Source organism: Neophocaena asiaeorientalis, unplaced genomic scaffold, assembly GCF_003031525.2.
Source record: "Neophocaena asiaeorientalis asiaeorientalis breed wild unplaced genomic scaffold, Neophocaena_asiaeorientalis_V1.1 scaffold265, whole genome shotgun sequence".
In the NCBI taxonomy this organism is placed as follows: domain Eukaryota; kingdom Metazoa; phylum Chordata; class Mammalia; order Artiodactyla; family Phocoenidae; genus Neophocaena; species Neophocaena asiaeorientalis.
Window position 1 is genome coordinate 527,977 of NW_020172172.1, and position 55,989 is coordinate 583,965.

The window sequence follows — 55,989 nt, forward strand, 5'->3', positions numbered from 1 at the left end:
GGTAAGTACCATGCGCTCTGGCGCCCACCAGGTCGGGGCCGCCGCCGGGGTAGGGGAAGCCCTTCTGTCTCCCCGACTCGAGACCCCGCTCTGTGCGCTGTGGGGCCTCAGTGCCGGTCCCGCGGGGGTACCCGGAGCAAGCGCGGTGCGTGTGTGTGTGTGTGTGTGTGTGTGTGCGTGCGTGTGGCCACACCAGCTGAGACTCGCCTGCTCGGGGTCGGGGTTAACGCTGTCCCCATCTGGGTTCCTGTCCCTCGCTGTCCAGAGGGGCCGGCCTGGGAAACGCGGGGGCATCCTGGGAGGTGCGGTGGGGCTGTCGGAGAGGGAAGGCGCCCGCGAGGGAGCCGGGCATTATTGAGCATGTCGACATGTCAGGTGCTTTACCTAGAGTTGACCTCATTTCATCCATCTTCTCCACAGACCTGTAAGGAAGGTGGATTTATCCCCATTTGTCAGATGAGAAAACAGAGGTTCCCAAGGTCACATGGCTTAATAGCGACCAAGCTGGGATTTAAACCCAGGTTTCCACAGCTCTTGTGACCCAGCTAAAGGAAAGGAAATTCTCCTTAGAACTAGATAAAGAAACACACAGAAGAACTAAAGACTACAGGGGAAAAGGCTAGAGGCAGAGCATTTGGGCATGAACAGAAAAAAGAAAATGAGTTCGTGAAATATCCCATCAATAATTTCAAATATAGGACCGCATTTATACTGCCTTGGGTGTCTGGCTCTGGGGGCGAGGTGTTGTGAGGTGGGAAGAAGACTATGCAGGGCTGGGCAGAGGCGTCTGGAGACACCTTTTCGGGGTATCCGCCTGCTGGGAGTGGGGGGTGAGGAGAAGTTGTGGAGAGAACTCCGCTGTTACTCATTTCCAACATTAGTTCTCCCTCTGTCTTACCCCCTTCCCTGTGGATTCCATCTCCTTTCATTTACTTGCTGTGTTGTCCAAGATCACAGCTGCCAACTTGAAGCTGGGTCCTTCCTTCCTGATTGTCTTGGCATTAGGTGGTCCTGGGCCTTTATGGTTGTGTTAGGAGCTGTGAAATTAGTCCATGTCACTGCTTACAGAGGTAATCTGTTGGCTAGTGTTGAGCTGACAATCACAATCACAATGAATGGGGCATCTAGAGTAGTAGCCAAGCATTGTGCTTATCCTTAAGGGGCAAGGTAGCAGGAAACAGGGGCCCCAGGAAGAAAGAAAAAAAGGAAAAGGATGGGCTTCCCTGGTGGCACAGTGTTTAAGAATCCGCCTGCCAATGCAGAGGACACGGGTTCAAGGCCTGGTCTGGGAAGATTCCACATGCCTCGGAGCAACTAAGCCTGTGCTCCACAACTACTGAGCCTGCGCTCTAGAGCCTGCAAGCCATAACTACTGAAGCCCACGCACCTAGAGCCCGTGCTCCTCAACAAGAGAAGTCACCACAATGAGAAGCCCATGCACCACAACGAAGAAGAGTAGCCCATACTCACCACAACTAGAGAGAGCCTGTGCGCAGCAACGAAAACCCAACTCAGCCATAAATAAATAAATAAATAAATTTATAAAAAAAAAAGAGGAAAAGGATGTTGGGTTTGCCTGGCAGCCCAACTTCATAAAAGCATTTCAGTTTAATATTTGGATTGCTTTGGGTGGTGCCAGAAAATGCTTCCCTGGAAAAAGAACAGAGAGGCAGAAAATGATATCTGAAAGATGCTCTGTAACTCATTCCATGAAGGTCTGAAAGGTCTTTGAGCCAGGTACATTTATGGTGAGCTCAAAGAAATGTGAGAACCCTGTGAGGCCACAGAATAGCTGAGATGGAGTCAGCGTTATCATGGTCAGGCTTTGGGCAAAACTTGGAGAAAGGAATACTGGACCCTGGACTGTCACAGGTACTTCAGTGTGACACAGTGTCCCCTCAGAGCCCTTTGTGCACACTGGTACCCTGGGTGCTTTCACCCCCAGCCGCCAGCCCCTCCCCTTCGTTGGAGGATGACCGTCTTTGTTGGGGCTGCTGGAGTCTGCTTGGTCTGAAGGAGCTGAGAGCAAGGCGGGCCTGGGAGTTGCCATCTCCCCTGGGGGCAGCCCCTAACCAATGCCTGTTGGGTGCCGGAGTGTATATAGTCCCCCTCCCTTGCCCTTGATTGGGACACAGCCAGGTGTGACATACTCTGTCTGTAGAAATCCACTGTGGAGTGGTGTCACATTGATCTCCAGGGGTCATTGCTGGGTTTGCTTCTCTTTCTGGACTCACTTCTTCACTCCCCTACCAGTTTCTTCCTAGGAATACTTCCCAATAAAACACTTACCTAGGGATTCCTATCTCAGGATCTGATTCTAGGGAACCCAATCAGACATTTCTAGAGTAGGGCTATATCATCAGCACTGGGTAGCCTGCGCCTGCAGAGTGCCTTGGTGTGAATTTTCACAAGGTGCCTCCTAGCAGATGGAGCCCTGTGCCCAGGCCATTAACTTCTCATCTAGGTGCCTTCGGCAGTGCCCAATGGGTGGCATGGTGCTTGGGTGTAATGCTCAGAAAAGCAAAACAAAATGGAGAGTTGCTTCATTGTCCCAAGATCTCACTCTTGGCTGCTCTCATCCCCCTCTTAACCAGTTCAAGGGAAATTTCCCTCCTGTGTTTTCCTAAATATTTGAATATTTCAGGCAGGTGTGTTGCTTTTCTCTGGTTACATGTGGAGCTGATTAAATGTCTTAGCTTCTTTCTAAAGACAATAAAGGGAGAGAAAGGGCTGTCTTGATCAGTGGAACCATAATACCACAGACTCCAGAGAGGGTGGGTGTGTCTCCACCAGCCTGGCCTTCCAGGGGGCCTCTGCCTTGACATGGGGTCATTGTGAGGGGCTTGGACGGGCTTCGTTAGTCAGAGGCTCTTGCCTGATGATGGTTCCTTTCCTTGCATCCAGGGGGCTATTGTATCTGGTACCCAGAGTTTCCCACCTTTTCCTTTGGTGGCCTCCTGTTAATGTCTAAATTTGGCGCATCTGGTGGTAACACAGAGCCCCTTTTGCAGATGCGTATATGGGAGAGCTCTTTGACAAGGATTTTTTTTGGGGGGGTTTGTTTGTTTGTTTATTTTTTGCGGTACGCGGACCTCTCACTGCCGTGGCCTCTCCCGCCGCGGAGCACAGGCCCAGGACGCGCAGGCTCAGCGGCCACGGCTCACGGGCCCAGCCGCTCCACGGTACGCGGGATCCTTCCGGACCGGGGCATGAACCCGCGCCCCCCACATCGTCAGGCGGACTCCCAACACTGCGCCACCAGGGAAGCCCGACAAGGATGTTTTTAACTGCCTGGTAATGTAGGTCAGAAGAGGGAAATACAGGGACTGGAAGGGGCTGTCCTGGGAGTCAGGGAGTTCAGTTCCATCCTATCCCCAGAGGTCTGAGGCTTCCTGGTGATCTGGTGCAAGTCATTCAACTTCTCTGGGAACCTCGGTGTCTTCACCTTTCTTTACTTAATAATAATTATCCAGCCATCCTCAGAGGGTTGTCTGATGATGAAGGGGAAATATTTTCATTGACTCATCAAGCAATCATTTAGCAAGCCCATAAAATCCTTGCCCAGGGAGAACTGGCAGTGTCTCAGGGACAGTGGTGTATGTGGAGGCATGGTGGTGTTGGAAGTAAGTGATGGAATAGAGGGAAATACTGTCCAGTGGCTGTGTGAAGGGGCACAGAGGTCTCCAGAGCTGGTCTGGAAGGCTAAGTGCTTGTGAATGACAGGGTGCCGTGTAGTGGGTGGTGATGGGGGTTACAACTCTTGAGTCCAGCAGAACTGCCTTCAAATTCTGACTCTGACTCTTCAAAGCTGTATGATGGTGGGCAAGGTACCCAGACACTTTGAGTCTCAGTTTCCTCATTGGTAAAATGGACATGAGCAAATTGTTCTGAGGATTGAGTAATACAAAGCAGGGGTCCCCAGCCCCCAAGCTGCAGACCAGTACCGGGGCTTGTGAGGGGCTTGGACAGGCTTTGTTAGTCAGAGGCTCTTGCCTGATGATGTTTCCTTTCCTTGCATCTAGGGGGCTATCGTATCTGGTACCCAGAGTTTCCCACTTTTTCCTTTGGTAGCCTCCTGTTAATGCCTAAACCATCTGGTGGTAACACAGAGCCTCTTTTGAAGATTCGTATGTGGGGGAGTTCTTTGAAAAGGCTGGTCCGTGGCCTGTTAGGAACTGGGCCGCACAGCAGGAGGTGAGTAGTAGGCCGGGCAAGCAAAGCTTCATCTGCCGCTCCCCATTACTCCCCATCGCTCGCATTGCTGCCTGAACCATCCCCCCCCATACCTAGATGTAAAGACTTTGCAGATATTATTACGAAGAGAAAATATTGTTATTTTTTTCATGAGTTTTTTTCTTCTTCCAGTTTTATTGAGATATAATTGCATACATCAGTGTGTAAAAGTATTGTTATTAAAGTTACCTTTCAGGTTGGAGAGATTCTGTTTGGGTGCCTTGGGCCAGTGCCTCTCAAATGCTATTGGGCATATGAATGAATCATTTGGGGATCTTGCTAAAATGTGGATTCTGACCCAGGAGTCAGGATGGAGCCTGAGGTTCTGCTTTTCTCACCAGCTCCTCAGTTCTTAAGTGTGGACCACACTTTGAGTACAAGGCCCTAGGCTGCTCCCCTCATCCCCCAACCCCGCTGCCCCAGGTAAAGTCTGAGTCCTTCCTGGGGGCTGAAGAGCAATGTGTTTGGGGAGATGATGGGGAGGGTTCAGGATTCCTTGGTGTGTCTGGCCTGGGACTGGGGCAGAGACAGCTGAGACTCACTGGTCTTGTCGCTGTTGAGTCAGGTGTTTCCTCCAGGGACGTGATGGATCTAACTTAACTTCCTTCTAGTGCCTTAGGACCAGCCCCCTGGAGGAAGCTCTTCCTGGCCAAATGGCCAAATGCTGCCTACTTCTGCTGCATGCTGGTCTTGATAGTGTGGAGATGAATAAGCCACTGACCCTGCCACAGTGTGTTTGGAGGTGGGGTAGGGACAGGCATGTAAACGTGTTATTATCACATGGCAAGATAAGCATTCTGTAGAGTTGATGGGTAATGGTGAAGGGGGGAAGAGGGTTGGAAAAGGGAGGGAAATGTCCTGGTGGTAATTATATCTGAACTAGGTTTCAGAGGATGAATCACAATGGCAGGATAGGGAAGAGGGCAGAAGAGTGTGGGGAATGACATTCTAGGATTAAGGAACAGCATGTGCAAAGGTAAGGTGGTGCCATGAAACAACCTGATGTGTTCAAGTCATTGAACTAAACGTTGTTTGGAGCCTGGAGTATGATGGGAAGGGCTTGGTCAGCGAGGTAGATTGCTGTTCCTGAAGATGTATTAGTCAGGATAGGCTAAGCTCTGCTGCAGTAACAAATCAACTTCATCATCTAGTAGCTTCACACAACAACAGTTACTTCTCACTTCCACTGTGTGTCCTTCGTAGGTCAGTGGAGGGCCAAGCTGACAGAGCTTTCCCATCTTGCAGCCACACCGTTTGGAAAAATTGGCCTATGTGGTCACCAGCGTAGGAGGAGATCGTGGGAAAGTTACTCTCTGGCTCTTCTGTGTTTCAGTCTAGAGCTGATGCATCGTTGCTTATGCCACAGCCCATTGGCCAGAACCAATGGTGAGGGGGCTGGGAAACAATGAGGGGTGTGTGGATGAAAGTTCAGAGAATGTCACTGTCTCTCCCACGTATGCCTTGTTTTGTAGCTTAAACCTCATTCTGAAAGCCCGAGTTTCTCAAATGGGAGTAATATGTGAATTTATTTAAAGGAAAAAGAAATCTTATAGCATCTAGTGGTGGCTTAAATTATTTTTATTATAGTGTAATTCAAATATGTCTAAGCACTTTATATTTAGAGCTCTCATATGACCATAAAACCAAAACAAATATATGAATAAAATATCAACACAGCTACAAATCGAGTAAATTCAGATTAACTCCATGAATTTAATGTGATGGATGAAGTCATTCTTGCTAAAACCAAATCATTGTTTCTGGGTCTAAAAACAGTTGTTCCATTCTTATGGGAGGCTGTGTGCCGTACCACATGGGTAATATGATAGCTTAATTTTCTCATCAGTTTCCTTTGTCTCTATTAAGTCTCTGACTTGTTTTCTCATTGGCCTGTGACAATTAAAATAATAATAATCATATTTCTTATTGCCAACTATACCATAAATGCAGGAATACACACAGTGGAATTATGTGGCAGTACTTGGTCATAACATGCTCATTTGGATATTCTAGAATATGTTTCTATTGATATTCTATTAAAAAGATGCTCATTAAAGTGAAAGCACAAAGTTAAACAAAAAATAATTTTGGAGAACTTGTGAACCCCCAGAATATGTCTGAGGATCCCGCAGAATTTGAGAAACAGGTGGAAACCCACTGGAGTGTTTAGTTGGGGCAGGGGAAAGATGACCCACTTTATGGTTTAGAGGCCTCACTTTGTCCAGGTGTGTGGGTAGGTGAGGGGTAGGAAGAAGAGCCAGAGACAGATGGTCCGGGTCCGATGTCATGGTGGAGGAGGGGCATTCAAGCAGCAAGTGGTTAAGAGAATGGAGAGGAGGTGTCAGATTTGAGAGACATTTAGGAAGTAGAGGGAGTTCCCTGGTGGCCCAGTGGTTAGTACTTGGCACTTCCACTGCTGAGGGCCCAGGTTCAATCCCTGGTAGGGGAACTAAGACCCCGTGAGCCATGTGGCGTGGCCCAAAAAAATGGAATCTCCAGGACTTGGAGTGGAGATTGACTGGATGTGGGCATGAAGGAAGGGAATGGGAGTCCCAGCTGACTCTTGGTTGCAGGGGGGCAGGGGACAGGGTTGATGGTGCCGCTGCCCAGGGGGAGGAGAGGGAGCACCACATGCATCCACGGGAAGAACAGATGAGCTTTAGGGCAGAGCTTTTTTTTTTTTTTTTGCGGTACGTGGGCCTCTCACTGCTGTGGCCTCTCCCGTTGCGGAGCACAGGCTCCGGATGCGCAGGCCCAGCGGCCATGGCTCACGGGCCCAGCCGCTCCGCGGCATGTGGGATCTTCCCAGACCTGGGGCACGAACCCGTGTCTCCTGCATTGGCAGGCGGACTCTCAACCACTGCGCCACCAGGGAAGCCCCTAGGGCAGAGCTTTGTTCAGACATATCCACCATCCCACCTTTGCTAACTGACTTGAGCCCTCCTGAACCAGTTTCCGAGGAGCTGTTGCATCTTGGGGTATCTGTTTTTTCCTCTCCAGGACATTTAGTTAGGGTTCATTCAGATGCTCTGAGTTAGCCTGTCTCTTGTGAGTGCTGCTTCTGACCTGTGGGAGAGGGCTCTGGTAACACTTTGCCTAATTAATCACACACTTGTTTTGTCTTCTGTATGTTTGAGGACAGTGAAAAACATTTGAAAAATTGGGGATGGTTTTGAGATTGAAGCTGTTATCCCATATCATGTGAGCTTAGTGATCTGCCTTCAGTATTTTTTTGTTTGTTTGTTTGTTTTTGTATATGTGTGTTTGTTTGTTTGTTTGTTTTTTTGCGGTACACGGGCCTCTCACTGTTGTGGCCTCTCCCGTTGCGGAGCACAGGCTCCGGACGCGCAGGCTCAGCAGCCATGGCTCACGGGCCCAGCCGCTCTGCGGCATGTGGGATCTTCCTGGACCAGGGCACGAACCCGTGTCCTCTGCATCGGCAGGGGGACTCTCAACCACTGCGCCACCAGGGAAGCCCTGCCTTAAATTTTTAAGAGCACCAACGATTCACTTTCCACTCTGTGTTTTTGGACAGAGAAGCTCAAAATTCTCCGAGGAGAGAGCAGGTGTGCTGCCAGTTAAATGGAAGCATGGAAAAAAAAGAAGTATGGAAACCGCACTTTGTTGAAGCAGAGGGCAGAAAACACGAGGCCACCCAAACACACAAGTAAAAATGTCACAGAAACAAATCTCTGGTGGCTAGAGTGAAATCTTGTGTTAATGAAGGTTTTCAGCATTAATTAATTTAAAAGGTAGCTTGGTATTTCCTCTTTGTGTGAATTACTAACCTAACACACCAACGGGACCAAGCTGCTGGAAGTGACTTCCATCCTGCCTGTCCTCACACCTGACAAATTTCCACTTGTCTCTTGGCCTCTTTGTAGGCATCACCTTCATGGCAGCACCTCCCAGGCCCTCCAGGGATACGTGTGCCCTTCCTCTGCTCCGTCTCTTTGGAACTTGTGATAAATGGTTTGTAAGCAAGCGCTTACCAGTCACCCCCAGAGACCACATACTACTTGTGAACAGGCTTGGAATCCCCCCAAACTTGTGGAGCATTTTTCCTAACAGCCATCTCCACACCCGCAGACTAGTCCAGGGCACCCTTCAAGGAGCATCTTTGGACCTCAGGGCCAATTGGATGAGCAGATCTCCCAGCAATAATAGCCTTGGTTTTAGGAGTATCTTTCCAGGAATGGGTTGGATGAAGCTGGTTGTTCAGTTTCATTCACAAGCTTTGTTGGTTTCGGATTGGCTACAACTAGAATCCTCTGGAGCTTGGGTCTTTATATAGAGACAGCTGGTGCTCTCCAGATATCCACATGCTTCCCTTCTTTAGCAGATGCTATAAGTCCCTGCCCACAGTCCTCGTTCTGATGTTTCCCCTACAATGCACTGCAATCCTACTGGAGGGCTTTCTCTGGTTGCAGGGGCATGGTTGGACCATTCTTGGGGAAAACCAGAAGTTCTGGGTAGTTAGTGCTCCTAGAAGCAGCCCTGAACCACTGATAGAGGGGAATGGGTGGATACATATCACAGTTTCCTTGCCCCACTGGTGGGCCAACCCTTAGGCATGCTCTACCTGTTCTCCCCAGAGGTTCCCAGCAGAGTCCAGGTTGCTCACAGCAGTAACCTGCTCATTCGTGATGCTGTACTGCCTCATTTCTTTCGCCTCCTCCAGTACATCCCAGGATCACCTCCCCAATAAACCCAGATCCTTTCCCCAGCCTCTGATTTGCGGAGAGTCCGACCCAAGACCTTTGGGTTGGTTGGGGCCACTGGACTATGGGTGTAAGTGCTGTGTGTCACTTCTCATGAAAGCAGGCACTGCCATTGTGTCTCTCCCACCACTGCGGCAACCCGGGAGGATGTGCTATGGAGGAAGCCTGCTTAGTCCACATGAGATTTCATAGGAGCAAGAACCTTTTATTACGGTAGCCACTGAGCTTCTTGGCATCTATCAGTTGAGGCACCTACCTGACACATAGCATCAGCCCTGTCCCTGTGGGGTGCCAACACTTAAGTTAGCCCATCCTTCATTTCTCCATCCTGTTCTGATAAAGTGTAAAAAGTTACAAAATTAGATATTAGGAAATCACTGATGATCACCAGGAACCATTCTTTGACTTACCTTTATTTATTTATTTATTTATAATTTGTATTGGAGTGTAGTTGATTTACAATGTTGTGTTAGTTTCAGGTGTTCAGCAAAGTGAATCAGTTATACATCTATCCACTCTTTTTTTTTTTACATTCTTTTCCCATATAGGCCATCACACAGTATTGAATAGAGTTCCCTGTGCTATACCTCTGGTTCTTATTAGTTATCTATTTTATATATAGTAGTATGTATATGTCAATCCTAATCTCCCTATTTATCCCTCCCCACCCCCATCCCCTGGTAACCATATTTTGTTTTCTACATCCATGACTCTACTTCGGTTTTGTAAATAAGTTCATTTGTACCCTTTCTTTTGGCTCACATATATTTATCGAGTGTCTACTATATGCCACTGTGGTAGGCACAGCAATTTTTATTAATTTCAATTTAAATTGAAAATAGCCACATGTAGCTGATGGCTATTGTATCAGAACAGACCTAGAGAGCTGGGGAGACAGATTAAAGCATCTGTAAATGTTGTAGAGCAAAAGCAAATGTTGTAACACCAATAGTGGTAAGTTTCCATGAAGAAGAAGCAAGATGAGTGAAGAAGGGAGGTGGAGCCGGTTGAGGGTCTTCATACGTGTTACATAGACATATTCATACATATTGAGACTGGGTTGAAGGCTTCTTGGAGAAATGATATTAGATCCATCGCAGACCTGAACAAAGGTAAGAACGGTGTGTGAAAGAAATAGCTTGAAGACACTCGAGGCATCTCTGGGTAATTAATTGCCTTTTGTTTTTAATGAAACACAAGAGAAGGAATGCCTTCTACTTATGAATTCGGAAAATGCCACGAAACACAAAAACACTTAGCGTTCATTCTTTTTTTAAAATTTAAAGACCTCTTGGGACTTCCCTGGCGGTCTAGTAGTTAGGACTCTGCACTTTGAATGCAGCGGGTGAGGGTTCCATCCCTGGTTGGGGAAACGAGGATCCCACATGCCGCTCAGCGTGGCCCCCCCACCAAAATAAAATAAAATATAAAGACCTCTCATGATTTGGGGCAGTGGTGTGGGACTGTGTTCCCCAGAAGCAGAACTCGAGATTGGGATTCTTGTGCATGTGATTTTGGGGGGAGGGCCGGCAGGAGAAGGGGGTAGGGGAGCGAGGTGAGCGGGAGACACAGCTAAGCAAGGATGTGGTCTCAGCTGGGAGTTCTGGGGCTTGCACTGCACCAAGGAGCTGGTCTTACCGTGGGCTAAGGAGCCTGTCTTTTGTACCCTTCCTGTCGCCATCAGTCATACGAGCTGGTGAGTGGCAGCCGCTGCCTGGTAAGGGCATCTGGGTGGGCACCTGCAGGGTCCGTGACTGTGCTGACCCCATAGTGTGTTGATGACTGAGTAGCTTTCGATAGATTTGGGGGCAGAAACAGCTGAAAAATCCTGAGTACAGGATTGCTCTAATCACCCGGCACATTCTGAGGATTGTGAACTCAACCGCGAGGCTGTTTTCCTGCACACGACTATGGATTTACTGGGTTCATTCATGCAATACCTGTTTATGGACGGTCTACCACACATGCCCGGCATCAGGGCTGGGTGTTTGGAATCTTGCCAAGCAAGGCCCATTTACTTAGTAGACTCCATCCCTGCAAATCATATATTTTTGGGCAAACGCCAAGAGATAGCATTGCAAGGGATCCTGAAGAAGCTTAACCACAGCTAGAGAAGCCAGAGCTGCCAAGGTCTACTCCTATCAAGGCTTGGGAGGCAGCAGTGTTTGTGGAAATATTTGTAAATGATGCTCTCAAAAAGCCTAGATGCAGCAGTCGGTCTGTTTGAGTGAACCATCTAAGTTTCTGCGCACTGAGATTGGCTTCTCAATAGAAGAGCTGTAGCCTTGGTGCTGCCGTTGTCAATCTGATTTAACCACGAGGGACTGAATACTTACTTATATGCAGGTGACCTTCTGCCTGTCATCTTGCTATCGTCTTTGTAGCCATCCTGGGAGGTGGGGCTGGTGGTGGCCGTGCAGGCTCCCATGGCAGTGAGGACCACCAGGTACTCTGACAGCAGAGGTGTAGGCGAGGCCCCCCTTGACTCTGGCACTCAGGGTGGATATTGGGGCCGCTGGTAGAGCTTTACGGAACCTGTTGGATGCAGTCAGGGTCTTGGCACTGCGATTTCCCCTACTTTGCAATGAGAGGAAAACCAAACCCGCTTTTAATTCCCTAAAGGAAGAAAAGTTTGAACCTTAATCTGCTTTCCCCTAGCATCACTCTTCTTTGTTTGGAATCTTAATTCACTTCAGGGAGTTGTTTTTTTAGATCATCCTGTCTACGGGGATATCAGGGACGAGCACACTTGTTTATTGCCCGCTGCAGGAACACTGGGTGACTTTATTTTGCCAAGTTGGGATGCTGGATGGCTTAATAATTGGAGTAAAGCTAAAGTGAAATAGCTTTAAATACCTGCTTTGCATAGGTATTGTTGCCTGTTGAGGAATCTGCGTCCGGCTCCATTTCCTCTGGATGATCCTGTGAGCTTTGCTTTATTCCATGGTTACAAACGACTCCCCCAAACCTGTGCCTCACACAGGCTTTCAAAACACATTGAACCATTGCTCCGAAAGATTCAGGATCTGTGGAAGAATTCTTTCAGTTCTTACTAACTAGCCGTGTGGCCTTGGGCTAATTGCTTACTCTCTCTGGTCAGCAGTTGTATCTAAAAATTGAGGGTGTTGGGCTACTGGCCCTTTCAGATTGAACACGCAAAGATTTTCACCCACACAGCCTTTGCGTCCAACACACGGGTCCTTCTTAAGATCCTCCTTTGCATCTTTCTTAGATTGGATCCATGGCATTACTTTTGTTTAGAAAGGATGCATATTTCCACGTAGCAATTTATCGGTAAATCCAATCAATCGTGTAATGACCATGCCTTAAGTACTTATGTAAAGTTCTTCCTCAGCCTGGTGTATCTAAACCTCAGATACTTAGGGTATTTATTTCTTCTTGAGTGAACTTTGATAATATGTATCTTTCTTGGGATCCATCCATTTCATTAAGTTGTCTTATTTATTGGCTCAAAATTGTTCATCATGTTCCTTTATTATTTTACATGAGCAGCCCCAGTGTTTTCCAAATGTGTCACTTCTCCTGAATATGAATGAAAACTATGTATATTTTTGTAACATTTCCTCTTAAATTGTTTTACTCGCTTGCTATTTAATTATATTGTACGTGGAGGTTGTCTTAATCAAGAAGTCAAAATCGTTTAAAAACCACTTTCTAAAGAATCCACAAGCTCTTTGCCTCCTCTGTCCTTACAATAATGGCAGGGTTTTGTTTTTTGGTTTTTTCCACACCACACAGCATGTGAGGTCTTAGTTCCCCGACCAGGGATTGAACCTGAGCCCTTGGCAGTGACAGTGCAGAGTCCTAACCACTGGACTGCCAGGGAGGTCCCAATAATGGATAGTGGAGCTCTGTGCCTGCCCCTCAGATAAGCATCTGATAATGAGGGGTGAGAGTCTGCAGGGAGGCACTGGCGGATGGTGCAAATATTCCAGGTGCCTTTACATCAATCTAAGATCCGTCCAACCAAAGCACAGAGATGTAGAAATGAATGAGAAGTGCTCATCTCTCTACAAAAAAGGTGATGGAGGAGTTTGCTTTTAGAATGATTTCTGCAGCCTCACCTATAGGGATGGAGTGTGATACAGCTCTGTCTAGCCCAGTGTTTGAATGTTGTTGTGACACAGTCCCGTGGAGATCAGTAGGCTGGTGAAGGCCTTGGGGTGCGATAATCAGACATAAGAAGGAAAATAGGAAGCTTGCAGGCATCAAGTCAGCTGGAGACAGGTCCAGGTGGGATGTACTTTAGTGCTCCCTCTCCAAATAAACACACCCCCTTGAGCCTCCCCGAACAGTACTGAGAAAGGCAAAACTCAGCCCACATCAAGGTTATTATGAATCTCTGATCTGTAACAGACAATTGGGATTAAAAATCCAGATCATAGGAAACCACAGCCCGGCCTGGGAGCCGTGCCCTCTTGGAATTTTACTGAGTGAGTGGTGACATCCCAGGGATGCGATCGTGGGTGAGTTGGCAACTGTTGAGAGGAAACATTAAACCCAGGGGTCAGACCGAAAGAGAAGCTGTCCCCAGGGGAAGCCTCAGTCAAAGCAAACCTCTATCGGATGTCACAAAGGAGGACAACGTGAGGGACAACACTGGCACACGGGGCAGCAAAAGCAAAAAGAGGAGCGTGCAGGCTTCGCATGACGGAATAATCAGAAGGCGGGAGAAGGGTTCACCTGGAGGACCTGCAGTTGGAGAGAAGGTTATTGTCGTGGTCACTGGCACGTCCGAGGCCTCACCAGCCTGGGAGCAAACGAGGCCATGTTAATATTAATGCCCAGCGTGGAGTCCCAGCAGCCCCGCCTGCTCTCACAGGACCTTGGCCCAAGTCCTCGGAGTCCCCCGGGGAGGACGTCACCTGTGCTCAGGTGCACCGTGGCTCCTCTTCTTCCTCCAGTCATGATGTCCCTCCTCACTTCCCCTGGCCTTGCTGTCCCCTGGCTGCCAATGTGTCCCTAGGGCACTGCCTTGCCCCCTCCTGCTGTGCTGGGGAGGCAGGGGGCTGGTTCTCTGCTTACTCTGTTGTACCTCCGCATTTGGGTCCCAGTGCCTCGCACAGGCTTTCAAAACACATCTCCCTCAGAGTCCATCCTTAACCCTGTGTTCCAAGGCTTGGAGGGCAGGGCATAGATGCCAAGCTGTCCCCTCTTTTGTCATTGCCCCCGGGCCTGATCTCCTCCCAGGTGTCCGTTATACCTGGGCACAGAACATCTCCTTGGCCCCCTTCACCCACTCCCTTCCTGCCCATTTGGCAACTGGTGCAAATAGGTCCCAGCCCTGGGCCACTGGCTGCCTTGGATCCCAGTTTGGATTTGGTTGAGTCACACTGCCATGCTCTTGGGGTTAATCAAATGGATATGTACTAGTCCAAGGACCTTCTGATCCCTCCCATTGTGCTCTGTATACTTTGGTTCCACTAACTGGTTTGATGAAGTAAGAGACAGTCCAAAGCAGTGCTCCTCAAATTTCAATGTGCATCAGATCATCTGGGGAGCTTGTTAAAATGCAGAATCTGATTCTGTAGGTCTGGAGTGGGGTCTGAAATCCTGCATTTCTAATGATCTCCCAGGGGATACCGATGCTGCTGGTCCACTCTGGGTAGTCAAATCCTTCATCGCTCCCTCCCCCGTTTCTGTTTGCTGTACTTGAAAGGAAACCGTTTGGCAAGGAAATCATGAGTGGATTTTGTGTTCCACCGCACGGGTGATGTCCTGTTTTGATTACCTATCACATATCGCTTATTCACATTATGAAAATAAAGATACTGTTTGTTATAACACTACTATAGGGAATCGTTTATGGGCCGCTTTCAAAATGCGAACGGTTGACCAGCATTCCTGGAAGGATACTTGGAACTTCTCTCTATAGCTTAGCTCTATAGCTTTGCTTCTCAAAGTGTGGTCCTTGGGCCTGCAGCATTGTATCACATGGGACCCTGTTAGAGCTGCAGAATCTCAGCCCCACCCTCGACCTGGACTGACTGAATTGGGACCTGCACTTTAACACGGTCCCCAGTGGTGTGTGTACACATTAGCATTTGAGAAGCCCTGCCCCGTAGAACACGGTATATCGGAAATGGGAGGTGCTGGCTTTGCCACTTTAGCAGGATGCTCAAAGGAGGCAGGTGAGTGACAACAGGGAAAAGTTCATACTTCGGTCGTCAGTCCTTTTTGTCTTGGTGTGACCTGGGACATCTGGGGAGAGAGGAGAATACCTTCTGGCTTGCATGGAGTATGAAGATTCTTCAGACAAAATAAAACTAGCAGAGGAGGAAGTGGAAACTGTGATGTGATTATGAGATGGGTAGAAAATATGCAGGACCAGATCAGGGTGAGCGGAAAACTGAGGGAGGGAGGATGAGAATTATTGAGCGTGGTCAGAGATTCGCTTTGAAAACGAGGAACGACATGGAAGCTGGTTCACTTTAGAATCCCCTTGTAAACAACAGAGGCACTGCATAAAATGCATCACAATTTCAAGGTAGCTGGGACAGTAAAGGTCATTGTCAAATCAGCGAGTAGCTTAGAAAAAATGTATCAGGTATCTGTTGTAACAAGGACTGGCAAACATCCCTCACCGAGAGACCATAGAGGGCTCTTGTGCCAACATGCTGAGAGGCACTTGGGGAATTGGCATGGGAAGGTCAGCAGGTAAAAAACAACCCCAAACTGGGGCACTTCTGAAATGAGAACTGGAAGACGTCTTTTTAATTACTCTGTTTCTGATGGCTTGGTTGATGTCCTCCTGGTAATAAAGAAGATTAGGTAGCGATGACGTTAATTAGAGTGTCATCAGTGATGACAGACAATAAATAGCATGGCATTTCATTTTATTACCTTACCCTTGTTAATTTCCCCAGTTTTGATCAATACAGCCATTGGCCAGGCCTCCCAGTTACAAAACAGTCGCATTTTCGAGGCTTAGTAAAGGGCTGCGTTCCAATTTTTTATTCGTTTAGGAAATCCTCCTTGGGATGTTTGCATAATCAAATATAAGTTCGCAAATGTTTCTCCTGCCTCAGATTTGCATATGAGCAAAATGAGTTTGTTCCCAAACAAAGCCCTGGAAAAAGCCCAGGACAAATGATTACTCAGTGAAAAGGAAAATGATTTCAGCCAGTTCCACTCCATCTCCCACAGAAGAATGGAGGTGAATCGTCTCTTAGCTTAGCACTGCCTACTGAGGCCATAAGTCTGGTGACACCATTAAGGAATGAAAGGTTGATAAAAGGGAAAGTATTTCAAGTGGAGCTTCCCGGCTAGGAAGGGGGATTACATGTCATTAGATGCATTACATTGACTTTTATTTTCCAGGCATTTTTGTGTTGTTGCATTGCATATTACCAGATGTTTTAAAACACCAATTTCCATTTCTTTTAATACTCAGGATTAGTAAATGCTTAAAGAGTGATTATGTATTATTTCTATCCTATAGCAATTTGGGTGTGACTCTCCCATTTCTTTTTCTAGCATGTTATTATAGGAGCCAAGGCAAGAATTCCAAAGTGGATGCTGACCTTGGACGTAGTTTTTCTTTGTGGTGTAATTAGACATATGGGTTATGGTTAAAAAATGACTAGGAAGGGACTTGGCTGGTGGTGCAGTGGTTAAGACTCCACGCCCCCAATGCAGGGGGCCTGAGTTCGATCCCTGGTCAGGGAACTAGATCCCACATGGCATGCCGCAACTAAGAGTTTGCATGCCACAACTAAAGAGCCTGAGTGTCGCAAATAAGGAGCCCGCCTGCTGCAACTAAGACCCAGCGCAACCCAATAAATAAATATTTTTTAAAAAATGACTAGGAAAAGGTACACTCCCTTTGTTCTGATGAAAGAAGGTAAGGAAAAGCTTCATTTTAGCAGTATATTTTCATTACTTTGTCTTGACCCTAAACTTGATGATTAGCAGCCTGAACAAAAGGAATAATAAATGATTAGAAAAGAAACTGGGTTCCTGTGATTTCCAGTCATTTTGGTAGCCTTTTCAGTGGAAAAACAGAGAGATGACCGTTGTGAACCTGGGTTATGTTAATTCATCTGAATTGTGGTATCAGATAGGAGGCACAGTTGCTAGGAGCCAAACCCATTAGAGGTAATAACAGCAAAATGCTTATGCAGTAACTGAGCTTATTGGCTCACACCAGTCAGGTAATTCTAGGATCAGTGAACGTGAAGTTTCTCTCCCCACAGGAGCCGTATGCTTAGATCTGCCCAAGTGTTTCTCTTAATATCCTGTCCCTACTGGTTTTCTATTTCAGTCACTACATAAATGACAAATTCACCCTGCTGAGTCACATTTAGCATCGTGTACTCTTTGCCCTTGACATGTACGTGGATTTGGGGGAAAACCAAGGTTACAAGAGGTTGGAGAGGGAGATGGAAGAAAATAAACACAGTCTGAGTGCCTACTGTATGCTAAGCAGCCGGCAGGGGTGAGGTACCAAGTTTAGCCCATGTAGAAACTGAGGCTCAGAAATATCACATAATGTTCCCAAGGTCACACAGCTACTTAGAGCCTGGTAGGACCAGGATTTAAATTAGAGCTTCTGACCCCATGTTCACATTCTTTATGCAACTCTAAAATGAAGCTTTCACAAAACTCTGAAGAAATACGCTGCTCTTCCCTGCTTGTATTAGCTGTTCTTGACAAATGCTACCTTGGCACATTTACTGGTAGTCAGTGGATGTCTGTGATCGTGTTTTCTGTCAACGTTACTTGTTTCATCTAGTTAAGGTCTGTTGTGGGATGTCTACCAATGTGGAAACTAATGACACTCAATTATTTACAAGGAGAGCCAGAAGCCTGAGACGTGATACATGTGCTGATGTTAGGACTGAAAACGGGTTTCCCAAATCTCATGTGCTTATCATATGTACTAGGACAAGGAGAGCCAGAAGCCTGAGACGCGATACATGTGCTGATGTTAGGACTGAAAACGGGTTTCCCAAATCTCATGTGCTTATCATATGTACTAGGACAAGGAGAGCCAGAAGCCTGAGATGTGATACATGTGCTGATGTTAGGACTGAAAACGGGTTTCCCAAATCTCATGTGCTTATCATATGTACTAGGACAGAGGAAGAGAGTTTGCATAATCCACAGTCTCTGCCTTTGGAGAGCCTGAGTTTAGTTGAGAATACTTACACCTTTGAAGATAAAGTAACAGTGAGCTGAGGTGTGCAAAAGGAAGGGTCTCAAGCATTCAAATGAAATGTTCCTTGAATGAACAGAGAGTCAGATGAGGGAGCTCTGACTGTGAACTTGTGAAGTCAGGGAGGGTTTGGTGGTGGATACGGGTCTCAGGTCTTACATGATGGTGAGGCTCGGATGGGTGGGAGAGTGACGGTGGAGTCGGATTGGGATGGGTGAGGGGCCGCTGGACGAGGGAGCGCCTTCCATGTCAAGGGTTTGGCCCTCAAAGCTGCTACTAAGGAGTCACCATAGGCTCTTGAGCAGAGGAGTGGCTTCGTGAAAGTTCTGCTGCATGCACGGGCTTGATGGGTGCTGGGGAAAAACCCTGTAGACATTTGTATTGGGGGCGTTTGAGGCAAAAGCAGCAGTATTGTCAAGTTGAGTCAATTTATTTTGCTGTACGAAATTAACCAAAAAATGATGCTACAAGAGCACCTTTTTCTGTACCCTTTCCTGGAAGCTGCTGGCTAGTGGCTGAGGACTGGGGATTAGGATGTTTAATTTTTACTATCTATACCTCAATTAACTATTTATTGTTGGTGTAGGGACACAGGAGGAGTTATTATCCTAGATCATGTTAGGTTGAGCCATATGAAATTTCCATTTGGGGGTAATTGGTAGAACTATTGGTAATTTCATATGGTTCCACTTAATTGATTTTGTAAGTTGTTGTTGGAGACGAGTGGACACAGTCAGGTTATCTGGGTAGGTCCTGGGATAGCGCTGCTTACAGCCAGCCCCAGAGGCCTTGAGGGTGCTGTTTTCCTTGGGAGATGGGACTGTTCCTGGAGACTGAGCCCAGGGCCCCAGGGACGTGCCAGGCTCTTCCTCTCCCTAATATTTGCCTATGGACCAGGCAGTCAGAATCTCCTGATTTTTTTTCTAAAGGAGAAAAATTTGCTCTGGACCAAGAACTTTAAAGGAGGAAGGAGGGCTTGTGGAAGAGGGGATAAAAATAATCGCATCTTGGGACTTCCCTCGTGGTCCAGGGATTAAGACTTTGCACTTCCACTGCAGGATGTGTGGTTGGATCCCTGGTCGCAGAACGAAGATCCTGCAGGCCCCGCAGCGCGGCCAAAATAATAATAATAATAATAATTGCATCTTGAGGTTGTGTTTTCCCAGGACTCCCCAGTAGCACAATGCAGACAGAGCCAGAAGTGCCATTCCTATAGCTCCTAATTATGTTGGGAAGGAGAGGGACCGAGTTCTCACTCTGGCCCCGGATTACAGAGGATTTAAGTGAGTTTGAGAACGCCTGGGCAGTGGGCTGCGCATGCGTGACGGTGGTGATAGAGGCTGAGCTGCGCTGTCTTTACATCCTTCGCGTCCGCACCCTGGGATGGGACCACTCCTGTGGAGCTTCTCCTGGATTCAGGGATGGAGTGTGCCCAGAGTGCTCTCCTAACCACCGGGAATGAGGACAGCTTCTGAGCGAGGGTCTGCAGAAACTGGCTGGGCACAAGCATCCCAGAGCGTGCCCATCCCTCCCCCCCACCACTGCCCTCAGACTCTGGGTACCACAGGGCCTAGTCATCTGTCACTACACTCAAACTGCACAGTTTCACTATTTGGGACCCTGAGGTCTCATCACGACTTGCCTCTTTTGTCCTAAGTCACCACTCAACATGTGACCCACAGTGTCTGTCCTGTTCCAAGAGTACTGGTGTGTGTCTCCTGACATCCCATCTTGGACCTCCTTTGGGCCCCTCCTGAGCCCCCTTCCATAAACTCTCCTGCATCCCTAGGGTATTCACAGAATGTTCCTTTGTCCTCCTGGTTCTCCCCTGAACCTTCCCCGGAATAGAGAATTCTTTTCCCTTTCCTTAGCCTGACAAATACGTATCGCGGGTCCCACTTTGTGAGAAGCACCCGAAGGAAAACAAATGAGAAGACTTAGTCCCTTTGCACACATGCATCTGAAGGTTCCCTTCCTTGGCGTCCTTCCTGTTTCCTGAGGAAACATGAACTAGTGTGACTGCTGGAGACCTCTCTTCTCCTCTCTCAGCACCAACCCTCTCAGCCAAAAATGGAGGCAGATCAGAGAGACTATGAGAAGAAAGGAACAACAGATGTACATAAATAAATAGTTTGGCTGTAAACAGGACTGGTAAGCTCATAAATCCTCAGCATGTGGGAAGATCAGTACCGGCCACCACTTGTCATCTAATCGGACACCTGTGTCTAGATGGAAATCATCTCAGAACAGATTGTATGTTATAATTAAAAACCAAAAAAACATTCTGTGTCAATATGCTGGGCCAAATTGCCCGTGCTGGCACAACTGGACTTTCTGCTACAATTCAAATGCACTTAAAAATTATCATTTTGGAGGAGACCTTCAAGATGGTGGAGGAGTAAGACGTGGAGATCACCTTCCTCCCCACAAATACATCAGAAATACACCTACGTGTGGAACAACTCCTACAGAACACCTACTGAATGCTGGCAGAAGACCTCAGACTTCCCAAAAGGCAAGAAACTCCCCACATACCTGGGTAAGGCAAAAGAAAAAACAGAGACAAAAGAATGCGGACGGGACCTGCATCTCAGGGAGGGAGCTGTGAAAGAGGAAACGTTTCCACACTAGGAAGCCCCTTCACTGTTGGAGACGGTGGGTTGCCAGGGGGAAGCTTCGGAGCCACGGAGGAGAGCGCAGCAACAGGGATGCAGAGGGCAAAGTGGAGATTCCCGCACAGAGGATCGGTGCCGACCAGCACTCACCAGCCTGAGAGGTTTGTCTGCTCACCCACCGGGACGGGTGGGGGCTGGGAGCTGAGGCTTGAGCCTCGGAGGTCAGATCGCAGGGAGAGGACTGGGGTTGGCTGCGTGAACACAGGATGAAGGGGGCTAGTGCGCCACAGCCAGCCAGGAGGGAGTCCGGGAAAAAGTCTGGAACTGCCGAAGAGGCAAGAGACTTTTTCTTGCCGCTTTGTTTCCTGGTGCGGGAGGAGAGGGGATTCAGAGTGCCGCTTAAAGGAGCTCCAGAGATGGGCGCCAGCCGCGGCTAACAGCATGGACCCCAGAGACGGGGCATGAAACACTAAGGCTGCTGCTGCAGCCACCAAGAAGCCTGTGTGCAAGCACAGGTCACCATCCACACCTCCCCTCCCGGGAACCTGTGCAGCCCGCCACTGCCAGGGTCCTGTGATCCAGGGACAACTTCCTGGAGAGAACACATGGCGCACCTCAGGCTGTTGCAATGTCATGCCGGCTTCTGCCGCCGCAGGCTCGCCCCACATTCAGCACTCCTCCCTCCCCCGAGCCTGAGTGAGCCAGAGCCCCCTAATCAGCTGCTGCTTTAACCCCGTCCTGTCTGAGCGAAGAACAGACGCCCTCAGGCGACCAACACGCAGAGGCGCAGAGGCGGGGCCAAATCCAAAGCTGAACCCCAGGAGCTGTGCAAACAAAGAAGAGAAAGGGAAATCTCTCCCAGCAGCCTCAGGAGCAAAGGATTAAATCTCCACAATCAACTTGATGTACTCTGCATCAGTGGAATACCTGAATAGAAAACAAATCATCCCAAAATTGAGGCGGTGGACTTTGAGAGCAACTGTAGACTTGGGGTTTGCTTTCTGCATCTAATTTGTTTTTGGTTTTATGTTTATCTTAGTTTAGTATTTAGAGTTATTGTTCTAGGGTCTGGCTGTCCGTTTTTTGTTTTTGTTTTTTAGTATAGTTTTTAGTGCTAGTTATCATTGGTTGATTTATTTTTTGGTTTGGTTGCTCTCTTTCTTTTTTTTCTGTTTTTAATTACTTTAATTTTTTTATTTTTAATAATTTTAAATTATTTTTTATTTTAATAACTTTATTTTATTTTTTTTCTTTCTTTCTTTTTCTGCTCCTTTTTCTTCTGAGCCATGTGGCTGACAGGGTCTTGGTGCTCCAGCAGGGTGTCAGGTCTGTGCCTCTGAGGTGGGAGAGCCGAGTTCAGGACATTGGTCCACCAGAGACCACGTAATATCAAACGGCAGAAGCTCTCCCAGAGATCTCCATCTCAACACTAAGACCCAGTTCCACTCAATGACCAGCAAGCTACAGTGCTAGACACCCTATGCCAAACAACTAGCAAGACAGGAACACAACCCCACCCATTAGCACAGAGGCTGCCTAAAATCATAATAATGTCAGTGACACCCCAAAACACACCACCGGGCACTGTCCTGCCCACCAGAAAGACAAGATCCAGCCTCATCCACCAGAACACTGGTGGAGGCACCAGTCCCCTCCACCAGGAGGCCTACACAAGCCACTGAACCAACCTTACACACTGGGGGCAGACACCAAAAACAATGGGAACTATGAACCTGCAGCCTGCAAAAAGGAGATCCCAAACACAGTAAGTTAAGCAAAATGAGAAGACAGAGAAACACACAGCAGATGAAGGAGCAAAAACCCACCAGACCAAACAAATGAAGAGGAAATAGGCAGTCTACCTGAAAAAGAATTCAGAATAATGATAGTAAAGATGATCCAAAATCTCAGAAATAGAATGGAGAAAATACAAGAAATGTTTAACAAGGACCTAGAAGAACTAAACAGCAAACAAACAATGATGAACAACACAATAGATGAAATTAAAAATTCTCTAGAAGGAATCAATAGCAGAATAACTGAGGCAGAAGAATGCATAAGTGATCTGGAAGATAAAACAGTGGAAATAACTACCAGAGCAGAATAAAGAAAAAAAGAATGAGAAGAATTGAGGACAGTCTCAGAGACCTCTGGGACAACATTAAACACACCAACATTAGAATTATAGGGGTCCCAGAAAAAGAGGAGAAAAAGAGAGGGACTGAGAAAATATTTGAAGAGATTATAATTGAAAACTTCCCTAATATGGCAAAGGAAATAGTCAATCAAGTCCAAGAAGTGCAGAGAGTCCCATACAGGATAAATCCAAGGAGAAATATGCCAAGACACATATTAATCAAACTGTCAAAAATTAAATACAAAGAAAAAATATTAAAAGCAGCAAGGGAAAAATAACATACAAGGGAATCCCCATAAGGTTAACAGCTGATCTTTCAGCAGAAACACTGCAAGCCAGAAGGGTGTGGCAGGACATATTTAAAGTGATGAAAGGGAAAAACCTACAGCCAAGATTACTCTACCCAGGAAGGATCTCATTCAGATTCGATGGAGAAATTAAAACCTTTACAGACAAGGAAAAGCTAAGAGAATTCAGCATCACCAAATCAGCCTTACAACAATTGCTAAAGGAATTTCTCTAGGCAGGAAACGCAAGAGAAGGAAAAGACTCACCATAACAAACCCAAAACGATTAAGAAAATGGTAATAGGAACATACATATCGATAACTACCTTAAATGTAAATGGATTAAATGCTCCAACCAAAAGACATAACCCAGGAATGCAAAGATGCTACAATATACACAAATCAATCAACATGATACACCATATTAACAAATTGAAGGAGAAAAACCATATGATCATCACAATAGATACAGAAAAAGCTTTCAACAAAATTCAACACCCATTTATGATAAAAACTCTCCAAAAGTAGGCATAAAGGGAACTTACCTCAACATAATAAAGGGCATATATGACAAACCCACAGCCAACATCATTCTCAATGGTGAAAAACTGAAACCATTTCCTCTAACATCAGGAACAAAACAAGGTTGTCCACTCTCGCCACTGTTATTCAACATAGTTTTGGAAGGTTTAGCCACAGCAGTCAGAGAAGAGAAAGAATTAAAAGGAATCCAAATCAGAAAAGAAGAAGTAAAGCTGTCACTGTTTGCAGATAACATGATACTCTACATAGAGAATCCTAAAGATGCTACCAGAAAACTACTAGAGCTAATCAATGAATTTGGTAAAGTAGCAGGATACAAAATTAATGCACAGAAATCTCTTGCATTCCTATACACTAATGATGAAAAATATGAAAGAGAAATTAAGGAAACACTCCCATTTACCATTGCAACAAAAAGAATAAAATACCTAGGAATAAACCTACGTAAGGAGACAAAAGACCTGTATGCAGAAAACTATAAGACACTGATGAAAGAAATTAAAGATGATACAAACAGATGGAGAGATATGCCATGTTCTTGGGTTGGAAGAATCAACATTGTGAAAATGACTATACTACCCAAAGCAATCTACAGATTCAATGCAATCCCTGTCAAACTACCAAAGGCATTTTTTACAGAAGTAGAACAAAAAATTGTACAATTTGTTTGGAAACACAAAAGACCCTGAATAGCCAAAGCAATCTTGAGAGAAAAATGGGGCTGGAGGAATCAGGCTCTCGGAATTCAGACTATACTACAAAGCTACATTAATCAAGACAGTATGGTACTGGCACAAAAACAGAGATATACATCAATGGAACAGGATAGAAAGCCCAGAGGTAAACCCACACACATAAGGTCACCTTATTTTTGATAAAGGAGGCAAGAATGTACAATGGAGAAAAGGCAGCCTCTTTAATAAGTTGTGCTCGGTAAGCTGGACAGCTACATGTAAAAGAATGAAATTAGAACACTCCCTAACACCATACAGAAAAATAAACTCAAAATGGATTAAAGACCTAAATGTAAGGCCAGACACTATAAAACTCTCAGAGGAAAACATAGGCAGAACACTCTATGACATAAATCACAGCAAGATCCTTTTTGACCCACCTCCTAGAGAAATGGAAATAAAAACAAACAAATGGGACCTAATGAAACTAAAAAGCTTTTGCACAGCAAAGGAGACCATTAACAAGATTAAAAGACAACCCTCAGAATGGGAGAAGGTATTTGCAAATGAAGCAACTGACAAAGGATTGATCTCCAAAATTTACAAGTAGCTCATGCAGCTCAATTTCAAAAAAACAAACAAACCAATCCAAAAATGGGCAGAAGACCTAAATAGACATTTCTCCAAAGAAGATATACAGATTGCCAACAAACACATGAAAGGATGCTCAACATCACTAATCATTAGAGAAATGCAAATCAAAACTACAATGAGGTATCACCTCACACCAGTCAGAATGGCCATCATCAAAAAATCTACAAACAATAAATGCTGGAGAGAGTGTGGAGAAAAGGGAACCCTCTTGCACTGTTCTTGGGAATGTAAATTGATACAACCACTATGGAGAACAGTATGGAGTTTCCTTAAAAAACTAAAAATAGAATTACTATATGATCCAGCAATCCCACTACTGGGCATATACCCTGAGAAAACCATAATTCAAAAAGAGTCATGTACCACAATGTTCATTGCAGCTCTATTTACAATAGCCAGGACATGGAAGCAACCTAAGTGTCCATCGACAGATGAATGGATAAAGAAGATGTGGCACATATATACAATGGAATATTACTCAGCCATAAAAAGAAATGAAATTGAGTTATTTGTAGTGAGGTGGATGGACCTAGAGTCTGTCATACAGAGTGAAGTAAGTCAGAAAGAGAAAAACAAATACCATATGGTAACACATATATACGGCATCTAAAAAAAAAATTGGTTCTGAAGAACCTAGGGGCAGGACAGGGATAAAGATGCAAACATAGAGAATGGACTTGAGGAAACGTGGAGGGGGAAGAGTAAGCTGGGACGAAGTGAGAGAGTGGCATGGACATATAGACACTATCAAATGTAAAACAGATAGCTAGTAGGAAGCAGCCGCATAGCACAAGGAGATCAGCTCTGTGCTTTGTGACCACCTAGAGGGATGGGATAGGGAGGGTGGGAGGGAGACGCAAGAGGGAGGACATATGGGGATATATGTATATGTATAGCTGATTCACTTTGTTATAAAGCAGAAACTAACACACCATTGTAAAGCAGTTATACTCCAATAAAGATGTCAAAAAAATTATCATTTTTATCTTCTTTTTAAAGGAAGCATAAATGGCAGATTGCTGCACGTAGGATATGACATACGGATCCTGTGGGGCAACTTTAATAATTAACCACTCTCATGGTGTAACTGAATCCCACATTCTGTCATTTTTCTGTTTCCTTTCCTGACCTGGACAAGAAAAGGAGATTGAACCACTTTTGTCTCAAGTACAGTCACACCTTGGAGCTGTCACGGGTTTGGTTCCTGAGCACTGCAATAAAGCGAATATCCCAATAAAGGAAGTTACACAAATTTTTTGATTTTGCAGTGCATATTAAAGTTTTGTTTACACTCTACCATAGTCTATTAAGTGTGCAATAGCATTATGTCTTAAAAAACAATGTACAGATGGACCTAGAGAGTGTCGTACAGAGCTAAGTAAGTCAGAAAGAGAAAAACAAGTACCATATATTAACACATATATGTGGAATCTAGAAAAATGGTATAGATGATCTTATTTGCAAAGCAGAAATAGAGACACAGGCGTAGAGAACAAATGTATGGATACCAAGGGGGAAAGGGGATGGGGTGGGAGGAATTGGGAGATTGGGATTGACACCTATACACTATTGATACTATGTATAAAATAGGGAACTCTACTTAATGCACCGTGGTGACCTAAATGGGAAGGAAATCCAGAAAAGTGGGGATATATGTATAAGTATAGCTGATTCATTTTGCTGTACAGTAGAAATTAACACAACATTGTAAAGCAACTATACTCCAACAAAAATTAATTTAAAAAAAGAAAGTATAAATTGGGGAAAAAAGACAATGTACATACATTAATATAAAAATACCTTGTTGGTAAAAAATGCTAACCATCATCTGAGCCTTCAGTGAGTCATAGGAGTAACATCTAAGATCCCTGATCACAGATCACCATCGCAAATATAACAATAATGACCAAATTTGAAATATTGTGAGAGTTACCAAAATGTGACATAGAGACACAAAGGGAGCAAATGCTATTTGGAAAAATAGCCGATAGCCTTGCTTGACCCAGGGTTGCCACAAACCTTCAGCTGATAAAAAATGCAATATCTTCAAAGCATAATAAGGTGAAACACAATAAAATGAGGTAAGGCTGGGTACATTTGACCAGGAAATACAGAGTCTTGTTTTATTCATTTATTCAGTTTATCAGGAAACACCATGAGAATGAGCACATTCTCATTATTAATGTAATAGTAATATTAATATGACCTTGGTTTCTTTCTTTCCTTTTTTTAATACCAAAAGGAAAAACCATTTGGAGAAGACCACCTTGTCATGTTGGCCCATGAGTTCCTTTGCTACCAAAATGAAATGATCATACAAAAGAGATATTAAGATCATAAGGACAGGGGACTTCCCTGGTGATCCAGTGGTTAAGACGCCGTGCTTCCAATGCTGGGGGCACGGGTTTGATCCCTGGTTGAGGAACTAGGATCCGATATGCCGTGTGGCAAAAAATTTGACATAAAGTAATTGCAAAAAAAAAAAGGGAAATAAATTTGAACTGTAGGAATAAAATCTATATTTAAAATAATCGTAAGGACAATATTAACAACTGGCTATCACTGTGCCCTTTCTGTGTGTCAGGCACTCCTTCAAGTGAATCGTAATCATTTTCTCATTTACTCTTCACAAAAATCCTGGGAGGGGGCTTCCCTGGTGGCGCAGTGGTTGAGAGTCCGCCTGCTGACACAGGAGACACGGGTTCGTGCCCGGGTCCGGGAGGATCCCACATGCCGCGGAGCGGCTGAGCCTGTGAAGTTGTTATCATTCTCACTTCATAGATGGAAAAAAAAAACCAAAAAACAGAACGTGGGTAATTTGTCCAAGTTCATGCAAAGAATCAGTGGCCATGCCAGGATTCAAATCCAGATATGTCTCAAATTCTGCGATCATAACCTCTTCACATCTTGCCTCACCCTGAGTGGGTTGAAAGTCAAGCTGAGAAAACTGTTCTTGGCAAAGAAGTGGGTAAGATTTGGATTCTTTAGTGGTGAGGGGAAATCTGGAAGGGAATTGATACGTGTATGTGTGTGTGCCTGGGTCACTTTACTGTGTACCTGAAACTAACACAACATTGTGGATTAACTATACTTTAATCTTTAAAAAATGGAAAAGATAAAAATAAAGCCTTATTGACTTAGCAAGGAAAAAAAAAAAGATTTGGGTTTTTTAAAGTTCCAGAAAGTTCTGACCTCTTGTTGGTATTTCCTGGGCAGCAAACGTTGGACCTTTTATCTCAGCTGTAGATTCTTGAAGCTCAGCTTACTTTAGGGTAGCGGGAGTTGCATCCAGGGTTAGGCCTTGCCTGGAAGGGGACCCCAAGGCGTGGTCCGCCCTGCTCCCCGTAAGGCCTGAGGAGGCACCTCAGGCCCAGTGCCAACTCCATTCTGCACTCCTGGTCTCTCTTGGCCTAACCGGTAAAGGCTCCACTATTTCAAGCAGATCCTCAACGAGCACTCTTATAACTTGTAACAGCATCAGTCTTCTTTAGTAAAGGTTTGGTGAAGGTCAGAGGCTTTTTTTTTTTTTTTTTTTTTTTTTGCAGTACGCGGCCATCTCACTGCTGTGGCCTCTCCCGTTGCGGAGCACAGGCTCCGGACACGCAGGCTCAGCGGCCATGGCTCACGGGCCCAGCCACTCCGCGGCATGTGGGATCTTCCCGGACCGGGGCACGAACCCGTGTCCCCTGCATCGGCAGGCGGACTTGCAACCACTGCACCACCAGGGAAGACCCCAGAAGGCTGTTTGAACCCCTTGGACTAATACTGTTTTGTCCTTTTTCCCCTGCAGGATATCGAGGTCTCTGTGAACATTCTCTAAAATGTTTAAGCTCGAAAATCACGGAGCGGAAGCTGCAGGGCACGTGGCTGCCTGCTGGCCGAGGGAGCCTGGAGAAACCATTCCTGGGACCTCGAGGCTCCTTGGTGCCCATGTTCAGCCCCCAGGGTAGCCTTCACCCTGTCCACGCTGACAGCAGCCTGCTGAAGCCCAGGGTCGTGACCGTGGTCAAGCTGGGTGGGCAACCCCTCCGCAAGATCACGCTGCTCCTCAACAGACGGTCGGTGCAGACCTTCGAGCAGCTCTTGGCCGACGTCTCAGAGGCCCTGGGCTTTCCCAGATGGAAGAGTGACCGCGTGAGGAAGCTGTTCAGCCTCAAGGGCAGGGAAATCAGGAGTGTGTCCGATTTCTTCAGGGAAGGGGATGCTTTCATAGCCGTGGGCAAAGAGCCACTGACGCTGAAGAACATCCAGGTGGCTATAGAGGAACTGTACCCCAGCAAAGCCCGGGCCCTGACCTTGACCCAGCACAGCCGGGTCCCCTCTCCAAGGCTGAGAAGCAGGCTTTATAGCAAGGCTCTGAAAGGGGGTCACCACTGTGGGGAGACCGAGACCACCAAGAGCTGCAGTGAGGCTGCCAGGTCCCAGGCTGCCATCAGACATCAGGGGAGGACCCCCGTGGAGGACAGGGTGAGGGGGAAGTGGGAGCCTGAACCCAGCAGCAAGGTGCCCAGGGATGCCACCCTGGAGAGGCATGCTAGCGGAGAGAATCACCTGGGGGTGGAGATTGAAAAGACGTCGGGGGAAATAATCAGGTGTGAGAAGTGTAAGCGGGAAAGAGAGCTCCAGCAGAGCCTGCAGAGGGAGCGGCTCTCTCTGGGCACCAGCGAGCTGGACCTGGGCAGGTGCCCCAGCTATGACGTAGAGAGGCTGGTGAGGTCCAGGAGCTGCAGGAGGTCCCCTGAGGAGAAGCCCCAGGGTGGGGAGGAAGGTTGGAAGGAGGGCACCCGGAGCAGTCCCGGGCACCCACCTCAGGAGCCGAGGAGACCCAGCAAAAGCACTGACAAGAAAGAGGACCGAGACCCAGGAGGCCAGGAAGGTCATGGCCCAGCAGCAGCCAAGGCCAAGAGGGACGTTGTCGGGGAAGCCCAGCCCATAAGAGAGGAGAAAGACAGCAGGACCGTAGGCAGGAGCAAGCAAGGAGGCTGGCTCCGGAGGGAGCATCCTGCCGACCTCGACACAGAGAAGCTCCCCAGGACCAGAGGGGATGCGCAGGAGGCAGAAAAGGAGAAAAAGCCGGGTGCGTCCGGAGGGAGGAGGATGGTTTCCCGAGATAAGCCGCCGGCCAGGGTAGAAAAGGAGCCCAAGACGAGGCCGGAGGAAAGCAAGGCGGAGCGGCCGGGCGGCAGGAGGCGGCGGCCCGCGGGCATCCTGGCGGCCGATGTGCGCAAGCAGTATGAGCCAGGCCGCGTGATCGGGGACGGGAACTTCGCGGTGGTGAAGGAGTGCAGGCACCGCGGCACCCAGCAGGCCTACGCCATGAAGATCATAGACAAGTCCAAGCTCAAGGGGAAGGAGGACATGGTCGACAGCGAGATCCTGATCATCCAGAGCCTCTCTCACCCCAACATCGTGAAACTGCATCAAGTGTATGAAACGGACGCGGAGATCTACCTGATCATGGAGTACGTGCAGGGCGGGGACCTTTTCGATGCCATTATAGAAAGTGTGAAGTTCCCGGAGCGCGACGCTGCCCTTATGCTCATGGACTTGTGCAAGGCGCTTGTGCACATGCACGACAAGAGCATCGTCCACCGGGACCTCAAGCCGGAAAACCTGCTGGTAAGCCCCGCCCTGGCTGCGGTGGAAGAGGGAGGTTATAAAACATGGGATACCGGAAGTCCGAACGGGCTCCTGCTCTGGTACCCTTGTGCGCTAGAGCATTACCTTTATGGTCTTTTTTTTTTTTTTTTTTAACATACTCGTTTCAGTATTTAAAACTTTGGTTGTAGTTCATAAATTGCAGAGATAAATGGGTTTTGATTAAATTATTGAGAAAGAAGTCTTCCAATTTAAACAAAATGGAAACTGTTTCCTCATGCCTGGGAGAAAAATATTTTCACCTTGACAGTGATCAGGTGGACTTCATTTCTTGGGTATTTGCACATCCTCTGGCCTAAGTGCTAGGGATGTCTGCTGGTAGCAGCTCCCCCTGTAGGCTTTGAGCCCACCCTCCCACCAAAAGTCCCCCTGGCCCTTCTGCAGAAGAGGTCTTGCCGTAGGAATTCAAATGGCTCAGTACTGGGAATTCCCAGTTGGTCCAGTGGTTAGGACTGCAAGCTTCCACTGCAGGGGGCCTGGGTTCGATCCCTGGCCAGGGAACTAAGATCCCAAAAGCCTCTAGCATCAATCCTTTCATCTCTCTGGGCCATTGTTTCCTCACTTATAAGAGAGAAATAGTAATAGTACCTGTCTTAGAAGGTTGAGAGAGGATTGAGCACGGGAGCTGGCCTGGCACACACAGCTCAGCTGTTCTGTTTTTGGATGTAAACAATCTCCCAAAGCACCAACATCAAATAAGGACACTCTAGGACCACGATGGATCCAGACAAAAGCAAGACCTCTTCATCATCATGTCCAAATCCAGATAAGAACAAGATTGTCCAGACCACAAATGGGGCTACATTTTCCCTTTTGGGTGACTATGATTCACTGCCCCACCTTCCTCCCACCTCCTAGGTAAGAATTACCAAGATGCCCAATCATAGAATTACCCTCACTTCCTGACAGTATCCAGTTCAGAGCAAAATCCTGCTTCCATGAGCCCTCTCCCAAGTCACCTAACACAATCCACCTCTTACAAGTTCATCGAACACCCTCTCACTTAGATGCCTGGATCCCCAAGGTGTTGGGGATCTCCCTTGTTGCAGTGAGTCAGTCAACCCAGTGTGTTCCTGAATTTCAAGTGTGTTCCCGGCGGGCTTCGCTAGGACAGTGCGCTTCACGTGTTCCCTCGCTGGCCCCTTTGTCCCACTTTCTTCTTTGTAGCCCCAATCACCACCTGATATGTTCCATATTTATTCTTCTATTTTCTTTTTCCTCCTCCTGGAAGGTTCTGGGACCCCAGGAACATTGTTTTATTCGGACTGTACCTTGAAAACGACATCAGTTCTGTCACATAGTGGAGATTCAATAAATATCAGTTGGATGAAAGAATGAATACAGACCCCAGCATGCTGCCTGGCAGATGGCAAGCATTCCATCAGTGGCAGCTACTCTCATTATTACTGTGTTAGGAATGAGTCTGATATTAAGGTGGGCATCATGAAGAAGAACCCAAAGCCAGATTGCTGCACATGAAGCCATAGTAAATGGAGGCAGTGATCTTCGTGAGCCAGTTTTTTTTTTTTTGAGCGGTGGGGAGGGGGTGCGGTGGAGGGGAAAGGAGTTCACCTGTTTCCTTTAATTTCATGGCTGTAGAGCCAGCCTGGAAACATCATCCCAGTACATTCATCTGCCTGTAAGCTGCTCCCACAAGCAGAATGATTTCTGAGTGAGTCGAGCTAATTATCTGGTGAAGTGAGGTCTACATTGACCCCTAAATCAAGCAGCTTTGTTTTGATCCAGATTCATAGAATTGCAGATCATTGACTGGTTGCCTGAATGGTCTGAATTACCAGGGAATAAATCTCCCTTTGAAGAATTTCATTTTTGTTTTTTGGGTTTTTTGGGCACACTGCACAGCTTGCAGGATCTTAGTTCCCCAACCAGGGATTGAACCCAGGCCCACGGCCGTGAAAGTGCCGAGTCCTAAGCACTGGACCACCAGGGAATTCCCTAAGAATTCCATTTTTAAATCATATTTTAAAACAAATTTTTAAAATTTATTTATTTTATTTTTGGCTGTGTTGGGTCTTCGTTGCTGCACGCAGGCTTTTCTCTAGTTGCAGCAAGCGGGGGCTACTCTTCACTGCGGTGCACAGGCTTCTCGTTGTGGTGGCGTCTCTTGCTGTGGAGCACGGGCTCTAGGCGCTCAGGCTTCAGTAGTTGTGGCACTCGGGCCCAGTGGTTGTAGCTCACGGGCTCTAGAGTGCAGGCTCGGTAGTTGTGGAGCACGGGCTTAGTTGCTCCGCGGCATGTGGGATCTTCTCGGACCAGGGCTCGAACCCTTATCCCCTATGTTGGCAGGCAGATTCTTAGCCACTGTGCCACCAGGGAAGCCCAAGAATTCCATTTTTGCATGAGCTAAGTGTTCTCATCCTTTTTTCACTTGCTTTTTGTTTCTGTCTTTTGGGTCTGAGCCCAAGTTTTTCCCATGTGTGATGTGCCGGACCCTGTTTACAATGGCACTTTGGAATCATGACAGAGCAGTGTTCTTTACAGATCCTCTGATGTTTTCACCAAATTGCGTAAGCAGGAGGAATTCTGACTAGAGGCCTGGGTGGGTCCCATGAACAGAACATTTTGGGCCTGTGCTTAATAAAGCATCAGAACAGTGATACATGTTCTCCAGGATGTGGAGTGAGATCCTTTACCCTATAGGATCGTTTTCTTTTGGGGATAGTCATCTGAGCTTGCATTTTCTCCACAAGGTCCTGGAACCAATCTGTCGAGCTGGCCCATCTCTTGGGCAATAGAGACTCTCACTTGTGTTAAGGGATTGACTTGTCAGCAGTTTTTAAAATGGAGAAAGTCAGCACTTGCAGGTGGCATGTAGAGATTTGCTTCAGGAAATAAAAAATTGCAAGGAATACATTTAGTGTGGACAAGCTAGCTGCCTCTGAGAAGTCATTTGGCAACACCTTCATGGATTTAAATGTCAGTTCATATGTGTTTTAGTGCCCTTAAAGGCAGTGAAGTGTGTGTGTGTGTGTGTGTGTGTGTTTGTGTCCTGAGAGAGAGCAAAAACTGCAGCGGAGCTATAATTTTTCAGTCTAATACATGAGTTGTTTATTGGTGTTAATTGTAATTGATATTTCGACCCTTTTTTTCTGATTTTGAAGAAAGCCCACTTTTTTTATTGTATCATTTTTTTTTACATCTTTATTGGAGTTTAATTGCTTTACAATGTTGTGTTAGTTTCTGCTTTATAACAAAGTGAATCAGCTATATGTATACATATATCCCCATATCCCCTCCCTCTTGCGTCTCCCTCCCACCTTCCCTATCCCACCCCTCTAGGTGGTCACAAAGCACCAAGCAAGAAAGCCTACTTTTTGTTTTTTTAAATAAAAACTTTCTTTCGTGGTGGCAAGTCTCCCTCAGAAGCTGCAAAAAGCTACAGATCTGAGCCATCTTTGGTGGCATAGGGTAACATCTTTTCTGTCTTGTGGATAATCTGTCAGCTGGTGTTTTTCAGAATGAGTGGGCCTGTCACATTTCTAAATCGTGTCTGTCCTTTTTCCAGATGAGTAAAGTTGAATATATTGTTATGTCAGACTTTAAATGCTACCTAACATAAGTTCTTTGTGGTTTTTCAGACAAAGATCTGGGGAGTGTTGGATTTGACAATAGACTCATTGTCTGAGTTTAGAAAGGTGTCATCTCTAAACCTGTTGTTAGGATAATTATGTTGCAAACTTGGCTGGTCTTCTGAGAGTTAATATTAGTAAATATCACCATGGTGACTACTGTCCATCAATTAATGTTCTTTAGTTGACTTTAATTTAGTGTTCCGCTCTTGTGCTGACTTCTGTATTATCAAAATAATTGTTTCTTCCTTTAATGGATGGCTACTGTCTGTATCAATACTTTGCTAAACTTAGGAGACTGATGACGTTAGAACTAACTTTTGATTACATGGCTGAGTGTGGCTGCTTTTAGAGACTTCCAGAATGTGCTAGGAGCTCTTAATGGATCTAGCAAGCTTACCATGTTGTTTTCACCAGCAGAAATATTTATATCTGATAATTGGGCCCTAGAGTAAAATTTTAGGCCTGTATTACTGAGCTTATCACATTTCCTGATAAGACGCTAGTGCCCCTCTTCCCTTAGGGCTATTTAGACTCTTGAAATCTTGCAAAGAAAATTTTCATTATGAGAATTTCCAGCTTGAAGAAATATCAGTGTTAATTGCTTCTTCTGCCAGCATGTGCTCCCTTGGAGAGGTTGGAATGTCCTGTGTGGTGTTGACTGGGCCCTAAGCAAACAGGAGCCAGAGAGGTGACGATGTGTAGACACCAAAGGCATGTCGCAGGCCAGTAATGTGACAGGTCCTGGGAAAACTTTGTCCCCACTGATTTTTTCAGTCATTCTTTGTATTACGCTATCTTTTGCTGTTGAAATGTAAATTGATTTTAGGCATTGGCATTTCCATGTGAATTGGTTTCTAAGATCATTTCCGTCCTCATGGCCAGTTGGAAATGGAAACTTGGAGGGAGAAGGCCAGAGGAAGTATGAAGGATCAAGTAAGAAGATGACAAAGATAAATAAGCTCTACCTCTTTTCTTAGGGGGAGCCGCTTGCTGTTTGGTCTGTACTCTGCTTCCATCTGCTGTTCAGAAGTGATCATTGAAAGATCACATTTAAATTGATGTGCCCTTGAAGGAGAGGAGGCTGTTAATGGCTCAGAAAAGGAAAGATTCCTTTTGAAGCTTTGAGACTGTCCAGATGTGATCTGGCTGCTTATGTAAATGGAGATTGTCTGGATTCAAAGCAGGGTACTTTGGTGTGGCTAGAAAAAGGGATGATGGATGCAGATGGACCAAGAGTCATTAAAGTACCATGTAAATTAATCTCTAACACCCTTTCAGTTAGAGGGCAATTGAAAACGAGCCCCAGAAGGAATGTGACCCAGAGCAGTGAATTTAGATAAACCTGTAGAAAGAGAAACGGAGATGTGGGGTGAGGACAAGGTCAGATGTGTGCACTGGGGCTGTGGCGTCGAAGTGGGTCATTTAGTGGGGTCTTTGCCTTGATGGCCGCCCAGTGCCTAGTCAGCTGAGGGTACCGAGGCTCACTGATTTGTTCAAATCATACGTGGTATATGATGTTCATTTCTGGGCATTCTTTGTTAAAAGAGGCGTCAATTAAATAGGGATTATCTAGAACTATACAGTGCACAAGAATCGCCCTGGGGTCTCATAGAGATGCAGTTCTGTTCAGTGGATCTTGGGTAGCCTGAGGTCTCCATCAAGCTCACAAGTGATGTCTGTGCTGCTGGTTCAAGAGCTGTACTTAGCGTAGGGAGGAGCGAGAAGGGGATGATGGGTCAGGAGACCTGATCCTATAAGGATAAGCTTGAGGATTCTCAGATGTGAACTTAGAGAAGCAGCATTGGTACCACCTGGGAGCCTGTTAGAGAAACCAGAAGCACCCTGGGGGGAAATCCTGGTACTTGTTTCCCATCTTTGGAAGTGGTGTGTCCTTCCCAGAGGGCAGATTTAGAAAAAAGGGGTGGAGGTGGAATTCTGGATCAACGTGGGGTGAACCTCCTCACAAGTTAATCTGACTATGATCTCGATGGTCTGCCATGTGAAGCTATGGGATCTTTTCCATCTTGAGATTTCAACCAGAGGTGAATGATAGTCTGGTGGGAAGATGTTGTAGACAAGTTTCCTGTTTGGGTGGAGACTTTGATGGTTTCAGAAGTTCCACACAGTGTAAATTGGTGCAGCCACTATGGAGAACCGTATGGAGGTTCCTTAAAAAACTAAAAATAGAACTACCATATGATCCAGCAATCCCACTCCTGGGTGTAGATCCAGAAAAGATGAATTCTCTAATTTGAAAAGATACGTGCACCCCAAAGTTCATAGCAGCACTATTTACAGTAGCCAAGAAGCAACCCAAATGTCCATTGACAGATGAATGGATAAAGATGATGTGGTACATATATAAAATGGAATATTACTCAGCCATAAAAAAGGCTGAAATAATGCCATTTGCAGCAACATGGATGGACCTAGAGATGATCATGCTAAGTGAATAAATTCAGACAGAGAAAGACAAATATCATATGATATCACTTACGTCCAGAATCGAAAATATGATACAAATGGACTTATTTATAAAACAGAAACAGACTCACAGACTTAGAAAACAAACTTATGGTTACCAAAGGGGAAAGGGTGGGGGGAGGGATAAATTAGGAGTTTGGGATTAACAGATACACACTACTATATATAAAATAGACAACCAACAAGGTCCTACACAGGGAACTATATGCAATATCTTGCAATGAACTATAATGGAAAAGAATATGAAAAAGAATATATATATATATATATATATATATATATATGTGTGAATCACTTTGCTGTACACCAGAATCTAACACAACATTGTCAATCAACTATACTTAAATTAAAAAAAAAAAAGTTGCACAAATACCAGAAGGAAGAGTTATTCCAGGAGGATGTCAGTCATTTGAATTCAAGGATTAAGATAAGAACTGTTTCGAAGCCAAGAATGTGAGGTGCCTGTTGGAAAACAAAAAAACAAAAAAAACAAAAAGAAAATTCACAGTCAGTGTGTGACCCTAAATATAGTTAAGCTGCTCATGTAGGCGAAGTAAATAAGTCTCAAGTCACACTGACAGCTCTGAAAAATGTTACATAAAACCCGGGACTTCCCTGGTGGTGCAGTGGTTAGGACTCCACACTCCCAATGCAGGGGGCCCGGGTTCGATCCCTGCTTGGGGAGCTCGATCCCACATGCAGGCCGCAACTAAGAGTTCACATGCCACAACTAAGGAGCCCACCTGCTGCAACTATGGAGCACACATAATGCAACTAAGGAGCCCGCCTGTTGCAACTAAGATCTGGCGCAACCAAATACATAAAATAAATTAAAAGATAAAATAAATTTTAAAAAATGTTACATAACTCCTGACAGCAGAGGCTGGAGACAGAAGAATTAAAAACACAGAACATTCTCACTTTCTGGAAGGAACAAATGACTCTGTGGATCCTAACCACCCTCAGGTTCTGCTACGGGTCTCATCATCCTGAGACTCAAAGAGAAAAGCTATGGAGACAAGAAGCAGCGTAATATTATTTTAGGAAGGCCATAAAATAATTTTTAAAAACAGATTTGGTATTTGAAAATGTATCCTGGGCTTTCCTGGTGGCGCAGTTGTTGAGAGTCTGCCTGCCGATGCAGGGGACACGGGTTCGTGCCCTGGTCTGGGAAGATCCCACATGCCGCGGAGCGGCTGGGCCTGTGAGCCATGGCCGCTGAGCCTGCGCGTCCGGAGCCTGTGCTCCGCAACGGGAGAGGCCACAACAGTGAGAGGCCCGCGTACCGCAAAAAAAAAAAAAAGAAAAAGAAAATGTATCCATCAGCATCTGGACATTTAACATAATACATTTTCAAAATAAATATCATGAAAAACTTCAAAATAGCTAAAAGGCCAAGTCTCCATCATGTTTCATCTGCTCCTGACTCAGTGGACTCAGGTTTTGGAATCAGGGGTTGGGGGGATGGGGGGGTTTGAGGAAGGAAATGCTCGTCATTTTGCATAGGGATTCATAGTTTATTTTGGTATATTCAATCAGCCAAATGCTTTTAATGCTGATCATTTGGTTGGGAATATTTACAAATATTTGTGAGGGACAGATTTTTTCAGCAGTCACCCAGCAAATGGGACTCATGTAGATGGTCCATCTGGAAACTTAAGGCAGCACACATTTTTTTTTGTCCTTGCCTTCCAAAGTAGATTTTCTAGTGTAAATTATTCTAATAATTACCTCTCCAGTCTCCTTTAGGGCTCTGTCTATCTCGATACACAGACCAAAGCAGAAGTGTGTTTTAGTTCTACATCCATGATTTCCATTAGGTTAGGTTAATTATGAAGATATTGATTAGATTGCCCAGCAGGGACTTGGGCTCAGTAGTTAAGGCACATTCTGCTTACAGAGATGTAAACTCTCTGGCAGGAACCAAAGCAGGTTTGGAGCACTTACCCTTGGCTGAGGAGATCGGGGAGTGGCTGCCCGCCCTGCATTTTCGGGTATGGGTCTGAAGCAGCACAGGGAGAACCGGAGCCCTGCCTAATGCCCTCCAGCCCCCCAAGTGCTAGTCGGTGCATTGGGAACCTTAGCCCCCATTCCAGTGAGGATGCAAGGGCGTGCACCTGCAGACAGGTTGATAATTTCTCCTGTAGCCCTGGTGGCTCCATTGAGTCACACTTGGATGACATCACCCAGGCTAATCCCAGAGAGTTTCCCATAGTGCTGAAATTAGCCACTCAGCTCACTTTGGCCTGAGCCATCAGCTTCTACCATGAGATGCGGGCCCGGTAAAGCCTGGGAGGAGGATGGAGCCTTGACAGCAGAGGATGGACCAGGGCCATGCCTGGGAAGGAGGCCCTCAGTTTGGATGAGGAGATCCTGAAAGGGGAGGAGGAAGATAGCAAGGCTGACTTTCTGTATCAATACTTCCTATTTTACGTGAAGTCAGTCCTGCTCTGCAGAGGTGAACTATTGTGGAGGGTAAAATTATGATATTAATTCATTTAATCTTGAAACCCAGACAGCCCAGCAGATGCTCTGGAGGTCTTGGCTGCACAGCAGAAATGCTCCCAGGGACACGGCCATCTCTCTCCCAAGAGGGATCACTCCTGGGCCCAGCACAGCCTGAGGGATTTACTGCAAAAGCCCTTTTGGTAACAACATGGTAAAACTCAGGGTCGAGAACGGCTGGCTGTGCCCCCTGATGGTGGAGGTTTGCCTCTGGTCCACCTGCTTCCAATTCTTTGGGGGCCTTTGGATGAGACCTCCACAGCCTCCTGAAACAGAAATAACCCTTTGCTGGAAGATTCGGCATCATACACCAGTTACAAGCACAGACTCTAAAGCCCAAGTGTCAGGGTTCAAACTCCAGGTCACCATTTGCTATGTAACTGTGCCTCCATTTCCTTATCTGTAAAATGGGAATGTGCATGGCCTTACAGGACTGCAATGACAATTAAATGAATTAATATTTTGTAAGATGTTATAAACAGCGTCTGGCATCAAAGAAGCATGACAGGGCTTCCCTGGTGACGCAGTGGTTGAGAGTCCACCTGCCGATGCAGGGGACACGAAAGTGTTTGCTAGGTAAACCATATAATTTTAGCCTCCACTGCTTATTGGTCTACTTTTTCATTCCAATTCCCACTTCATTTTCCTTTCTTTTTTTCCTCTGCTCCAACTTTACATTATCCACAGGCATTTGCTAATTCTCATTAAAGCTAGTCTGTGCTCAAAAATATCATTGATCCTTGTTCTAACTCAGTGCTGCCCAGTGGATTCTTCTCTACTGGTGGAAATGTTGTAGATTTGCACGATCCAATATAATAGCCCTTAGCCATGGATGGTTATTGAACACTTGAAATGTGGCTAGTGGATCTGAGAAACTGAATTTCTAATTTTATTAGATTTTAATTTAATTAATTTAAAATAAATAGCCATCTGTGGCAATATGGTGCTACCATATTGGACAGCAGAGAAAATCTAACTCATTGGTTCTTTAGTGAGCACATGTCACTGAGATCAAGTTGGACTTGTCAGTGTTGGGTCAATCTATAAGCTCCTGTGTTTTATTGTTTGCTTATCCTGAACTTGCATGGCTGTTGTCCTGTTAGTTTTCCTTCTTTGTTCTCATCACAGTTTTGGTGGTTTGGGGATTTTGATTTCTTACAGGTTCAGCGAAATGAGGACAAATCTACCACCTTGAAACTGGCTGATTTTGGTCTTGCAAAGCATGTGGTGAGACCTATATTTACTGTGTGTGGGACTCCGACTTATGTAGCTCCTGAAATTCTTTCTGAGAAAGGTAAGGGTTACACATTGCTCTGGGGGACTCCAGCTCACTTACTAACGAAGGTTTAACTTTTAATATTTAAATTTTACATTTTTTCAACATGGAACAGTGGAAAGTCTCAGAGAGCTGGCACTAAGCTTGTACTTGGATGTTAATGGAAATATTTGAAATAGGTCTTCTTGACCAAAGCATGAGCACTTTTTCCTCACCAGGGCTGCCCTTATTACAGAGAAGGGATTGTGGTATGTGTGTGTGTGTGTATGTGTGTGTGTGTGCGCGTGTGTTGGCAGGACGGTGAGATGGAAGATGGTGGAGAATTGGGTGGGGAACGCAAGCAAGCAAGGTCATTTGGCCACTCACCCAAGGTTACCTCTAATGGAGACAATTGGAAAGGTTCTTATGGTAATTGGCTTAAAAATTCCTTTACCAACCTTGTATTTAAAGGAAAAGGAGGTCCCATTTCAAACCCAATGAATAATATTTATTACCCGCTTGTATATTGTATGAGGGTCCAGTGGGCTATTTTAGTGACACACTCTGTAAAGGATATACAAGGAAATCATTATTATTATTTATTATTATATGGCTCCAAGTATGTGAATGCCTATTTAGCCATCCTGGCACTCCAGGAGAAATCAGTTTAGCCACCCTATGATGGCTAAAGATGGGAAGGCTCTGGATGGGTTGTAGGTCTGGGGGTAGGGAGGAGGGAGAGATTTTGTCCCAGCAGCAGAAGCATCAGGGAAGCCAACATGCAGAGACTAGACTATGCATGGAGGTTGGGTGGTAGAGACATTGAGAAGACCAGCTTCAGTGGAGCAGAGGGAATTGCAGTTGGATGGGTAGGTTGAGTCTGGATTCCCCACAAGTGAGTTTGGACTCGGTGTGGCCAGCATAGTAGCTGTGGTAACAGGGTGACAGTGGGACAAGAGAGTACTGAGCGACTATAGACATTTTAATGGAGGCATTACTGAGCTGGATAAGAGAGGAATGAAAGCAAATAGTCTACGTGAACTCTGGGAAGTCAGGATGGTAGGGCTCGCACCAACTAACACAGGGTGTCGGAAAGGTAAGCTCTTTTGGGAGATGGGGATGGGGTGAGTTAGGCTTTGAACACACTGACTCTGTAGAGATATTTAGGTGGACACACAGAGTTGTCTGGTTGGCTGAATGTGTGCTTTTGAGACCCCTCGATACAGAGATGGCAGCCAAAGTGGTGAGATAATGTGTCTCTACCTCTACTGCACAGGTTATGGGCTGGAGGTGGACATGTGGGCCGCAGGCGTTATCCTCTACATCCTCCTGTGCGGCTTCCCCCCATTCCGCAGCCCAGAGAGGGACCAGGATGAGCTCTTTAACATCATCCAGCTGGGCCACTTCGAGTTCCTGGCTCCTTACTGGGACAACATCTCTGACGGTGAGACCTGGGGCTTCCCAGGCAGGAGGGAAGGGGATGGAGAGATGGAGCCCCTCCGGGGATCAGGTCGGATGTGTAAAACACCACTCAGAGAACCCACTATGGTACCTGGGCTGTCAGCGTCTTGTGCTTCATCCTTTATTTCCTGCTAGATTGGTGTAGATTTCCATAGCATTCCGAACACGACTTGCTTTGAGATATAACGAAAGATTCTCACCACCAGTTGTAGTCACCAAATACTTTTCCTGAAGCCAATTAAAGAACCTCGGAACTGAAAAATAAACTGAAAAATATCAGAAATGTGTAATCCTCATTTGGAAAGATCAAAGCCATCTCATAGGGAATTCCCTGGCAGTCCAGTGGTTAGGACTCGGTGCTCTCTCTGCCGAGGGCTCAGGTTCAATCCCCGGTTGGGGAACTAAGATCCCACAGGCGTGCAGTGCAGCCAAAAAAAAAAAAAAAAAATGCCATCTGCCATCTCATATACAGAAGTATTTGGGAATTGGACAGACTGGAGATGCTTATTTTATCTGTGAAGAATCAGGCTTCTATGGGGGCATACTTGGGGCACAGGGGCTCTGGAAGGTCGAGGGAGAAGGTCTCAGGTACTTTTTAGTGGAGCAGAAGCGTGTGTGGTCCTCCTCCTTTTTGGCCCTTTCAAGTGGAATGTTCCCCCTTGTTTCTACTGATTTGTATGTACTACCCACTGCCCTTGTAAAATTGAGAACTAGATCACTGGGGGTTTTGAGTCTTTAGCTGAAAAAGTAGAATAGGAGTGATAACTTTTCCCCAATTTCCCCTAAACACATCATCTAAGATAAGTTATTCATCTGCCCTTGTCCTCAGCTCTGCCTCCTCATCTGGGGCTCGGGCTTGCGGGAAGGGAAGAGCTTCATTTTTTTCCACTTAACTAAGGTGGGCAGAGGGTAGCTTGCTGCCTGTAGGGTAAGGGTCTTGAGCTGATCAAGGCAGTGGCAATTTGGGAATTGAAGGACTAAAAATCATTTTAGAAAGTTCTATGCAACACTGTTCTTAGATTTGGTTATGGTGGCCCCTGCCCTGAGTCCCATGCCTTAGAGGGCCTGCTCTGGTTACATGTCTCCCCAGAAGTGAGGAGACTCTGGGGACAAGAGGCTGTGCCCCCCACCAGAGCCCAGGCTCCCCCTTCTAGACCACTTAACCGGGACCCCAGAATTCTTGCACAAATGGCCGAAGCCCACTTCCAAGGCTTGTGAGACCTCTTTTCCCAGCCCCTCCCCACAGTGCCCTAGGCTGCCAAGAAGCAGCTGTTTGGGGGGCGTAGGGGGAGCACAGACATATTGGTGGGGTGTCCAACTGTCCACACACAGGCATGTGAGACTGAGAATTCCGTTTAAACCTGGGCTTCTACCCCCTGAGTCCTCCGAGGACCTTGAAGGAGTGATGCTGGGATGAATGGGGAAGGGGTACATTGTGGGCAGAATCTGCCCAGTTTGAACGGGGTTGGGTAGGAGAAATCCTGTGGTCTCCGTGCTCAAGAGGTGGCTGGACAGTGGCCATAGAAGCGGGGCAATTGGTGGGTGAACAGCTGACCTTGAACAAGAGGCATCCCCCAATAAAGGTAAATAAACATGGGTATCTTTTTCCCCATGCATTCTTTTTTTAAAAAATATATATACATTCATGCCTTTATTCCATCAGGTATTTTTTTTTTTTTTTTGGCCGTGTTGCACAGCTTGCAGGGACCTTGGTTCCCCAACCAGGAATTGAACCCGTGCCCTGCTGCAGTGGAAAGGCGGAGTCCTAACCACTGGGCCGCCAGGGAATTCCTTCCCATGTAGTCTTTTTTTTTTTTTAAATAGAGGGCCTCCTGCCTTTATTTTTTACTTTTCTGCAGTATGTGGGTCTCTCACTGTTGTGGCCTCTAAGGTTGCGGAGCACAGGCTCCAGACATGCAGGCCCAGCGGCCATGGCTCACAGGCCCAGCCGCTCCGCGGCACGTGGGATCTTCCCGGACCGGGGCACAAACCCATGTCCCCTGCATCGGCAGGCGGACTCTCAACCACTGCGCCACCAGGGAAGCCCCCGTGTATTCTTGAGTAATTGGTTAAGAGGCTCAGGGAGCCGGCCTGGGAGAGCCAGCGAGCCAGGGAGAAATCTCTTCTCCCCATCTGCCACCTGACCCAGCAGCTGTCACCACATCTCTCTAGAATCAGTCATGGTCTTGAGCAAAAAATGAAATTCATTTTGAATTTGCATTATTTACTACTTAGATCTCTTTGCCCATGTTTTTCAGTTTTGTCAATCTGGAGGTATATTTATCAATTTAGGAAGGAAGATTGGACATATTTTATTTAACAACTTGATAGTTTGATTTACAAATTTTAAAATATGTAGACGTATACTATGTGGCCTCCATGTGTTCTCTTGGGCTGGGTGGTGCCATGGGTGTTAGTTGCAGGCCTGACCTCATGACTCTATGTCTAACATGGTAGCCCTTAGCTGCATGTGGCTATTTGAATGTAACTGTAAATTAATTAAAAGGAAATGCAATAAGAATTCAGTTCAGGGAATTCCCTGGTGGTCCAGTGGATAGGACTCTGTGCTCTCACTTCCCAGGGCCCGGGGTTCAATCCGTGGTCAGGGGGCTAAGATCCCGCAAGACGTTCGGTGCGGCCAAAAAAAAAAAAAGTTCATCAGTCGCACCAGCCATATTTCAAATGCTCAGTAGTCCCAAGTGGGTAGCGCAGATATGGAAAGTTTCCACCGTGGCAGAAAGTTCTCTGATCCAGCCATGGTGCTAACAGGAAAGTTTGTGTCCTTATTTCCTGTATGGGGAAGGAAAACTTCAAACCACCTGCATGCATCTCATTTTTCCGTCTTTCTGTCATTCCAACAGCTGCCAAAGATCTGGTGAGCCGGTTGCTGGTGGTAGACCCCAAAAAGCGCTACACAGCCCACCAGGTCCTTCAGCATCCCTGGATTGAAACTGCTGGAAAGACCAGAAGGGCAAAGCTACAAAAGGAGGGGCCCCCCAGCAGCGAGAACCACTTCCGGAGCCAGAACTCGAGGGCTACAGAGCAGGCGTCATAGTCACGGCCTCAGCAGTTGCTCAGCCCTCGGTTCTGCTCGGGGACAGAGAAAAGGATAGATGTCAAGGAGAAAAACAGTGAAAAGGCCTTCCTCCCATAATTGGAGAATCAGGGGAAGGAGAGAAGACAGTATATTTTAAAGCTTATTTTACAAAATAAACGAGTCAATGTTAAATGTAACATATTTTTAGATTTGAAGCCTTTAATACATTTTTTGGGGGGTGAGGGGGAGACTTGTTCTCAGTGAAGAATTTTTGGTAATAATGATGTGTTTTGCTTCCTCCTTGTAATCAAGTTCATAGTATACTACATGAGTGGTGCTTACCAGGGTCTAAAGTCCCCCTGTGAGATTAATAAGCTGAATCGTGGTCCTTCTGTGTTAATAAAATGTGCTCTGGATGACTGAAGTAACTGTATTCTGATTACTTTTTAATGCTGGTGATGAGGGCCAGGGGGTTATAGTTCAGACATGCCTCCCGAAACCACTGTGACTACGTATAAATGTGCTGATGGACCCTTGATGAACTGGCCAGGTCTGTTTAGGATGTGCTGGTCTTGGTCTCTAGCATTTTAACCTTACTGAAAATCAGATTTAGTGCAGCCTGAAATGGAAAGAAGAAATCATTGGGAATTCCCTGGTGGTCCAGTGGTTAAGATGCCGTGCTTCCACTGCTGGGGGCACGGGTTCGCCTTCTGGTTGGGGAACTAGTATCCTGCATGCTGCGCAGCATGGCCAAAAAAAAAAGAAATCATTGATTTATTCCCGCCCCTTCCGGACCCATTTAGACTGTGTTTCAGCCGATGATCCCTGAGTCTGAGTACCGTCTACATGAAGTTAGGCACTCAGGTGTGACTGTGTTAACATTTTCAGATCACGAGGGAGCCATCTAGTGCATTACTATGTCAGAGACGCAGTCGATATGTTACACCTAGGCTGGAAGGAGCTCAGAATGTTCAGGCATGTTCCTATCTGCAGGGCAGACTGTGGAGGGCATAGGACATGTTGGTTATTTCACTCCGGACTTCGGTACCAACAGATGACCCTGGGAGTATGTATGAGCTGATAGCAAAACATCATCCTGATATTTCCCAGCTTGACTTTTCTAGGTTATATGTAACCTGGTCAATAGGACACAGAATCAGCCCCAAAGTGCGGGTTTCTCACCCCCCCCATCCCTTCCCTCACAGTGTAGGTGTCATCTCAGTGGAGGAAGTGCATCTGACAGGAAACAGGAACAGCGAGAGTTTAGTATAAGGAATTGCTGGAACAGGTGTTGGAAAATGCAGAAAGCACACAGGAAGTAATTTAGAGATGGTGACTCCTAGATGAGGAGCCAAGGGAAGGGACTTGGGCGATTCAAATGTAGAAGCTTGGAGGAGAAACCCTTGCAGAACATTCTGACTGTGCCACCCAGATCCCCCCTCAAGGCTGAAGGGAATGAGCTGGGAGGTGATGCTGGCTGATAGCCCTCAGCAATCACCAGGGACAGGAACAGCCCTTAGCTGGCAGGAGTCACCTCACCCAGGATCACACGCCCCTCCTGGGAAGAGGCTGCATCCAATGATGGGTCTATATAGGGCTCGGCCAGACAACACTGAAGGGCCATCCAGCTTCACAGCTCCCCGTGGGGGTTGGCTGAGCCCTTTGCCCAGTCCTGCTGCTTTCCCTTCTCTTTCAGGTGTGATGGCCCTGAAATCACTCCCTAATGAAACTTCTGTGTGCTAATCTCCATCTCAGAGTTGGCTTCCCAGAGAACAGAGCCTGGGACACCCCCTAGGAACTTAGAACGACTGCAAAGAGGTACCAGCTGGTGCTTTGATCTCTGGGGTCCGAGGAGGGGCCCCATGGAACTGGGACCCAGACACCTGAGGAGGGGGTGCTGTCCACAGGCAGTACAGTAGGACTCATTCTGGAAATGTGGAAAGAGGCTGGAAGCTGGAACCAATTGCTACTGGAACATCTTTTGATAGTGTCACCAAAGGCACTAAATCCAAAAGAGAATTTTCAGACCTCATAGGGCATCATTTGATTCTACTGACCTCTCTCTCTTTGAATCATTTCTCCAGTTGGCTTCCATAAGTCATGCATTTTCCTGGTTTCCCCCCTACCTCTCTTTTTACACCTTTGGGTCTTCTGAGTAGGTTTAGTCTTCCACTTGTTAAAAGTTGTAGCTCCATTATTAGTCACTAGAGAAATGTAAGTCAAACCCACAATGAAATAGTAGTACACAGCTATTAGAATGGCTAAAATTAATTGGCTAAAGTAAAAAGATTGACACTGCCCTGTATTGGTGAGAATTTGGAGCAACCGGAACTCTTGTACATTGCTGTTGGGGATGTAAAAATGGTATTCCTTTTTTGGAGAACAATTTGGTAGTTCCTTCAAAAGTTAAACATACACCTACCATATAATCCAGCTATTCCACTCCTAGGTATTTACAAGAGAAATTAGAGCATATGTACACACACACACACACACACACACTTGTACACGAATATTCACAGGCGCTCTATTTGTAGTAGCCTCAAAGTGGAAACAATCTGAATGTCCCTAAATTGGTGAGTGTAGAAAAAAATTGTGGTAGGTCCATCCAATGAATACTCTTCAGCAATAAAAAGGAATGACCTGCTGATACATGCAACAGAATGGATAAAACTCAAAATAATTAGGCTAAGTGAAAGTGTAATAGGGAAGAACCTTTGTATCCTATTACAAGGTAATCATGAAAGAGATGTTGCCTGTAAGTTTAAATTATACATCATGGCCCATCTCTGGGAACCCTGCCTCCCAGGTAATGAGTGTTAAGCTGAAATACCCTTGTTTAACTTGCAGAAAACATCCTGACCAGGCCCACCTGTGAATGACTGCAGGGAGGAAGAAATTAACACATCCCCTCCGGAGGCTGATGGGAACCAGGAAATGTTTAACTTTACGCCCTCCCCTTTTAGTATAAAAGAAGCTTGAATTCTAACTCAGGCAAGGTGGTTCTTGGGTTGGGGGCGGGGGTATGAGTCCACTGTCTTCTTGGTCTGCTGGCTTTCCTAATAAAGGCACTATTCCTTGCCCCAATAACTCGTCTCTCTATTTATTGGCCTGTTGTGCAGCGAGCAGTACAAGCTTGGACTCAGTAACAAATTTTGGCAAGCCAGCCAGCCAGGAGCCTTTCTACTCGTGGCCAGCTGGCCCTGGTGGGGAAATTTTCAGGTAAGGCCCTAGCAGCTACTGGGACAACTTGTCCTGAGGATTTTCCCTTCAAAATTCTCTAAAGCAGTACCGGCTGCCCCAGCTCTTGCCAGTTGGGGCAAGGAATCCACATTTGGTAGCTGATGGGCTTGATACAGCATGGTAAGTCGTGCTGGCGTAGACAGCCAGGAACTTTATTTCCTCTCCATTTGGAGCTTTTTCTCCAGAATAAGCCAATTTGTTTATGTACCTTGCTGGAGAGAAGAAAGAGTTGGACTTTTACCCAATTTGTGAACGTGTTCATTTGTTTCTTTGGATACTAGCATTTGTATGTGCCGTTTGTGTTTTATTTGTCTTGAGAAACAAGGAATGTTTCAACTATCCCTAAAGAAAGTCCTCTGAGGTGTGTTTTGGATAAGTGATCTGATTACAGCTATGAACCCATGGGTGAGAGGAAGATGATACTTTATATCATTGTAACCATGTGTGGCCATAGTACCTGTTAGGATCTCCACGAGGGATTTAGGCAGGGTTACCTTGGGACCCTATGCACCATGTACCCTTGCTGTGTCAGTTACGTCATTCATGGTCTCCTGTGTCATCGGCATATGTAAAACCCAAGACCAAACTTGAGGGTTCATTTAGGATTTTGTTTGTCCTTTGGGTTTTTTGTTTCATTTTGTTTGGTACTGTTTCTCCATTTACAGCCAAATCAGCTTTGTGATATTTTAAACGTTTACTGATGTCAAATGGAGGAAAGAAACAGACAAAAAACCAAAAACCTGTCTGTTCTTGTCCAAGAACGGGACATTCCCAGGAAGAAGAGAAAGGTTCTACTTGGTTCCTAAAGTCACCAAATGCTACAAATAGAAGTATCTTTTCTGTAAATATTAGTAAAAAGGGTTTAGCCGTCTGAACAGGTGACCTTGATTTGTCCCATCTGCCAGAAACCCTGTTTGAATCCAACCTCTTTTGTAACTGGTGGGTTTTACATTGCTGCATCTGATTCATGGCTGACATTTTGGAATGGGAATTGAGAGGTCCCTGTGTTTGAGTTTGTATGTGAGTTATAGATGTGTGACATTGCCAAAATTGATTTTGGGGGGGCTCTATTTGATTGGCTTGAGGGAAATTATGTGCTTATATTCATACTCAAACATGGAAGAGACCGACCAGAATGACTTTTGGGTTCACGTGATCTAGGAAATATTCAGTGTTGCTTTACTATCTGGAGTTAAAGTTAGCTGAAACTTGTTGGTTTAATACAGATATGTCTTTAGAGTCATCAACATTAAGTATCGTACTTTCATTGTACCTAAGTTTACTAGAAATCAAAGACCTTTATTATTCCTGTTAAAAAGTTTGTCAGCAAGGAAAATAACAATGTGAAAATATTTTTAAAATATATTTATTTGTTTTGGCTGCACTGGGTCTTAGTTGCAGCATGTGGGATCTTCGTTGCAGCATGTTTAGTTCTGGCATACAGATTCCTTAGTTGCAGCATGCATATGGGATCTAGTTTCCTGACCGGGGATCCAACCCGGGCCCCCTGCGTTGGGAGCACGGAGTCTTACCCTCTGGACCACCAGGGAAGTCCCATGACAAAGACTTTAAGTAAATAAAATAGAGGTAAATGAGGTAAAAGCTTTAGGTAAACTGTATAGGAATAATTATGTTTTGGGAATGTCTATCTAAAATAGTCTCTCTAGATTTTCGTAACTTTAAACTAAGCTAAATGAAGAGAATTCATTGACTTTCTGGGTCATTTCAAGTAGGATAAAATATTGGAACATTACTTGCTGGGCAGGTCTAAGTTTACATACCTTTGCCTTCTCAGGAGAGGAAGACTAAAGCATAAGCTTGTTAGTCAGGAAATTCAGGTATGATAAACAGTTTACGATTGCTTGCTTCTTGATTTTTACTAGAGATTAAGGTTTTAAGGTTAAGAATTATGAGGGAAACATTTCAGTATGTAAAGATGTAGGATGTCAGTTTTTAGCAGAGCATGAGGAATGAAAATGCATTTTGTTAAAGGGAAAAACGTGGTTTTGTCCTAGAGCTGGTTGTTTCTGAATGGACAAGAAAGTGAGGGGCAGATTAATATGGACACAGAAAATTGTGGAAGGATTGTGGAGGAGGAACACTGAAAGAGTCTTGTGCATGGTTGGGATTGGCTAAGATGAGATTGAACTTAATTAAGAAAATGAATTTTAAAGGTAAAGTGGTACAGAACCTGAATTTGGTTCTCTAAGAAGACAGTTTTCTTGAAATACTGAACTGTGTTTGGTAATTAAGTTTCTTTAAAGTGATCTGTATTTGTCATTGATCTTCTATCACTGGTTAAAGCTTTTTGATATTTCTGACAACCTTCCCAAAGATCAAACTCTAAATGAAGTTCATTTGACCTCTAGCTAATATTGAGGCTTTTCAAAGGGTCCCTGGAAGCCCTCAAATTATTTGTTTTCTCTCCGTCTCAGAAACAGTAAACTAATTAGGCTTATTTGGTATGTTGAATTACATGGGAAGCATTGTCAAATAAGTGGCGGTAAAATTTCTTAGATTGTATCATATGGGTAAATGTCATTAACATACACATTTTAGAAATTATATGGAACTCCTAAAATTCTTGCATATCTTGGTAAATGATATCAGTCATAATTTTATCTTCAATTGTTGTGTCACAGCAGTAATCAAGTACAATTACAGTGTAATGCCAGTGGGTTGATGCCAAAGCAAAAAGGCGTCCCTTTTTTTTGACAACATTTCTAGTTTTTTTTAATGGATTCTAATTTCTTTATAAATCTAGATTATGGAACAGTGATTGTTGTTAACAATATTAATTCCAAAAGGCATCCTTTTGTGGGGCCTTTAGGGACTTTCCACCCCCTCACTTGTTCCCGTAAACCAACCTCTTGCGCCACTCCTTCTCCCTATCGAAACCAATTCTTCTCCCTATCGAAACCAATTCTTGGAGTTTTTCAGTTGATGGGGACTTTCCAGCCAGCGGGTAATTTTCCAGTTGCCCATAACAGGTATATGCCCTAACTGCCACAATGAACAAACAACTGTAACGGCCAGAAGGTGGGGCAAAAGTTCCTAAGCCAATGAATTCAAAAGTCACCACATTTACCCAATCATTGTGAGAATATACCCGCCCTATGAGTAAATAAACGTATAAAAAGTATGTGATTCCGCTTTTAGGGGTTCCTCATCGGCCTCCTGCGTGAGGTTCAGGGAACCCTGGTGCATCGGCTCCTAATAAACCTCTTGCGTGTTGCAACGGCTCTCGACTCTTGGCGGTTCTTGGGCGAGTTGGAATCCCTCGTAGACCGTTTGGGTCTAACACTTTTAGCGGTTAGAGATGCTATTTATGGTTTTACAGTGGCTTTTGAATGACTATAGCTATTTTGTGAAGAAGCAGGGAAGAAAGATGAAATATTTTATGTGCAAGCATTTGTACTATTGTCAGAGAAAATAAGAAAAGGGAATGAGAGTGAGATTATGTTGCTTCAAACCTTCACTCCTCCAGCTGAGCTGGCTGTGCCAGCTGCTCTGGCCGCCATACCAATATATGTACCCCTTCATCACCTTCTGTTCCTATTCAGCCCCAATTCCTGACGCTGGGGTTCAGGACTGTCCCTGCTTATACGGATCAATTAGAAAATCCTGTGTTAGTTTCTGGGGCACAGGGACTTGGTCTGGTATTGCCATCTAAGACCAGACAGGGCACCCAACTTGGGCCAGGAGCCACTCCCAAGGCAGGGAAATTTCCCTTCCCCCATTAACTCACAGGGAACCTAAATACAAATGATCGGCCAGCTGGGTTTCTCAGACTTGTTTAATTTGAAAGATCACGACCCTCCTTATAGGGAGGATCCTCTACACCTGAAGCCCACTTGGCAGCACCGAAATCTGAACCAAATTGAGACCCCAATGAGGGAGGAATGCCCTTATTAGAGCATGACTTATGAGTGCATCTTGGCCCGGCTTTGAAAAGGGGAACCAAAGCAAGAGTTTGAACAAACTTCAAGAAATTCAGCAAAAAAACAAATGAAGACCCCTCTGAATTTTTGCAAAGGATTTATCGGGCCTACAGACATCAACCTAATGCAGATCCCAAGGTCCCTGAAAATATTACAGAGGTTAAATTTGACCTTTAGGGGGCAAACTGCCTCAGATATCAGGAGAAAGTTGCAAAATTTAGATGGTGCATTTGGAATGAAGCCCTCTCAATTGGTAGATGGTGCTTTTAAAGTGTTCAACAGAGAACAACAACAGAAGAAAGAAGATGCAAAACAAAAACGCCAATTTTCTCACCTTCCGGGAAGGTGAGTAACTCAAAAGAGAGCTAAGTCCCCATTGGGGAAGGAACAATGAATGCACTTACTGTAAGGAGGAAGAACATTGGAAAACAGATTGCCCTGAAGCAGCAGAACAATAAAAGATGAGAGCCTCTCACATGGTAGAAAGAGAAGAACACTGAATGAAGAGGCCCAGGGGCTCCCTTGAACTTGAGGTGACTAATTCCCCACAGGAGCCCTGGGTGAAATTGTCAGTGGGAATGAGCTGATTAACCTTCTGATAGACCTTACCCTGAACAGCCTGACCTCAGAGTCCCACCAGAACACTTTAAGCCTACAGATGGCACCCATGAAATCCCCAGGAAAGGAGACGGAGCTGTTTCCCCCAAGGTCTGCAAAAAGGTGTTAGTTTCATGTGTACAGCAAAGTTATTCAGTTATACATATATATTTTTTTCGTGTTCTTTTCCATTATAGGTTATTACAAGATATTGAATATAGTCCCCTGTGTTATAGAGTAGGACCTCATTGTTTATATATTCTATATATAGTAGTTTGTATCTGTTTATCCCAAACTCCTAATTTATCCCTCCTTCCCCCCTCCCCTTTGGTAACCATGTCTGTGAGTCTGCTTCTGTTTTGTCAATTAGTTCATTTGTATCAATTTTTAGATTCCACTTATGAGTAGTATCATATGATATCTGTCTTTCCCTTTCTGACTTAACTTCACTTAGTATGATCATCTCTAGGTCCATGCACATTGCCGCAAATGGCATTATTTCATTCTTCGTTATGGCTGAGTAATATTCCATTGTATATATAGACCACATCTTTATCCATTCACCTACCGATGGACACTTAGGTTGCTCCCATGTCTTGCCTATAGTAAATAGTGCTGCTGTGAACACTGGGGTGCAAGAAAATCTTTCAAAGGAGAAAGTAGGTCCTATTCAGCCCTCTTCCGAGATTGCAACTATAGTGAATGTTCCAAAAAGCAAATCAAGTCCTATGATTAGGCTTAAAAACCTTAAGGGAATTACCACTGCCTCCAGGAAAAGTCTAAGGCAATTGTCAGGGCTTATAAAGCCTTTCATGGATTGACCTCTGCTCACCTCAAGCCAGGCCCTTCCCTGCTGAAGCATTTGCTGCTCCCCAAACATGCGGTGCTCTCTCTTCACACTGAGTCTTTATGCTCTTCTTCCTTTGCCTGGAACACTTTTCTTCCCCCTTTCTTCTGGAAACTTCGCATCAGTGATTCAGGTCATGGCTGAGATGAGACATCCTCTTCGAAGTCTTCCCCTGGAATTCCCTGACAGTCCAGTGGCGAAGACTCGGCGCTTTCACTCTTACTTACACTGCTGTGGGCCTGGATTTGATCCCTGGTCAGGGAACTAAGATCCCACAAGCCGCATGGCACAGCCCCCCCAAAAAGTCTTCCCGATTCTGAGCTCCCCGAGCCCCTTGAGCTTCCCCCCGTGCTACAGTCTCACCAGTGTGGTAGATGCTACCTGTTTACCTTCTGTTTAATCCAACAGAGTACGAGTCTGTTGAAGGCAGGCAATGTCTCTCCTTCATTAGAACCTGAAAAAACTGTAACAGATATTTTTGAATGAATGAAAAAATAAAACTCAGCTTGGGACACATTGAGTGGAGGTGTTTATGTGACACAGAAGGCAAAAGCATCTGGTTGAACAGTAATGTGCTGATAAGTGGTTATCTGCTGACTCTTGACAAAGCCCTGATTGGTAGCCTTTGTGGAATGCCGTGGTGTAAATTGCATTTCAGTTTCCATGTGGCTGATTTCAAGCTCCCAATGTGACATTGCGAAATAGAGTTGGGAAGAGATGTGTACCATTGGCTCTCGTGAGTTGCCATGACTGGGCTCCAGTGCACCACTGCCTGTGGGCAGGTGGGTGTGGGGAGTTGGATGTAGGCTGGAGAGATGGATTTGGTGACCATCTGTGGAGCGATGGTCATTGGAGCCGGGGAGCACCAAGATGACCCACAGAGTTGGCCCGGGGTCAAAAAGAAGAAAAGAAGGATAGATTCTGAGGCGACACCAGCATTGACGTGGCCTGTAGAAAAAGAAGCCTCTTTGAAGAAAGAGGCAGGGAGACCTGAAATAGGAAATCAGTAGAACCGGGTCACTATTGTGTCATGGAAGCCAGGCAGTGGGAACCAAGGAGTAGAAATTCTCAAGATCCCCACTGGCAAATAAAGCAGAGTGATTCAGTAATGGAAGTGCTACAAAATGTGTGTTGCATCTCAAAGTTAGCAGGTTGGTGTTATTGAACCAGCGTTGTGAGGATAGCAGCCAGATTTGGAGAGGAAAATATTTGAAAAGAAATTGTATGTGGCCAGTGAGGCTGGCATTTCGGGTGTTACATTAGTTATTGATATTTATTATTTCATAACAAATTACTCTACAACTTAACGTTTATTGTTGTTTTAAACTACTATCTCATACCCGCTGTGGGTCTGTTTCAGGAACAGCATAGCTGGGTAGTTCAGACAGGGGTCTCTCATGAGGTTGTACTTAAGATGCTGGCCTGTGCTGCTGCCATCTGAAGGCTTGACCAGAGCTAGAGGACATGTTTCCAAGATGGCACACTCATGGGATTGGCAAGTCAGTCCTGGCTGTTGGCAGGAGGCCTCAGTTCTTCCCCCATAAGGAACTCTCCATAGGGCTGCTTGAATGTCCCAACAGTATGGCAGCTGGTTTCCTCCAGAGTGGGTGATCGGAGAAGAGAATGGCAGAAGATGCAATGTCTTTGACATAGCCTCAGAAGACATGCCATCACTACTGCAGTATCCTACTGATCACACAAACCAGCCCTGATTCAGTGGAAAGAGTGACACAAGGGCACAGTTACCAGGAGGAAAGTTCATTGGGGACCATCTTGGAGGCTGGCTACCACAGCATGGGACCAGGCAAGCCAGGGTTGTGAGGACTGGTGGGATTAATTGGCCTCAGGGTTGTAAGAAGAGCTCTGATATAAATCGGCTTCATAGAATCACAGGTGTATTTGGGTTCCCTGATAGATATTAGGCCCTCAGTGTGAGTACATCTTCCTGTAGACTTGAGGCTGGCCCCCCAGCAATGTCGAGAAATTTTTCTATGAGGACCACAAACCAGCAGAGGCTGAGGCCTAACATGAAGGCCCTTGGCTGAGTCTGTTTCAAACACATAGCCCTCTCTTGGAAGGTACACAATGGCTGGACCTAGAAATTTGTGTATCAAGATAAAAGTAGCGAGCTTCCCTGGTGGCGCAGTGGTTGAGAGTCCACCTGCCGATGCAGGGGACACGGGTTCATGCCCCGGTCCGGGAAGATCCCACATGCCACGGAGCGGCTGGGCCAGTGAGCCATGGCTGCTGAGCCTGCACGTCTGGAGCCTGTGCTCTGCAACGGGAGAGGCTGCAACAGTGAGAGGCCCGTGAACCGCAAAAAAAA

General features: G+C 45.8%; 1 protein-coding gene across 1 annotated transcript; it reads left to right on the forward strand.

Annotated features, from left to right (window-relative positions):
- Window positions 1-15,057: 15,057 nt before the first annotated feature.
- Window positions 15,058-45,053, forward strand: DCLK3 (doublecortin like kinase 3). Its single transcript, XM_024756329.1, has 5 exons — window positions 15,058-15,106; window positions 28,833-30,661; window positions 40,444-40,576; window positions 41,814-41,981; window positions 44,860-45,053. Exons 1-5 carry the CDS (start codon window positions 15,058-15,060, stop codon window positions 45,051-45,053), a joined length of 2,373 nt encoding a protein of 790 aa, XP_024612097.1.
- The last annotated feature ends 10,936 nt before the right edge of the window (window positions 45,054-55,989 follow it).

Bases quoted from the DNA above. Each gene is read 5' to 3' on its own strand.
- DCLK3 (XM_024756329.1), top strand. From the start codon at position 15,058: ATGGGAGGTGCTGGCTTTGCCACTTTAGCAGGATGCTCAAAGGAGGCA. The intron at 30,662-40,443 runs GTAAGCCCCGCC...GATTTCTTACAG, and splicing joins TCAAGCCGGAAAACCTGCTG to GTTCAGCGAAATGAGGACAA. The intron at 40,577-41,813 runs GTAAGGGTTACA...TCTACTGCACAG, and splicing joins TGAAATTCTTTCTGAGAAAG to GTTATGGGCTGGAGGTGGAC.